Source organism: Diabrotica virgifera, chromosome 7 (assembly GCF_917563875.1).
Source record: "Diabrotica virgifera virgifera chromosome 7, PGI_DIABVI_V3a".
Lineage (NCBI taxonomy): Eukaryota > Metazoa > Arthropoda > Insecta > Coleoptera > Chrysomelidae > Diabrotica > Diabrotica virgifera.
In genome coordinates, this window is record NC_065449.1 from 223692005 (window position 1) to 223764093 (window position 72089).

A 72089-nucleotide genomic window follows, 5' to 3' on the forward strand; every position below is an offset into this window, starting at 1 on the left:
TGTCCTAATTTAGAGCTATGACGTCATCGTTGATTTTCCTAAATGGCAACACTATTATTTTGATAGCTATTTTGAGAGGGTGTGTAAAGTTATACACAACTGCAAAATTTCAAATTTTTATTCCATACCATTTACAAGATAATAAGAAATAACCAAGTTATGAAAAACAAATAATGAAATAATAATTGAATTTAATTATTTCAATTAAGCAAATACTCATAATGTTGCCCTCAATTATTGTCAAATTGTCAATGGGCAACGTTATGAGCATTTGCTTAATTGAAATAATTAAATTCAATTAGTATTTGATTACTTGTTTTTCATAGCTTTGTTATTTTTTATTATCTTGTAAATGGTAGGGAATAAAAATTTGAAATTTTGCAGTTGTGTATAACTTTACACACCATATCAAAATAGCTATCAAAATGAGAGTGTTGCCATTTAAGAAAATCAACGATGACGTCATATCTCTAAATTGGGACACCCTGTATACATCATTATTGTATGTCAAAAATGTTAATTTGAAATACTAATCGACGGGTCTAAGCATTTTTCAAAAAAACAATTAGTATTTTATTTATTGAATTTATTCCAAATTACAGACATAACTTTGTTATTTTCTATTATCTTGTAAAGGGTAGAGAATAAAAATTTGATATTTTGCAGTTTTGTATAACTTTACACACTCTATCAAAATAACTATCAAAATGGCAATGTTGCTATTTAAGAAAATCAACGATGACGTCATATCTCTAAATTGGGACACCCTGTATACATTATTATTGTATGTCAAAAAGGACAATTTGAAATAGTAATCAACGGGTCTGAGCATTTTTCAAAAAAAACAATTAATATTTGAGATATTGAATTTATTCCAAATTACAGACTCTCTGTATATAGAATATAAAAAACAAGAATGGAAAATTTTTTTATCAAATAAAGAATCGATAAATTTTATTATAAGAATATTGTTGAGAGAAAACTTAGAATATAGTTATAAATAATATTTATATTCGCGGTGTGCAAGTTCTTGGAAGGGATACGCGAAACGATCGTGTGCGAATAGCGGAGAAATATTGAAATTTTCTTAAATAATTCATATTGTCAATTGAAATTATCAAATTGACGTAAATTTCATACCTATTGTCATTGAAGAAGAAAAATTATATATTGCTCCACAATATTGATATGATATGCAATTATAATATAAAGATAAATTTAATTAATTGTATTTTGCTTGCAGTACTGCATTTTAATAACTAATTTTATTTACTACATACAATTTTTTTTATTTATTAAATTAACAATGTATTTAATCCTAAGGCTAACCAGCATTTTACATTTAACTTAATCTACTACTTTACTGTCCAAGGTATTCCCAACGGTTCACCTTATAATTTAATAATTATTGTTGCACACATCACTGTTGCGGCTAGGTTCACTGCCCGAATTTAAACTGACACTGACATTTATAGATTCATCACTATCACACAAGTTCAAATGGTTTGGTGCGTTTGAGCCTGCGGACTAGGTTTTGTTTATCTAAAAGTTCTAACACTTCCCTGTTTGTATGGTTGTGGAGTCGTTTTTCATGACCCTTGGCAATCTTCTTTATTTCTTCTTTGATTGTTGGTATACGAAGTTCCCGATGTAGGTCTTTGTTGCGGATATACCACGGAGCGTTGACTATGTTTTTTAGTATTACACTACATACAATTGTTTACGTTTTAATAACATAACCTGAATCTTATTTTTTCTTCTTATTATTTTTTGGGTTATGGCCTTGACAATTATCCAGTAACCAGGACTAATATAATTGGCCAATATAATTAAGAGGAAACAGTAGCGATCAACAGGTAGCAACAAACGCGTTCCAAGATTGCGGCTCTAATTTTGAATATTTTGTCGAGATATTTGGCATACATATTCGTAATATAATAAAGAATGGCGGTACCGAGCCTAATTTCAGTAATATGTTAGTATGTGGAAATTACTCTATAACTAAATGAAATATTGAAAAAAGGAGCCTGTACCCCCATTAAGAAATACCAAAAATACACTTTCTTCAAATGCATTTTTTATCCCATGCCTAGAATTTGTGTAATCTTGGAACTACTAAAAATCGATTTTTTTATAACAAGAAATCGAACGTCACTGACTTGGCACCATTTCGCGCCTATGTGTATAAAAATTATTGTTTTTGTTAGTATAAACAAAACTGTCAGTGCCGAATTACCGACGCACTGTTGCCTCACTTTTGAAAGTTCGCAGAACTTTCGCAATCTTGGACTAAAATTTAAATAGCGACTAAATGTTAATTGTTATGACTAAATGAATGTTAATTTTCGACACCAGCCTCAAAGGCCGGTTTTGATCTTACAGGAATATTCGACACCAAATAAATATAGTTGCGACATAAATAAAATACCATAATTAATGATTAAAGAATGTATATGTTTATTTTAGAAACATAATTTATATTTCATTTCTCTAAAGCGGTATTTTACAGTAAATATACATGTACCAGGTACATGTCGTTGATTGGGAAGAATAGTATGATATTTCAAAAACATTAAGTTTACAGAAAAGACAATTAAAGATTGAGATGGGTTACGAGATCGGATTACTTAAGCAATACAATATTAAATATCCTTTTCATCAGAATAATTAAAACTTACAGTATTATCTGACAATATGGGTTTTACATCCAATCCATATACCACCCCCAACTCATATTTTTCATCCCCATTTTGAGTTATAATACTTTTCTTTATAAAAATTTTGTACTATTTCACAATTATAAGGTTATTAGGGACAATAAAACGGAACAGTTTAGATGTTTTATAAGAGTTTAAACAACAATTAATGAAAATATCGCAGTTATAGTAAAATACCAATATAAAAAAACAAAAAATTTGGGCTCCCATTAAAAAAAATGAAAGTTTCTACAAGTTTCCGTTTCTGCTAGCGTAAAAATCCCTATATTATTGTGGCATAACCGCTATATTCTTTTTTCTTTTCAAAAAGAGAGAGCAGGCCAGCTTTCTTTTTTTTCACTTATTCCCACTTTCTTCTTGTAAGCTTGTTTTAGAGTAACGTCAGGTGCTGATGGAAGTCGTCGTTTGCTTTGAAGAACGTCTATGGTTTTAAATTCCTGTTCTTTGTACGACATTTTATATAGCATGTGACTAGGATTTTCTTTGGTAACTTTTAAAACGCATATTCCTGAGAGAGGGACTGACCCATCTTCTTCCGTCTTAAAAGAATCCTTTATGCCCATATCACTTGATAGTTGTTTTAGATCAAAAAAATTCTTATGACCCATTTCATGTACGTTGAATGGATTTCCATGCTTCTTTGCTTGTCTAACCAATGTTACATATTTATCTGGTACGTAAACGTTCTATAACACTATATGTTCTAAAAATGGAACGTTCTAATAACAGAATGAACGTGGTCTCCCTCGTTCTGAGTACGACCACTAATTAAAAATTTATGGGTGATGGACCTAATATTTTCCAGAATAGAAACTCCATAGATGTATAAAGCAAATACGAAGCGGTTCTTATTTTGTCCGAAGCAGTTGTCAGTATAAAATACAACATCTATCATTTCACTATTTTTGTCATTCACAGACTTCAAATAATTCCAAACGCACGAACCCACTTCATTTGCACCTCTGTGAGCAAGACCTTCGTGCCACATAAAGCACATTTCGTCCGTACTTTTAAGCTCGTACAATGTTAAATTATACACACTTAGTTTTGATACATTATAAAAAGAAGACGAGTCCCCTTGTGGACATGGCAATGCCGCCTGCATATCATAAACAGCGGCAATTTTATCCGGAGAATTTTTATCCATGTCCTTCTCTTTTCTTGCCAGTTCTTTGTCTTCAATATGGTTATTGTACTGTTCCTGAAGTTCTTGTTTTTCTACCTCGGAGGCATTAATAAAACCCTGGCAAAAATCACACTTATCTTTTTTTTGGAATAAGAAAAGATAAACTAAACTCTCCTATGAATATATTGGAGTACATCAAGTAGTTTACGTTAGGTTTCCCGAGTTCTTTACAACGCTGCTCATAATCTCTGTGCAGGTCGGCAATAGTTTTTCCTCCTTCAATGTATTCTTTCTTTGATTGAGATCGGCAGTAGTGGATCTCCATTCAAGGAATAGATCGAATATGACTACGCACTTCTTCTTTCAACTCCTCAGGAACACTATGTTTTTCATGTCTACCTCGATTATCTGGCTGTATTATTCCATTTACTTCATTATTTTGTTTGCGTAAAATGGTCTCAATTACTTGAGAGTTAATGCAAAGAGTTGCCATAAAGAAGGATTTGCAAACACGAATTTTTTCTCCTGCGTATGTGAAAAAAAATGCGTTATTAAGTATCTAGTAAGAAAAAAATATTTTAAGGAATAGAATGATAAAACGAAATAATTTCTTGGATTTGAGTGAAATTATGTTGAAGACAATGTTAACTAAAAATATCACGTTATACTTAGCGCAAAATTATATTCAAAACTATGTTAACTCAAAATGAAATAAAAATAAAATGCCCACAGGTGTACTTATTTTATTCAAGAGTATCATATTATTTGTAATCATCATACTGACCAAAATTATAATAAAAATAAATGCTTACCTGTTAAAGAAGAGTATGATATTTTGAAATGTAATTCTCTTGCTCCAAAAATATTCACTAATAAGATGCAAGCAGTGTTAATATTTTGACTTATAATAGTATTGATTAAATAAAAATGACCTAAGCTTAGCACGAACTGTAGACAACTGAGTTACCCGAGTCTTCTCCACACCGGTTGTGTGGAAGTGGGAGATGCCATACTTGGTCACAGAGCTCTCTAGTGCTTGTCGTTTAAACTGCACTTACAATACTTTTCTCCATAATAGATCCATTCATTCTGAATAGTTTGTTGATATAAACTAAAAATGAACCATTTTTGACTTATCATACTATTCTTCCCAATCAACGATGTATATTTACTGTAAAATACCGCTTTAGAGAAATGAAATATAAATTATGTTTCTAAAATAAACATATACATTCTTTAATCATTAATTATGGTATTTTATTTATGTCGCAACTATATTTATTTGGTGTCGAATATTCCTGTAAGATCAAAACCGGCCTTTGAGGCTGGTGTCGAAAATTAACATTCATTTAGTCATAACAATTAACATTTAGTCGCTACATTGTACCTATACGATAATTTGTTAGCTATTATAGGAATGATAGTACGATATAGCTTTAATAAAATCTAACCTACGTATGTATTTTAGGAATCGTAGTTTATCTATCATTTTCTCAAAAATTGCCAATTTTGCCTTAACGGTAGTATCTACTATTTATTTTGACATAAGTGTCTACTTAAAACTTTTCAATAAGCATAAAAACAAAAGGATGAGTTGAGTAAAAAGAAGAATTAAACCTCGAATGGAAGAATTCATAGGCATTCTTATTCCTCGTAATAGACCTGGATTCTGATTAAACCATATTAGTCCATGTGGTGAGACCGCTCCCGTCTGCAAAAATTTCTGATTCGGTTTCTTTGTGGATTCCTATTCAAAAATGTCCCCTTTAAACAAATCTGAAGGGTGCCGGGCGGAATTTTTGGGCAGAAATTGTTTAAACAATTTTTTTAAACAAATACAAAAGATCACGTTTTTTTGCTCCGTAACATATATTTTTGAGTTTTGTCGGTGATTCTGAACAAGAAAGGTATCTTGTAAATTTTCTCAAAAATTTATAGTTTTCGAGTTATAGGCGATTTAAAATCTGAAAAATGCGAAAATACGCATTTTCAAGGCTTAAAAACTCATATTTAAATTAGTATTTTTGAGGTTGCCAGATACTTAAATTGAAGAATAAATATTCAGCTTCCAGATTCTAAAAAGTGATCGCGTCTAACTTTAATTTATACCGTTGTTTTTTAATTGTTAAATATGCGTGTTTATCCGATTTTTTTTGCCGGTGCGGCGCGCTCCATTTCAAAAATCTCCTATTTTCATCCGAAAGATATTTTTTCTAGATTCTTTGGGACATGTTGAATTTGAAATGTTGCATAAATTTTAGACTTTACTAAACAAAATAAATTTTTGCATGCCATCGACAATTTTTCCCTTAACAAGGAACATACAGTTGAGTCCGCGAGTCTTTACCCGTGCGTCATCATTTGAAGCATACGAAATAAGTCGGAAATTTACTAAACGCAACGGCAAATGGGTAGTATTCCGATCACGGGTTATTATAAAATTTGACGTTATCAAATAAATAGAATGTCAAATTCAAGTTTTGCTTTAAAATTTTGGTGCATAATTACAGCTACATTTGAAGTAGCTTAATAAATTATTTTATTATCATTGATTAATAAATAAATAAACAATTTATAAAAAAATTCAATAACATATATTCTTTTCGTTATTTTATTCACTTTGGCGGAACCTTAAACACAAGTCTTCAACTGTGTCAACAATGAGGTTAGCTTTGTACGTTGTCAAAATTTATCGTAAAATAACAAACTTATTACAAAATTTCTAACTCCAATATACAATTAGTTGTAAAAACAACTTTTTGTATACTATAAAAAACTTCAAAATGCAAAAATTCGACAAAATAACTGCAAAAAATTCAACAAACTGACAGACACAAAAGTAAACAAACCAAAACGTCAGAAATTGTACTTAAAATATGTGAAGATGTGAATCGTCTTTCTTTGTATCTATCTCTTTTCAATACACAACATGTGTTTTTCAATACATAACATGTGTTTTTACTTAATAACAGACGGCAGTTGGTTTGTCATTAATTTCATACGTGGAAGAGAATGATGCTAAATAAAAAGTATGTCTTTTATCTGACCAGGTATTAATGCACGGGTAAAGACTCGCGGACTCAACTGTAGGTATAATACTATAGTCTGTTCGCTAAACTCAGACACAAATGGCTAGTGATTTTAGTAGGTAATTTTTTTGTTTTTGGCCAATTTTGGCAAAATTACTAACTATTTACTATTTTTAATTTTTTTTTGTTAATTTTACTAAATTGGCAAAATTATTCACTAAAACCTCTAGCCAATTGTGTCAACTTTAGCTTGTCAAGTTTAGCGAACCGACTATATCTATTTACCAAGCCATGTATAGTAAATAATTGGAGAACAAAATTGGTACTGTATGAAAATGTACTATCTATATACAAACAAGACGTCAAACAAGAAATAAAATACAATGGAATGATATTCGTGTAAAAATGCAAGTTAATAATATTGAGAAAATCCAAGTAATTACCTAGCTACCTGCTTTACCGCGCGGTGTCGAAATTTCCTGTAATAAAATTTGACCCGATTACCCCAGGTACAAACACAAGTTGGTGTCGAAAGTTCGCCCGCCGCAAATATCGACCCATGAAAAGAATGACGGTGTAACCAACATTTATGATATTCTTCAGAAATGATAAAAATAGGTACCAATTTCTTTAATCACTTTTGTTACATGCCTATGGCATTTTTTAGTGTAAGAATTAATTATATTAATCAAAACAGAATAACCACTTTCAATTTCGTTGTAAAACGAAAATACAGCCGCATCATATTCTAGTCCCATCAGAGAGTGCATGAAGCACCTCTACCGGTTTCGAAACTTATTAGTCTCTCATCAGGAGGCATATAATATGCTGTTCTCTCTGATCCAACCAAAACAAACCCCGGCGTGAAGTCACGGATTGCAACGAACGAAATAGCATAGATGCCCTAACGGCAACTGCTAGCAAAAGAATAAGTTTTCACTCAATGGCATATAAAGCAGTTTCATTACTAGCAGTTGCCGCTAGCGCATCTATGCCATTTCGTTCGTTAAAATCCGTGACTGCATACCGGGGTTCGTTTTGGTTGGATCAGAGAGTGCAGCATATGTGCCTCCTGATGAGAGACTAATAAGTTTCGAAACCGGTAGAGGTGCTTGCTGCACTCTCTGATTGGACTAGAATATGATTCGGCTGTATTTTCGTTTTGCAACGATATTAACGAAATTGTACTAACAAATGTCGTAACCCATTAAAAGAAAGCTTTCAACCAGTGCATTCTAGTATTCCTCACATAGTACAACGCAGAACCGGTAACTCATAAAAAACATCAGCGGAAAAATTGAGAAGGAAACTACGTAAAATTGAGAAATCAATTCTTATGGTAGGGGAGCTCAAGCGGGAATTTTTGCAGTTACTCGAGCGCGTCAGATTATCATATGGGGAGAAACGTGGTACCCTGCAAATGTACTTCTACCATATATTGGCTCTTAACACAGGGGAGTTCGTTCAGGGGGTCCCGAAAAAGAAATCCATTCTTAAAAATAATCAAAAGAGTGTATACCTATGCTTCTTTTCATGAGCATTTGTCAGTGCGTCACAAATGATAGAAAAAAAAGTAAGTCCATGATAAAATTTATAATATTTATTATAACATGACATTTTAGTTAAATCTGACAGTTGTCACATTTTATTTGCAATTTGGCATAAAAACAAATCAATTGTGTTTATTGCATTTATAAAATGGTATTTCCTTTGATTTGTATAGTCTTATAAATTGTACAGATTATATTCGTAGATATATTATATAATTCGTAAATAATTTTATTTTCTATTATAGCGCCATCTATTGACAACTAAAATAAATGTCACTGACGAAATGTAATCACCGACGTGCGCTTTTTTGGCACATACAATTTAATGCGTTAGAAAGAAATCGAAAAACTGTGACGCACTGAAAGATGCTCATGAGAAAAAGAATATTTCAAAAATTTGACGATTTGTGCAGGGCCTACAGAAATGGGCGAGTCAAAAAGTTTCACAAAAAAGCGAATATTTCGCAAAATGAACATCAGATCGAAAAACTGCAAAATACACTTATTCAATATTTTTGAAAAATCTATCGAATGGTACCAAATACGACCCCCAAGGAGGTGGGGTGGGGGTTACTTTAAAATCTTAAATGGGAGCCCCCACTTTTTATTGCAGGTTTGGATTCTTTGCATAAAAATAAGCAACTTTTATTCGAAACATTTTTTTGAATTATGGATAGATGGCGCTATTATCGGAAAAAAACATTGTTGGAAATGGAAAATTAAATTAAAAAATGGGAAGTCCCCACTAAAATGGAAAATTTTACTTAACTTTTTTTGGTTTTAGGACCTAATAATCACAACCCAATAGGTCCCCAAAGCGCTCGAGTGACTGCAGGTTTAGCATACTTTGCTCCCCTACTATTAGAATAAACACGATAATAATAAGTTTGATAATGTCTTCCAGTCCAGCCTAACTGGACTGGAAGACATTATCAAACGTATCTTTGTACCAAGACAAAAATGGAAATGGGCGCGATATATTGAAAGAATGCGAGTCAACAGGATGAAAAAAATTGCTTCAGTGCAGACAAGTGAAGTCGGGGAAGATTTACAATGCGAGGGATTTACTACCTTAATAGTGTTGTGACCAATTGGGTAGCAGAGGCGTAGAACAGTAATAGGAAATATCAAAAGGAGTAATATCTACCTACGTATCTCTTCAGTCTAGACAACTAAAAACATACGAAATAATTGTGTGGGGTAGAAGATATTAGTGGTTGGGTGTTACACTGGAAAAAGACTGGAATGGATATATTATCAGAATGAAAGAAAGAAGAATGGTCAACATCGGATGAGAAAAGTCTCCAACGGGGCAGAGAAGTATAGACCTACCACGAAAAAGTTGGAGCGACAATCGGAACGTTGATGCAGCTGGAAGGAATTTTAAAAAGGCAACTCACCTTTAACAAATAAAGAAAAAAGAAGCGAAACAATGGAAGATGGCAGAAAAATGTGGTTTTCTTTCTTTTTAATCTTTGAAAAAGGTTTAAAAAAGAAATAGTTTAGCTGTATGATAAGAAACTATTATCCCGCATTAGTATCCGAGGCAAAAATGATACACAAAATAAAAACCATTATAAAAAATATTTTTTAACGGTCTACACAAAGAAATCGAATTAAACATATTTTTAATTCTTTTGTTTCAGTCGATATACAAATGTTTTAAAGTGATAATTTAATAAACATTTGGTATCAAATATATATGGGAAGTCTTTTTAACTTGTAATCAATTATAATACCGCCGAAGATAACAATAAAAATGATAAAATAACATTTTGTTGAAAATTTCCAAATATTTCAGATAAGAAAAACCCCAGACTGGTTAGTGGGTGTTAGATATAGGACAACAACATTGTACTCTTTTTTCCTGTACGATGAAACATATAAATATCAAAATTATTTGATATTATTTTAATAAATCACGATGATCTCGTGGGTGGCTCTTCTCTTAATATGTGCCAAGTTCGCTGTCGGTTTTCACTCTCCGGCTGAAGAAGTGAGTATTACAAACAAAAATAAGAATTACTTCATACAGCATAATTCGTATTTAGACACAAAAAAGCTTTTTATTAATAGTCCAGGGTAATAAGGTTTTTTCCATGACACGCGAGAAGCCAGGGTACTGAAGCGTTTTTTCGAGGGTCTAGGACATTTCGCCGTCGCCGTTTCGCCGTCGCCATTTCGCCGTCGCCGTTTCGCCGTCGAGCCATTTCGCCGTCGCCATTTCGCCGTTGTTAGCATTCGTACTTATAATTTCGGGATTATCATTACTTGTATATAAGTTTTGAATGGTTTTCAAACGTTTTGCATAATGAAGGTTTTTATTTTTGATACGGTAAAAACAATTGCAGTTGAAATCCCTTCTCTCAATATTGTTTATTTCCGGGAATCTGATAAAAGTCATATTTATCTATTTAATGATGTATTCTAATTATTATACTTTTGTTTATGGTCCTTAATTTCCTAGAAATAATAGAACGTTCTTGTAAACTTAACCAATGCCGGGATGGCGACGGCGAAACGGCCGACGGCGAACTGGCTCGACGGCGAAACGGCCGACGGCGAAGTGGCTCGACGGCGAAACGGCGACGGGGAAATGGCGACGGCGAAACGGCGACGGCGAAACGTCCCAGTCCGTTTTTTCGACAGGTAATACCTATAAGAGCAAATTGTAACTATTTCCTGCGTAGGATCTGGCGGCCATTTTTATTTATAAACAATTAAGTGTAAAAAATGGCATTTTTCCCTTTTTTTTTTTCAAATCAATGGAAAACAGTGAAACTTATGGTTTTTTAAGTATAAATATCTTTGAGATTATGGAAAAGCTTTAAAATGACGTATTACAAAGTTTGATATACTCATTTATTGTTAATATAATTGCGAAAAAAGTCGGAATTGCAAAAAAAATTAATTTCGCAATATCTGTTGTAAAAATTAGTGTACAGCTTTCAAATTTTTGTCATATAAGGGTTCTTTGGTGCTTAATATGTGATAATAATTTCAAAGCGATTCATTCAATTGTTTAAATTTTATTCAAATTGTTTATCCCAGAGAGCATTTTTTTGCAATAACATAATTCAGAAAAAAATGACGTTAGAACCTTTCCACAGGTGTCAAATGAAAGAGCATGAGTTATATTTTCAACTTGGTTTAAAAAAAGCGAATAAAAAATGCATTTATTAGTAGTAAATAATTCTGCAAAAGTATACTAAATCTTTCCTTATAAACTTTTTATTTTGTTATATAAGAAATTATATATATTTATTACAATTTTTTATCAGTTACGATATAAATAACATTACTTGGTAGTTGTGCACTTAAAACAGGGTAAAAAAGTTAATTTTTTTGGAAAAAATTATTAAAAAAGCTTATAAGGAAAGATTTACGATACTTTTGCATAATTATTTATTACTACTAAATGCATTTTTTATTCGCTTTTTTAAACCAAGTAGAAAATATAGCTCATTCTCTTCCATTTGACACCTGTGAAATGGTTCTAACGTTATTTTTTTCTGACTTATGTTATTGCAACAAAAATGCTCTCTGAGATAAACAATTCGAATAAAATTTAAACAATTGAATAAATCGCTTTGAAATTTTTATCACATATTAAGCACCAAAGAACCCTCGTTTGACAAAAATTTCAAACCTGTACACTATTTTTTACAATAGTTATTGCAAAAATATTTTTTTGCAATTCCGAATTTTTTTGCAATTATAATAACAATAAATGAGTACATCAAACTTTGTAGTATGTCATTTTAAAGCTTTTTCCGCAATCTCAAAGATATTTTTGTACTAAAAAAATCATAGATAAAAAATCAAGTTTCACTGTTTTCCATTGATTCGAAAAAAAAGGGATAAATGCCATTTTTTGACAGTTAAATGTTTATAAATAAAAATGGCCGCCAGATCCTACGCAGGAAATAGTTACAATTTGTTCCTATAGGTATTACTTGTCGAAAAAACGATTCAGTACCCTGGCTGCTGAAGTGTCACGAACAGGGTATATTTTTGTCTTATTACCCTGGCCTATAATATTTATATAATTATGTGCGTATAACGTGTTACCAGTACAAACTACAGTGCGTCCATAAAGTAACGCATAAATTCGTTATTTCGTAAACCGACGACTTTAAGGAAAAATCCCGAAACAGGTCGATTTTTATTTTTAAATTACGATTTTTTGGAATATATATCATACTAGTGACGTCATCCGTCTAGGCGTGATGACGTAATCGATAATTTTTTTAAATGAGAATAGGGGTCATGTCATAGCTCATTTGAAAGTTTATTGAATTATCCATTCACCAATGTAAATATTAACATAATTATTTATACAGGGTGTTCAAAAAATATTTTTTTAATTAAAATAATTGAGACAAAAAGAAAAATGTATGTAATTTATTTAATTCAAAATTAGTTTTACTACTATCAGAAAACAGAAAAAAAATTTATTTGACAAATAATTGATTTTCGCTTAAACGAAATGTTCAAACTGGCAAGAGACAGGCAGGTGGCAGCTTTAACATTGAATTTAATCGAAAAACAATATTTATTTGTCAAATAAACATTTTTTTCTGTTTTCTAACAACATGAAAACGTATTTTGAATTAGATAAATTACATACATTCTTCTTTTTGTCTCAATTATTTTAATTAAAAAAATGTTTTTTTGAACCCCTTGTATAAATAACTATGTTAATGTTTATATTATGAAATAGAGAATTGAATACCCTTTTAAATGAGCTATCACAAGACCCCTATTCTCATTTAAAAAAATCATCGATTACGTCATCACACCCAGATGGATCACGTCACTAGTGTGATATATGCCAAAAAATCGGAAATTAAAAATAAAAATCGACCTGTGTTGGGATTTTTCCTTAAAGTCGCCGGTTTACGAAATAATGAATTTATGCTTTACTTTATGGACGCACTGTATAACTATTAGAGTAATGATATACCTAACCTAAAATATATACCACCAAAAATATACTATTGAAACATCATTTTCACATCCTAGTTCCGTATATAGCAATGACTTCGGCTATGGTAACTGTAGTTCTTCTCACGATACAACTAACTCTTTCTTTGAACCAGGTATCTGCTGGTAAATAATGAATTTTAAGGTTTTTACCAATATTGTTTATTTAAATTGCTTTCAATCAGTAAAATTCAACAAGTCAACAACAGGACTATTAGGAAATAAAGATCATTAGTTGGGCTTCCCTAATTACTACCGAAGATTATATTTTAGCATCAATTGGTGCATCCATCGTCTCTTTACCTATCCATATATCATCATCATTCTCTTTGCCTTATCCCTGTGCGGGGTCGGCTTCCCTAATTGCATTTCTCCATACAATTCTATTTTGAGTCATATCAATATTAATCCCCTTTACCAACATGTCCTGCCTAATCGTCTCCCTCCACGTCTTCTCTGGTCTTCCTCTCTTACTCCTTCCAGTAATCTGCACTTCAGCAATTCTTCGTATTGGGTGATTAGCGTCTCGACGTTGAACATGATCAAACCATCTCAACCTATGCTCTCTCATTTTGGCATCAATTGGTGCCACACCTAGACTTCCCCTAATACACTCATTTTTAATTTTATCCTTTCTTGTCACTCCACTCATCCATCTAAGCATTCTCGTTTCTGAGACATGCAATCATTGTTCCTCTTTCTTTTTCACTGCCCAACATTCAGTTCCGTACATCATAGCCGGTCTTATGGCTGTTTTATAGAATTTTCCCTTCAACTTCATTGGAATTTTCCTGTCACACAGCACACCACTCGCTTTCTTCCACTTCATCCGTCCAGCCCTAATTCTGCTGCATGCATCTCCATGTATTTCTCCATTACTCTGCAATACCGATCCCAGGTACTTAAAACTATTGCTTTTTACAATCAGTTCACCATCCAAATATACCATGTTATTTGTAGTAACTCCATCTTTAAATGTACATTGCAAATACTCTGTCTTTGTCCTACTAAGTTTTAAACCTTTTTCCTCCAGATCTTGTCTCCACTGTTCCAGTTTTTGTTCTAAGTCTCTTTCACTATTTCCTATTAACACGACATCATCAGCATACATTAAGCACCATGGAATGTTACCCTGTAGTTTCGCTGTTATCTGGTCCAAAATTAATAAGAATAAATACGGACTAAGCACCGAGCCCTAATGCAATCCTACTTTCACATGATATTTATCAGTCTCTCCCACACCTGTCCTAACACTAGTCGTTACTCTCTCATACATATCCCTCACAATCTTTACATATTATTATTCACCAGGGACTCCTTCCTTATTGAGTGCACACCACAGAATCTCTCGAGGAACTCTATCATATGCTTTCTCAAGATCAATGAATACCATATGAGCGTTTGTTTCTTTACTCCTGTATTTTTCCATCAACTGCCTTAGAATAAAAATTGCATCTGTTGTTGATCTACCCTGCATAAAGCCAAACTGATTCTCGGATATTTCGGTCTCTTCAGGTATCCGTCTATTAATTACTCTTTCCCATATTTTCATGGTGTGGCTAAGCAGTTTTATAGCCCTGTAGTTTGTACATTGTTGTATATCTCCCTTGTTTTTGTAGGCAGGTACTAGTATACTGCTTCTCGATTCGTCTGGCATTTGTCCAACTTCCATAATTCTACTAAATAAACCTGCTAGCCACCTTGTTCCTGTCTCTCCCAATGTTCTCCTTACTTCTCCAGGAATATCATCTGGTTCTACCGCTTTTCCTTTCTTTATTTTTTTGAAGCGATTGAGCCACTTCCGCGTTTGTTATTTTGGTGACCATTGCTGCTACTGTCTCCGTTGATTCTACAGGCTGTCTGTCAAATTCTTCATTTAATAAGCTGTCAAAGTACTTTTTCCATCTATTTTTGACATCCTTTTCGTGAACTAGTATTTTATTATTTTCATCTCGGTTACATCTAATCTGATTAAAATCTTTTGCTTTCTTTGCTCTCTGTTTGACTATTTTATATATCTTCGTTTCGTCTTCCCTGGTATCAAGTTGATAGTATAGGCTTGAATATGCTTCTGCTTTGGCATTTGCTACTGCTACTTTCGCTTCCTTTTTTGCCACCATATAGTTTTGAAGATCTGTGTCGGATCTGGTTTCTTGCCACTTTTTATATAATGTTCGCTTCTCTTTTATTTTTCCTTGTACTTCGTTTGACCACCACCAAGTCTCTTTATCCTCAAACTTTTTTCCTGACGTTTTCCCAAGTATTTCAATAGCAGTCTCTTTAATAATATTGGCCATTTTTCTCCAAATTGTGTTAGGGCTTCCTTTCATGTTCCAACATATTTTTTCTACTATTCTTTCCCTGAATAGACCTTCTTTCTCATCTTTTAGCATCCACCACTTGATTTTTTGTGGTCCTCTCCGACATTTTTGTTTAGTTTTGCTTTTTTATTTCGATGTCCATAACAAGCAGCTTATGTTGTTGGCTGACTGTCTCACTAACTATTACCTTACAGTCCTTGCATTCACGTATGCCTTCTTTCCTTATCATGAAGTAGTCTATTTGGGTTGTGTGGTTTCCACTTTTGTAGGTAATAAGATGAGTTTCTCTCTTTTTAAAGAATGTGTTAACAATCGCCATATCCAATGCTGTTGCTAATTCATGCATATCATCTCCAGCTTCATTTCTACTTCCAAAGGCTAATCCCCCATCTATTGTCTCATATCCTGTCTTGGCTTGGCCCACATGTGCATTGAAATCACCTCGTATTATAACTTTCTCCTCTGCTGGAATATCACTCAGTACGTCTCTTAATTGGTCATAGAAAGCTCTTTTTTCATTCTCACCCAGACCTCTTTGAGGAGCATACTCACAAATAACATTCACTACCTCTTTATCAATTACAAATTTCACTGACATCATTTTATCACACGTTCTTACAAGTTCTACTACGTTATCTTTCATTTCTCTATCAGCAATTATACCAACTCCATTTCTAGTGTTACTACTCCCTACATACCACAATTTGTATCATTCTCCTAGTTCTTTCGCCTTTTGTCCTTTCCCCCTAGTTTCTTGAATACAAGCAATTTGAACTCTTCTTCGTTTGAGCGCATCCACTAACTCCAGACTATTACCTGTAAGAATACTAAGATTCCAAGACCCTATCCTGATTTGTCTAACCTGTAATGGTGTTCCCCCTGAGATAGTCCTCACCTGGAGATCCAAACGGAGGCTCATTTTACTTCCGGAACATTTTACCTCAAGAGATGCCATCATTTCAGTATAAGTTTTTATTGCGTTGGAGGTCTTTTCATTTTATGGTCTGAAAAGATTTGTTTGGATATTTGATGCCTGAATGCCTTTTCTATCAGCACCATACCCTGCCCTGCATGTTTAGCCAATACACCACCAATGCAACGAAAGTGCAGTATTACCCCACACCCGCCTGCATTTTTCTGTATAGGCCAGGATCCCTACTGTAAGGACTGCCCTATCTACAAGCCAATGTATTGTTGCCCGTATCCCGCCACTAGGAGGCACGAACTTCATTCGGGATACAGAATCTATCTTTACCTATCCATATAATCAGTCTCATATTTTCGCTGATAATAAGAATGCCACATGTCTATTTTCAGTAGTAATAACCCAAGGACATTGATAATTGTTCGAAAAAATTTTATAACAGATTTCGAAAGCTTGTTGCTTGGAAACAGACCGACGCCGTAGGCGGAGGTCTGTTGCCTGTAAGCAACAAGCTTGAGAAAGTTGTTAAAAATTTTTTGAGCATTTATCAATGTTCGAGGGTTATTCGGATAGAAAATTTTTTGCTGGTTATGAAAAAAAAATACAGAGCAGAAACAATTTATTTAAATGTGCAATTAACAATTCTTCCACCGTCCGATTTCCATCTAATTCATATTTTCTATCATTGCAAAAGTCCATAAACGCTTTCCATACAAATTTTTTACTGTAAACAGTATTCTTTGGTATATTTGATTCGATAATTCCATTAATATTCTCATCAGTATTACAACCAAATCGTGACATTTTGAAATATTGAATATTTGAAATGTCAAAATCGAAATGAAACGAAATGTAGGTATCCATAGCTACATGATTGAGTGAAAACAGCCCATGGGATCTGTTTTCAGTATAATGTTGGTTTTATTGGTTGTAATCAATCAGATGACCACAAATTAATTGATTTCATTGGATTTCTAATTGAGCAAAAAATTTTCAATAAAATATCTCTAACAGCTTTCGATATATTGGAAAAAATCTATTTTTATTTTGTAACTTCAAAAGGCTGTAACTTTTTTTATGTGCACTTTATTTGTACTAAGGTAAGTTAGGTTCAAACGAACTATTTTTGGTGCCACAATAAGTGATTAAATTTTTGACCTGTATTTTTATTACACCCTGTATATGTGCCGAATTTTGTGTCAATCCAGGCGGCTCTTTAAAAGTTGGAACAAAAACGGTGATTCAATGAATGGCATTAAAATAATTAAATTTATATTATCCCCTGGTATAAATGTATTACTTTTTTATTTTTGTTTAATTGCTTTAAAACTTTCTCGTTTATTATTTTGCTGACATTTATTGTTACAGTTCCCTCAACTAGTCTTCTGTCGAATCCTTCACTTAATAAACTGTCAAAATTCATTTTTCATTTGTCTTTCACATACTTTTCGTGCAATAGAATATCATTATTTTCAACTCTAAAACATCTAATTAGATTAAAATCTTTTGCTTTCTTTGCTCTATTTTGGCTATTTTGTGCATCTCTTGTTTGTCCTTCCCTGGTATCAAGTTGACCATACAGATTTGTTTAAGCTTCTGCTTTATCTTTTTTTACCGATACTGTCACTTCTTTTTTGGTCAACCTATCTCCTATGTCCATCTAATTTTCTTGTCGCTATTTGTACAATTTTCGATATTGTTTTCTGAAACCTTCTTTGATTAATACCTACTTACTAATTTTCTGAATTCTCAGATTTCTTCCCTACTGTTTTCCACGTATTTCAATAGCAGTATCCATAAAATTACTGGCTATCGTCCTTCAAAGTATACGTGAATATTTTTTCATGTTCTTAAACATTTTTTCTACTATTGTTGCCCCCTCGCTTTTTACTTCGATGTTCAGTAACAACAACTTATGTTGTTGGCTTACCATCTCACTAACTACAACATTGCAGTCCTTATGTTCTTGTCATGAAATAATCTTGTTCTGAAGCTATTTCCTTGTGTCATTTTTATGATTAACTATTTAGATGGGATATAAGCCACAATTAAATTGAAAAAAATAACTTTATTAAAGTTTCGACGCCCAATTCGGTTGTCGTCTAGATACAACAAACTACTAAATTAAACCAAAATGTTGTTGCTTAGTAAAAAAATTTTCTAATAATTTATACATATTATAATCTGACTCATTTATGTCGGCAATTCAGACATATTATTATACATTTTAAAGTAGAAGACTTTAAAATGGTATTCCAATATTTTTTATGATTGCGTTGCTGGAATGAATGTATTAAATGATAGTTCATTCGATTACATGAAATCAACCACAACTCAAGAATATTCGTCATAAAAAAATCATAGCAAGTGATCTGTCTTTAAAAAAACAACCAAATGCAACGTTGATATTAAAATTCTCGCGTTAGAGATTCCATAGTAAATCACGAGGGAAACCCAGGAAAAAAAATTCAGTGGAGAGATTCAAGTATAGTCCTGAAAGAAACAGATAGTAAAAAGAGAAAAATCAAAGAAGCGGCTCTAATTATGTTAATAAATTGTGTCGCAAATTACTCGGTAGAATGCAGCAGAATGTGGTTACCCATACTGAAAGGGGAAGAATATAGAAAGAAAATATCACGATTAGTAAGGCAATAACATATCGGGTTAGTACATATTTTATATTTTGGTATTACTTATATATCTATATTCGATACCCGGACGACACTGTACTAGTTGCAAGAACAGTAGAAGAATTACAACGATTACTTACAAATATAAATGTTCCTTGCAACAATTATGGCATAAACATCAATATAAAAAACCAAGTATATATATGGTCTTCAGTAAAAACGTGACACAACCAGCACATATTAGTATAAACGGCATTCAAATTGAAAAATATCGAATTACAAATACTTCAATTCAATTCAGTTTATTGATGTCAATATACAAAGTATTTACATAAGTCAAAGGACATAAGTCACTTGGGAACTTAATAAACGAAACTGGAGACCAAAACAATGAAATAAAAAGACCTATCGAAATTGCCAGGACCACCTTCATCAAGATGAGAAAATTCTTCTGCAACAGAGATATAAGCATCCCTCTACGATTAAGAATGCTAAAAGGCTACGTATTTAACACGCTATTATACGGTGTAGAGGCCTAGACTCTCAAACAGAACAACATAAAAAATATTGAAAGTTTCGAGATGTGGTGCTACCGTCGAATGCTGAAGATAAGTTGGGTTGAAAGAATCACAAACATTGAAGTACTATGAAGGGTAGGAAAAGACCCAAAAAATTTGTTAACGATAAAACTAAGGAAACTCGGATATTTGGATCACCTGATGAGAGGTCATAAATAAGCATTACTTCAAAATATAATGCAAGGAAAAATAAAAGGAAAACGGAATCCAGGCCGTAGAAAAATGTCATGGTTGCGGAATTTGAGAGAGTGGTTTGGCTTCACCACTAATGAACTTTTTAGGTCAGCTGTAAACAAGGTCAGGGTAGCCTCGATGATTTCAAATCTCCGATAGGAGTGGTACAAGAAGAAGAAGATATATCTATGTATTATTGTTATTATTTATAATTTAAACAAGATATATATTAAAAACAGAACTTGTTATTAGTTTGGAGACTAAACTAAATGTAAGACTAAATACTTACGATGCCGGGATAGTATCACGAGGTTTTTTCCTGGTTTTCCCTCGTGATTTACTATGGAATCTCTAACGCGAGAATTTTAATGTCACCGTTGCATTTGGTAGTCTTTTTAAGGACAGATCACATGCTATGATTTTTTTGTGACGGATATTCTTGAGTTGGGGTTGATTTCTTCTAATCGCATGAATTATCTTTCAGTAAAGTCGTGCCACGAACGCAACTCATAAATATTGGCAATATCATTTTAAAGTCTTCTACTTTAAAATGATGCTGTGATGCTAAAATGATATGTCTGAATTGCCAATACAAATGAGTCAGATTAAATAAATTATTAGAAGAATTTTTTACTTAGCAACAACAATTTTGTTTAACTTAGTAGTATTTTGTATTTTTACAACGACACCCGATTTGGGCGTCAAAACTTTAATAAAATTATTTTTTTGAATTTAATTGTGCTTTATTTCCCATATAAATAGTTAGTTAATTATGAAATAATCTATTTTTGAATAATGTTGTCGTTCGTTTCACTTTATGTTTTGACTTAATTTGTTTGAAAATGAATCGTGACGCATGGGAAAAGTTATAGCGGACGGACTATACCTGTACAAGGCAGTTCTATTCCGACTAGCTGTCATCAAAAAATAATTTAATGAATGATCCGTGTTCACGTATGTACGGAATACACGGAAGGGATATGCATCGTAATAATCGTAATAAGATAAATAAAAGTTATTTATGAACCGAGTCAGTAAAGATACTCTTTATCGAACGAGTCTGATATCTTGCAGAGCAAGGGGGATAACAGACGAGTTCGCTAAAGAGTTTTACTGACGTGGTGCATACAAAATTTTATCGCCAACAATTTGATATTGGTTTTAATACTTACTTACAATTTACAATTTAAGAATTTTTGAAATTTTAGAGGTAATACAAATTTCATGACAGTCATGACAGATGACATTTAACCGTTTTCGATTTTTAATCCATAGCGATCAATATTGAATAATTACTAAATCAGTAAGGTTTTGATTCATTTTATATGAATGTAATTGCAAAATAATACAGAATTTCACTTTGTGACATAAATTTAATTAACAATGTTGTAAATTTTGTACAATATTTTTAATAATTAAAGTAAATAAATTGTAATTCAACTCAAATAAATAATCGATTACTGCCATCGACCACTTACATTCAATCTCGATTAATCGCAAGAGGTAAAGTAAAATTCTTCTTTCAGTACAATAAAGTGTTACTGTACTGCCCCAAATGAAGGCAAATGAGTACAATAATGAATGACTTTAATGACGGTTGGCGATAAAACATTATTATTTATAAAATACACATAAGAAACTAATAACATACTATAAAAAAGCATTATAGGATAAAATGTTTTTTGTCCAATCTGTTTTCGGTTTATCCCTTGTATCATACAGATCGTGGTGAATTTAGTTATATTTTATTTTCAGGTACCAGCTGCAGATCCTAATAATGTTAAATTTAGAAAATGTGTCGATTTTACCGCAGAAGGTGGGGCCAACTCATGGAAACAGGATTTAAAAACATTTCTTTATCCAGAAAATGAGGCCTTTGATCTAGGTAAATCTATTATTCAAAGTTAATTTTAACCTAAATCTATTATTTTTGATCGCGTACGTAGACCGTGTGACAAAACAATGGGAAACTTTTTTATTATTAATTTTACGAAATAAATATATGCTTCATAAAAAGCGCTGCATGGTCTAAAACCTAATATGCAAACAGCACATATCAAATTTTATAAATTTTATACGAGGTTCATAAAAAAACATGAATATCTCTCAAGAGTAAAGTTCCTTTATATTTCGCAATATCGAAAATATTTATTAGACAAAGTGGTTTGAAATTAAAAACTGCGTTTTACTATTGACAAAAAATACAAATTTTTCTCCGTTACAAAGTACCGATACGGGTATCATCTTATGTTTTAGACAATGCAGAGCTTTATATGGAGAATAACTCTTTTTCGTCAAGTTATTAATAAAAGATATACATATAAATATATATGGGTAATAATTTGATACCCATAAGATAATGAAGAATAAATACTTGTATATTTATTAATCAATGGTTAAAAGTTGTTCAACAGACACCATTAGAGCTTCACGATACGATACAATATGGATACTTTTTAAGTATTGAGTATTGTATTGGTTATGCCAATGGAGTATCGTATCGAGTATCGATATCGACTTATGAAAATATCGTATTAATATTGATTTCGATACGATATCGATACAATACTCGATAAAATATCGACATAAAAAAAAATTAATAAATATAATAATCTTTGACATAGATAATTAAAAGGACATTAAATTAATAAAAAAAACTATTCTTTATTCAACTATCAACTATATCACTATCTTTATTAAACAAAGCTCTTAAAACATACAAGAAATGATTAATTACATTGCAACCTCAAAAATACTACCCTTTAAAGAACTTTTCATCCATTTGTTTACACAGATGAGTTCTTTGATGCTTTTATCCTTTAAAGGGCATATTTTATTTGTAAGTACTAGTGCTGCTTCAGAGAAAAGCCGCTCGACTGGTACAGAGGTCGCTTGTACACACAAAATATCCCTGGCCAAACGAGATAAAATGGGGAAAACATTGCTATATGATTTCCACCATACTAAAATATCTGTGTCTGGTCCAGGTCTTGGAGATCGCAGATAATTTTCGATTTCTTTTTCAAAAACATCGATATTATTCGGTGTTTTTAAAAATAAAATATTGAAATTGATTGACTTATTGGTTAAATTGGGTTTATCATCCTTTTTACGTCTCTTCTAAGCAGGCTCTCCATTGCCATTTTGATAGCCAAATTTTTCATAATAAGTTTTATAAAAACTATTCAATTTTTTTAATGCGTTCTCTTTCATTTCCTTTCCCCATTGAGTCAGGTCTAATCCATCAGCTTTTATTAGTGGATCAAGCACCAACGAGACGCAATATATCCAATTGCATTTCACATAGTGCTTAATCAACTCTTTTCTCTTCCAGTTTGAAATTGCTTGATTAATGTTTCATCCTCATCATTTCGATTGTCTTTACAATCAAGTTCAAAAGACTGTTTTTTAATGTAATCGAGTAAACAATTATGTACTAAACGCTATCACCGGATCTGGAAGTGTAACGTAATTTTCTCCACTAATTCTTTCGGTAACTATTTTAAAATTACTCAAATAGTTAATAATTTTCTCAACAATTTTCCATTCATTGTTGTTTATAAGAAAAGTATTTAAATTTTTGTTTTTTTCGCACAGCATATTCAAAGCACCTCTCAAATGTAAAGCTACAGCTAACATTTCATATGTGCTGTTCCATCTAGTCTTACAGTCAGAAATCGGTTTTTTATATTTGATATCAAAAATGTTGCAACAGTTCATCAATTTATTTGTCATTTGTTCGGAATTTCTAATTGTGCAATTTTCGAATTATTTTAATAATATTTCCTGTAGAATTTTCACCCAAACTATCTTACATTATGGACATTATTCTAAAAATATTACGGATATTTCATATACCTACCTAATTAATAGATTCTTATAAAAATTGAATATGGCTGAATGCTTCTGTGAAAGTCACTAATACCTTAGGCCTTAGATTAACGAAGTAATACGTACTAATTCTGTATTACAAAAACTACTTTTGAAAAGATAGCAAAATCCCATGAGATTCGGAATAATTCACAATTCAGTATTTGTTAAAAAATTATTTTTGCGTCATCATCACTCATCACTCACTTCCATTATTGCCACGAATATCGTATTATATAAACAGTGTAATCATAACAGACCATTTACTCACTCTCAAGAGTTTCAATTTCAGACACTTAAGTCTAAAATATTATAACAGCTGATGCTTGGGTTGCAGAATCGTATTTTTTTCTCAATATCGATATTTTCAATAATATCCAGGCAAGTGTATCGACAATACAAGAGTATTGTATTGATTTCAGATATTGAGTATCGTATCGACATTAATATTGCTAAGGTATGTATTGTATCGGTATCGTATTGGTTTTCGATACGATATCAATACAATATCGATATTTTTATCGAGTATCGTGAAGCTTTAGACACCATATTGTTAAATAGTGTTTAGTAATTTATTTTTATCTCACTTTTTTAGGTACAAAAAAAGACAACGACAAGTTTCGCATGATGTCTTTAGCTGTAGTGGATAAATTAAATAGCTTACAGGAATATGCAAACACTGTAAAAAATGTGTCCGACAAGTTAAATAGTTTACAGGAATATGAAAACACTTTAAAAAATGTGTCCGATAGATTAAATAGTTTACAGCAATATGAAAACACTTTAAAAAATGTGTTAGATAAATTAAACAGTTTACAGGAATATGAAAACACTTTAAAACCTGTGTTCGATAAATTAAATAGTTTACAGGAATATGAAAACACTTTAAAACATACATTCGATAAATTAAGTAATGTACAGGAATACCAAAAAAAAGTGTTCGATAAGTGCAAATATCTGGTTGGTAAAAGTCAAATACCGTTTTGTGGCTTAAATCCAGAACAACCATTTTCCGAAACTGAACACGCCTATCCAAGTAGTTGCAAAGAAATATTGAAAGGCGGTAAGAAAATACAAATATTTATAGTTTAACATATTATATGGTTTATTAACATATTATAGGTTTAACATATAGGTTTACTATTTTACCATCAAATATCATTGTTTTGGTTATCTATAACAAACTCTTCGTTTTTTTTCGATCTCTTTTGAGATCGAGTTTTCATTTACTGGTAATTTTTATAGCCTAGATTTACATTACTGTTTTCTCTTACATAATATTCAATATTGTACTCCAAGTGGACTCCATGTCCACGTAACCATCATCATATATGACGCCTGAAAGCTCATCGAGGTCCATATTTCCACTTTGGGATTTCTACGCTATTGAATTTTACATGGTGTGGAGGCCAGCCCCTCTCAAAAGTTCCAACGTTATATCAAAGAATATAGACCTTAGAGTATAATATATTCTTTGGTTATATTTAAAAGAAATACTTACTAGTTTGTCTTTTTTGAGCAAATCATTTCAGCGTCTTGTATGTCTTGCTCCCTTGACTATAGATTACCATGTTTTTCGTTCCTTTGCTTTTGTTTCCAATTTCGTCTATAATTATTACCTATCTCACCATGTTTGCCATTGCATAATTTTTTTCTTGGTTGGAAACGTTTTTTCTCAAAATTTATTTCCTTATAAAATTATTGCTTTATAAAAATTTTTTGTCTATGTTCTTCAAGCTATTCTTTATTTTGTTTCTTGTTTTTGTTGTCAGATTTGTTTTTAATTGTCAGCTACTTGCTATATATTCGTCTTTGGCTTCTTCCATATAGCCAGGTAGGTAGTGTCAAATTTGACCGGAGCATTTTAGCATGGCTGGTTTCTTTTTATTTAGGTAGGTGTTCCAAAGCTTATTAACAAATGATGTGTCAGCTGGGCCAAAACCGGGGATTTAACTCAAGAAAAGGTTTAACATGAAAGTTGATGGACAAACGCTACAACTTAAATGTCAAATATTTATATACGTTAGTCAGAACAGTTAACAGCATTGCTTACTTGGCACCTACCTTTTACTCAGGAGATCGGGGTAGGGATGACGGTTTTATACAAAATACCGCTTTTCGGTTATACCGGTTTTTTTTTGCTTACGGTTTAACCTGGCGGTTATAACCGGCCAAAAAACCGGTTTTTGGAAAAACCGGTTTTCGGTTTTTTTTAATCCAATAGGTTACAAAGTTACATTTACAATACACTTTAGTTTGCGATACTCCATTCGACTCGATATGAACATGATCAAAATTAGTACTATCGAAAGAACATGTATTATTTTTAACACGTTTGTATGTTTGTAGAATAGGTACATTTTAACTCATTTAATACTTCCTGTATGAGTGTATCGTTTTGAAAATGTAGCGAAATTCTTGGAGATTCGTATTCGTAATCAGTAATTCGATATTCATAGTCAGAGCATTATTTTTGGTAATCAGAAAAAGTCATTCACCCACTTTCAATGTCAAGAATTAAGTGTGAAAATAGATGATGTTTGCGTCTAATTCAACCAGATCACTTCTTATGTAAATATTATGATTACAAATACCTTTTCAAGGAAATATTATAATAAAACTTAATAATTGTTTCTGGCTGATGTGAGACTGCACTTTCAGTTTGCTTCTGTATTTTATAAAATAAAATAAAATTGGAATTATGATTTTGTTTGGAATAATTACTTGAGAATAATAATTATGATTGGGATCCAAAATAATACCTAACCTAATCCTAATCACCGTAAAAACCTAATAACCGGTTTTTACTTTAAAAAGAAAAAACCGTTTATAACCGGGACAAAAAAACAACCGGTAAAACCGGTTATTGCGAAGTAAAAAAACCGGTTTTACGTTTAAACCGGTAGGTTTTTCCCATCCCTAGATCGGGGTTCAAATCCTGGCGCGAAAAATTCTTTTTGTTTTTTAAATTGAAATTTTATTTTGAAAAATATTTATTTTTATAATTCCACGTTTTTATTATTTATACGACACAATATAAAAAATCTGTATGTCTTGTATAGAATTATGCATAGAACTTATGAAATAGCATAATATATATATTTGATCATAAATATTATGTTTGACCTTAATAAGCAAAATTGTTGTACATGAACCCCTGAACGTTCCTGAGTTAGTACGACCAATCTAAGTGAAAAAGGGGGTTGGCCTCCCCAACCCCTCCCGACATTTTTTTTATCTTTTTAGACAAACTGTTTTTTGCATAATTTTATGTGATGTAAAACCAAAAGATACATACAACCCTAATTTTTCACATTTCCATCACCAACCCCCATTTTTTAATAGCAGTCAAATTATTTCCCTGTTCTCTATAATATATAAAAATGAATTTTTGTCTGTATGTCCCTACAGAAACGTAAACTATGCATTTAATCATATGATGACCTCAAGCAAAGTTTTTGTACTTACATGAACCCAGGAAGGAGTTAATACTTAATAATATATACTTAATATACTTAATAATTAATAGAGTTAAAAGAGTTACCTAATACTTTTTTATTATTAACTAGCTGACCCGGCAAACTTCGTACCGCCTTAAAACTAAATAATGTTTGAATGTTTAATACCTAAAATTACCAGAAAGCCAAAAAATACTAAAAAGCAGCATGAAGCTTGCGGGGGGGCCCCAATATGTCAGGGGCTCCTTCTTGTCGTCTAATATGTATATGTAAAAATGTGTTATTATTATAATATATTATTTTACGCATAGATGAAAAATGTAAGTTGCCATAAACATTGCATGAATACACTAGTAGCCTAGTAAATGACCGTTTTGGAGTATCAACTTCAAAGTTGGACTTGTATTGCTTTTACTTGGGGGGGGGCGAAAGGGGTGAATCTCCGTGGTGTAAAGCATATGTTTAAAATAATTCCGGAAATGGATAAATCAATGGCTGATCTAGACATTTGCCTTGGGAGGGGAAATTTGCCTTAGGGGGAACTTCCAATGAAAGATCAACCAAAAGACATACAAAATAAGCCCAAACTGCATAAAACACATAAATAATAACTTATATGCATTAAGTGCCCTTAATTTTCCTGACTAGCGTGTTTGTTAGGCTGAATTTGTCTGTCTGTGGTTTAAGTATCATGTCAGCTAATATATTTTTTTTTCAACAATTTTTTCCTTAATTTTGGACTTGGTTAGAGGAGGAATTTCCCCTTTTTCCCTCCCCGTAGATCCGCTACTGGGATAATTATAGAGTTTCTTTATACTTTTATAATTATTACTTATGTCAATACTTTTCAAGTTATTGAAAAGCGAAAATATTTATTTTTCAACAAATAAAAGACGTTTTCAAGCGGTTTTTCGCAAATAACTGAAAAAATAAGTCTTTTATCCAATTAAATACATCGAAAAAATGTTTTTAACAAAAATGTAGCTTATAAAAAAAAACAAAAAAAATGGTGTATTCATGAAGTAGTGTATCGACACAGCAAAAGCAAAGTTGTAGCTCATCAAAAATTGTTCTTATTCGTTCAATTCCAAATCAAAAAATATTTTAACGTGAAATAACCAAATATGAAGCACTTTTTGGGGAAACTCATTAAAATATTATTTAAATGTTTAAAAAAGTGCTTTATTTTTATTTTTTATAACAGTTTCTAGCATCAAAACTAGACAAGTTACGCTCAAAATAAAGTCGGCCCCCGTTTTTTGAAAAAAAAAATCGTGAAAATCTCGCCCTATTTAGCACCCCAAATAAAATGAATCGGTAGTGCTTTACCATTTACTTTATATAAGTATGTATTGTTTATATGATCTGTAACTTTGATCGGTTTGAAGTTCTAATTTTGGAAAAAAAAAATTTTATAGTAAAAAAAAAATTATTTTGGAAAAATGCCCTTTTTTGAAATATCTCATCAAGTATTAGCAATACAAAAAACTCAAACAACAAAGAAATGTAGGTTTTGCTTTGTAAATATTTTGTGTTTTATTTTGTTTTTCTGTAAGACAAAAATTGGTTCAGATGTAGCTGTTCAAAATTTGCATACACGCGTAATTACTGACTCGTTCAATGTCTTTCAAAAATAAGCACTTTGAACCGGTGTAATTTACTAGTCATATAAAATAAAGTTAAGCAATATGCAAAGCGGTAATGATTAGTTGTATTTGAGGTGCTAAATAGTTTCACAATATTTTTCAACCAAAAAAGGTTTTAACCGTATTTGAGCTTAGCTCGCTTAGTTTTGAGGCTAGAAACATTTATAAAAAATAAAGTTTTTACACTTTAAAAAAGTTTTAATGAGCTTTCCTCGAAAAGTGCTTAATTTTTTAGTTATTTCATGTTAAATATTCGATTTGGAATTTGACGAATAAGAAAACCTTTCATGAGCTACAACTTTGCTTTTACTGAGTCGATAGACTTCATTTTTTCATTTTTTATAAGCTACATTTTTGCTAAAAATATTTTTTTCGATCTAATACATTCTTACTTTAAAGTTATTTGCGAAAAACCGCCTGAAAACGTGTTTTTTTAACAATATACTGTTATGATCTGCTTTCTCTTACTTTTATATTAATCAGTATTTATTTAATTAATTATTAAATTGTGGCAAATCATACATAAAATTAAGAAAAATCTCAGGGTGCCTTTTTATCATACAAAAAAATAACTAAATTATCTTAGATTATACTTATCCTTTCTCGTGGTTTCAGTATCTCTTAGTTGATCCTTATCGGGATAAAATAGGAAAATGAAATAAATAGAAATACCATAAATAAGCACATACAAATATCTTTTATTGTCAAAAGCAATACTCTGAAAATCTATCAATTAAATCCTGTGGGCATAACTGTCCCAATGAAACTTTTACTACATAAATTAATTTTAATTCAACAAATATTTATCGGTTTGTTCCCGACAACATTGACCTTTTGATTCACACACAATGATGTATTGACCAAACCGCTCTTCCTTGTTGATTATGTTAGGCTATCCATCAAAGCCCTCTCCGTTCTCAGCATCAATCCAGCAGCATACCAGCAACTAATTCTCCAAAACACGAACCAGGCCTCTTTTGATCAGTACTCGTTACAAAAATTCCAAAATTCTCTCCTCTCTTTCTCACAATAATATTCTCTCCCTTGGACTTTACAGAATCAAAGAGGTATTTCTTCTCAATTTGATCTGTCTCTCGTTCAACTTTTCAGCTACACTCTTCACTATCTAAAAACCACTGGTACTTGCTTCTGAACTATTCACGAAAACTTTGGCTGCTCTTCTCCGATGCCGGTCACATAATAATCTCCTTTTCCAAAATATCTGAACATTCACCCTTCTCTCATCCCCATTCCACTTTTTTCATTCGAAAAACCCATGCATCCTTCCAAACAAATACTTCTACTCATGATAATTACTTTTCGGGAATTCTACAAATTTACTTGGGGCTTAAACAAAGAGCCTTAAAAATCCAACTTTCTCTACATTAATTTTCTAAATATAGTAATTACCTGTGGCTTTTGGCCTTGCCCGTAACAAAGTAATCGTTTTAAAATTATAATCCCGAAACAAATTGTCTATTTACATCACCTTATTTAATTCTTCAGGGAAAAATTCATTAAGGATAAACCCACTGCTTAAAAACTAACTTATAATCAATAGTTACAAATCAATATACAGGGTGCATTAAATTTATGTGCCCGCGCTATATTAAAAAAATAAAGTTTTTATTCTATTTTTGATTGATAAAATGATACACAATAATATATTTCCACTCCTAAATAACTCGAAAAATATTGACTTGACCACTTCCGTGGTAACACTGAAAATTACACGGTAACGCCGTATATCACGTAAATTTACTGGGCTATAACACATATAAGTTTTTGTTACACTAGTCACATTTAATAACTTTTTAAAGGGGCCCCATTTCCAATTGTGCGGGGGGGGGGGGGCTCGACGGAGTTTGTTACGCCACTGCTAAAAAATATTGCGTACCTATACTTTTTTCTACCAAATGCATAGTTTGCGATTCTATAAGAGACATAGGTACAGACAAACATTCATGTTTATATATTATAGAGAATAGGGAAATATTTAGATTGCTATTAAAACATGGGGGTTGGTGATAGAAAAGTGAAAATTTAGGGTTGTATCTTTCGGTTCTACAACATATAAAATTAGGAAAAAACAGTTTGTCCAAAAAAATAACAAATAATATCTCCCTTTTCACTTAGATTGTTGGTCTTACCAACTCAGGAACCTTCAGAGGTTCATGTACAACAAATTTGCTTATTAAGATCAATCATATATTATGACCAAAAATGCATAGTTTGCGATTCTATAAAAGACATACAGATTTTTTTATATTGTCCCGTATAAATAATAAAAACGTGGTATTATAAAAATAAATATTTTTCAAAATAAAATTTCAATTTAAAAAACAAAAAGAATTTTCCGCGCCAGGATTTGAACCCCGATCTCCTTAGTGAAAGGTAGGTGCCAAGTAAGCAAGGCTGTTAACTGTTCTGAGTAACGTATATAAATATTTGACATTTAAGTTGTAGCGTTTGTCCATCAACTTTCATGCTTCACCTTTTCTTGGGTAAAATCCCCGGTTTTGGCCCAGCTGACACATCATTTGTTAATAAGCTTTGGAACACCTACCTAAATAAAGAGAAACCAGCCATGCTAAAATGCTCCGGTCAAATTTGACACTACCTCCCTGGCTAATACTGTTGATCAGCATTTTAAGCCTAGCTTGGTTTTTTGTTCCATTAGAATATGACAGTCTATGTCGTACCATACTTTTGTAAGCTTCTTTGCTTTCCCTGCTACTACTTTTGCAGCTTTTATAACTGGTTCTTTTAAAACCCTACAAGGCTAATATCAGCATATGTTTAAACTTTTCTTCACATCTCTCTGTTTGCTTGACATAAACTTTTTTTTACATTTAATTAGCACAAACTTGTGATCGGAATTGCTGTTTGCCCCTTTGTTACTTCTCATATCTGAAATGTCTAAAGCATGTCTTGCTGTTATTAAAACGTGATCGTTTGTGCGTGTTCTTGTGTGAAAATTTTGCAATGCCTATCATCATAATTTTGTCTGTTGCTCTTCTTCTTCTTCTTCTTCTTCTTTTTCTTCTTCTTCTTCTTCTTATAATAGGCCCCTTGGCTTGTTCCTTACCGATTTTGAGCTTGTATTCGTAGCTGTGATGTTGACTGCCAGCTATCTCGCCACCTTTTAAAGGGCCTTCCTATTGGTCTCTTGCCTGTTGGCTTCGAATCCCTGGCTATACGGGCTATTCCCTCGCTGTCCATTCTCGTCACATGCTGATTTCACTCTCGTCGTCTCTGTATTCCCCACCGTACTATATCTTGTATGTTACAGAGATCTCTTTTTCTGTCGTTCGTTATGCTGTCTCTCAGTGTTTTCCCAGTTATTGACTTTAGCGTTCTCATTTCTGATGTTCTCAGTATCCTCTTGGTTTCTGCTGTGCCACATCTTGTTTCTATCGCGTACGTCATGATCGGTCTTACACATGATTTGTATATGCGTACTTTCCCTTCCAGCCTCATATCTTTGTTTCTCCAGATGACATCCCTCAGACATCCTGACACTTAATTTGCTTTATTTGCTTGCTTTCGGACGCTCTCTTTAACATCTCCATAACTACATATTTCGATTCCCAGATATTGGAATCTCGAGACTTGTTCAATTAGTTCGTTGTTAATTACTAATTTGCATCGTATGGGTTCCCTTGACACTACCAGGGATTTTGTCTTGGCTGTTGATATTTTCATGTTGTAGTTCTTCGCCACTGTATTGAAAGTTTGTGTCATTTGCTGTAGGTTATCCTCGTTATCAGAGATTAAGATTGCGTCGTCAGCATAACAGAGGATTGTTATTTGTTTTTCCGCCATCTTATATCCTTTTCCAGTACCTCTGATATTTTCTATGATTTTGTCCATGACAAAATTAAAAAGCAATGGGCTCAAGCTATCCCCTTGTCTGATTCCCGAGTTGATTTCTACTTCCGATGTTAGGTTATTCTCGACTTTTATTCTGGTTGTGTTCATCGTATTAATGTCTTTAATTATCCTTATAATCTTGTTGGGCTGATTTTTTTCCTTTAGCAATCTTAGCACATCTTCCAAACTTACACAATCGAAGGCCTTATTCAGATATATAAAGCACATAAATGCAGGTTTATTATATTCCAGTGCTTTCTCAGCAATTTGTCTGGCTATGGATATGGCGTCTATTGTGGACATATTTTTTCCGAGAACCTTGTTGTTCCTCACTAATTGTGTATTCTTTATTTATTTTATTGGCAAGTATTTTTGTTAAGATTTTAAGAGTTGTGCTCAGCAAGGTAATGGTAAGGTAGTTGCTAGGGTCTTTGCTGTTTCCTCTCTTGTGTATAGCTATTGTTATACTTGTCCTCCACTGGTCTGGTACACGCTGGCTACATATTATTTCTTGAAAGAGGATCTCTATGTTTTCGATTAAGTTTTCTTTTCCGTATTTCAGAAGTTCATTTGGTATCCCATCGGGTCCTGGTGCTTTTCTGTTTTTTAATTTACGTATGTTATTCCTTATTTCTTCTTTTCTGATTTCTAGTTCTGTGTCTATGCTAGATTCGTCTTCATTTCCTGTTTCTTCCTCTTCTTCAGGTACTATAAGTATCTTCCTTATATAGTTGTTCTGTATAGGCGGTCCATTGTTCTGCTTCTATTTTATTTAAACTTCTGTATTCGTTAATGGGGTTTTAACCTTTTCTTTGCGCCCCATACAAATCGTCTTCCATTTCTTTGTTAAAGCGTGTCCAATATTCCCTTTTTTTTGTCTGTTGCGAAATCTATAATTCTTAGCCCGTTTTTGTTATTTATTTCATGCAGGGTATATGGACCTACTGCTCGCTGATATAATCCCCCTCTTCCTATTTTAGCATTTTTACCACTTCTTGGTATAATGTGGATTAAAAAAATGTTTTTTCTTCTACCAAAAGTATCAACAAATTTCTATGGAAGTGAGTGACAATAGATATTATTATGTTGGTAAATTAGATCAAATTTTACCTAAACTATTGTTTTTTTTTCGTTATATCTATTAGTTATGGTAGGAGAGCAAAGTATGCTAAATGTGCAGTCACTCGAGCGCTTTGGGAACCTATTGAGTTGTAAAGAGTATGTCCTAAAACCAAAAAAAAATTATGTAAAGTTTTCCATTTTAGTGGGCGCTTGCCAGTTTTTAATTTAATTTTCGATTTCCAACAATCGTTTTTCCCGATTAATAGTGACATCTATCCATAATTCGAAAAATGTTTCGAATAAAAGTTACTTATTTTTACGTAAGGAATCCAAATCTGCCGTAAAAAAATGAGGGTTCCTATTTAACCTTTAACTACATTACATTAACTACATACAGCTGGCGTATTTTTTACGCCAGATATAAGAATTCTACTGCAAATATATTTAAAAATTTAATTTTTGACCTTATTTATGTCTCTAACCTATCACTGGAATGTGCTTTACAATTTGATTTTAGTTTCGTTATAATCGGCGTTCTGAGAAGATCGTAATTTACAGTTTATTATTTACAGTTTACAGTTTACAGTTTATTTACAGTTTATTATACGCCACGATTAAATTAATATAAGTAGCAATACAAGTAAATATTTCAATTGTTTTTTAGTCATTATGGCACAAAATAGATTTTTCTTGATAAAAAATACATTTTCTCCCGTAAAAAATCACATTTAAAAAAATTTTTTATTAGCAATTTTATTTATCGTGGAATCCAGTTATTCCATGATTCCAGTTATAAATCCCAATTGGCTTACTGAGAAGGAACTCCAAGTATTCACTGATGTCGAATAAGGATTATAAAAAACAACTAAGTGTATTTTTTCAAAAAAAAAAATAAACAAATCCGTGTATTTTCTTGTGGCGTATAAAGTATGCCACGCGTGTAGTTATGTCACCCCACATCCATGGGGGGTCGTGTTTGGTGCCATTCGACAGATTTTTCAAAAATATTGAATAAGTGTATTTTACAGTTTTTCGATCTAATGTTCATTTCGCGAAATATCGCGGGATTCGTATTTAAACTATTAAATTTACCCCCCACCCCTATCCGTGGGAAGTCGTGTTTGGTATCATTCACCATGATCTATCATCATGATCATAATGATCTGTCATTCATTTCGCGAAATATTCGCTTTTTTCTTGTGAAACTTTGGGACCCACCCATTCCCTTACGCCCGGCTCAAATCGTCAGATTTTTGAAATATACACTGTTTTACATGTAGCTAACTTACCTTATCTTAATCTGACAATTTCGAGTTATTTTAAGGATAGATTTTTTTTTCGGGCCCCCCTTAACGAACTCCCCTGTGTTAAATCGTCAGATTTTTGAAATATACACTGTTTTACATGTAGCTAACTTACCTTATCTTAATCTGACAATTTCGAGTTATTTTAAGGATAGATTTTTTTTTCGGGCCCCCCTTAACGAACTCCCCTGTGTTAAGAGTCAATATATGGTAGAGGTACATCTGCAGAGTACCAGGTTTCTCACCATATGCTAATGTGACGCGCTCGAGTGACTGCAAAAATCCCCGCTTGGGCTCCCCTACCATTACAGTAATAGTTGAAAAAAGGAATTGATAAAAAATTTAGACCGTACTTAAATTTAATTTTTCTCCACTCAGTTAATTTTGAAAAACAGTTTATGACGTTACATAGTATATGAACAGATTTTTGCTTTTAATTTCAGTTTTTACTAGTGTCTTTATTATAGCTCATTAAATTTTATTTACAAATTTGAACTCACAATAAACATTTTCAATATTTGCATTTTTTCAATATACCAAATAAAGGCAAATACTAATTCTCTTTGTTAAAAATTTTTCGGATGACAGATGAAACATCTACCTACCTTCCTTTGACATCTTGTCATACATTTCTGTCACCAATCTGGCAATCAATTGGTCGTTTACCTCTCACTACAACACAAGTACCTTGTGCAATTTTCGAGCAAGGGTAAAATACATACACATGTGATCTTTTTAATCTTAAGACATCGACTACTTTATAACAATATTATGTATCAATAATGTAATTTAGAGGTTTTTACACCCATTGAAGTGGCTAGTTACAATTACTTGTTTACTGGACTGAAGTAACCACATTTTCTATTTTTTTTTCAACTGTCCAAATTTCAACCTTTTACTTTTTAATCTAAGTGGTTCACTTATTTCCAGGTTTACACTGAAGATGGTCAGTTTGACCGAAAACGTTTTGTACTTCCACTCCCTCGTGGATAACTTTTACTTCATTTCACGTTGTTTTATCGAACGTATACAGCCAACTACAGGGTTTACCCTTTTTAAAGTTTTAAAAAATTTAATCGTTCATTAGATTATTACTATTTCAGGTAAAAATAAGTCAGGTGTGTATATAATCAAACCTAAAAGAAGTGGCAAGTCGGTTGCTGTTTTGTGCGATATGGAAACTAAAGGGGGTGGCTGGACTCATATTCAGAAGAGGTTTGATGGATCTCAAGAATTCTACCTACCTTGGGGAGACTATAAATTCGGATTTGGTGATCTTATGGGTGAATTTTGGATTGGATTGGAAAATATTCACCTAATGACAGGTAATAAAATATGAGATTATAAGTAATAATTGCTCTTTAACTATTAAAGCCTCAAGTTGCTGAGTGCAGTTTCTTTTCAATCCAGATAGGTGTGGTGTAAACTGAGCAGCTCTACACTTAATGCTGGTCTGTATTTATTCGTACTCAAGTCCAGATAAAAGAGGAGAAATTATACAAGGTGGGCCAAATAAAAGAGTACACCTCGATATTTGGCAGTAGTTATTAGATTTTAATATTTTTATTTTTATTTAATAAAGCTAAATGGAGTTCCCCAACATTAGATATGCGGATGACACTGTCATCTTAGCTGAAAATATTGGGGATCTTCAGAGGCTGATGACCAGAATAGTAGAGTTTGGACAAGAATGCGGGCTAACAATGAATGTCAAGAAAACAAAGTTTATGAGAATATCGAAAACTCAAATAAATAACGAAAATCTCTGCATAAACGGATCCAATGTCGAAAGAGTCGGTCAATATGCATACCTTGGAACAATGATCAACTCCACAGGAGATTACTTACAGGAAATCAAAATCAAAATAGAAAAGGCTAGAGCAAATTTTAACAAAATGAGAAAAGTGCTCTGCACAAGAGATTTACAGTTGGAGCTAAGAGTTAAGTTGGCTAGGTGCTACGTTTTCTCGACTTTGTTTTATGGAATTGAAGCTTGGACCTTGAATGATGCATCAATGAAAAAACTAGAATCATTCGAGCTGTGGTTGTACTTTCATTTCTGAAAATATCGTGGACAGAACACGTCACAAACAAAGAGGTTCTGAGAAAGATGAATAAAGGAATGGAAATCCTAAATACCATCAAAACAAGAAAATTGGAATATCTCGGACACATTACACGTGAAGAGCGATAAAGCTTGCTCCAATTGATTATGCTAGGAAAAATTCAAGGAAAGAGAAGAATAGGGAGACGCAGAATATCGTGGCTGCCCAACCTGAGGATGTGGTACGGATGTACATCAAATGAACTTTTCAGAGCAGCTGTCTCTAAAATACGAATATCTGTGATGATTGCCGACTTCCGCCGCGGAGATGGCACTTAAAGAAGAAGATTAGATCTTAAGGAAATGCCGAAACAGGTCGATTTTTGTTCTAAGGGAGACACATTTTTACGATACATACATCTGTCATTTGTCAACCGCCTCCCTTCCACGTTACGAACACCTTATTTTTAAATAGGGAATATGGGTCGTCTGGCAGGTCATTTGAAAGGGTATTCAATTTTCTATTCAGTAATATAAACATTATCATAATAATTATTTAGACAGGGTGTTCAAAAAAAAATTTAATTAAATTAATTGGCCAAAAAGGAAGAAGGTATGTAATTTATTATATTTAAAGCACCTTTTACTGTTCAGGAAACTGTTGTCAGAAATAAATGTTTATTTCACAAATAAACATTGATTTTCGCTCAAAGAGTATAGATGAGTGTAGTATGAAGAATATATTTTTATTCTTAACGATAAAATAATTAGTTTTCGAGATATTTGTAGTTAAAAATTAAGCGGCACGATATATTAATCAAAATAACTGTGCCGTTACATGTATAATTTCAAATATTTCAAAAACTGATGACTTTATAGTTACGAGTGAAGAGTATATTATTTACATAGAGAGTATTGGAGAATATAAAAATTGCGCTAAAATAGCCATTTCGCCAGTGGCGTAGAATTTGGGAAGTGTGAACCAATATTTGCCCCTTGTCGTACGCCTCTGGTAGCAGCCAGAAACGTTTATTTATTATAATTTAGTAGTGTTCAGAGTACCTACACTTTCTGCTTAGTATGAAAAGGATATGTCAAATAGTTTTAAAGTACTGGGTACAATAATGTTTTTAAATTTTTAAATAAAACACCCTGTAACTCAGTAACGAGTCACATTTTATTTAAGTGATTTGGGTTAAATCTTAATATTTTGAGGTCTTGAATCTACAACTCAGATATTGGACATTCTTAATGCTACACCCTGTATATGGAAATAAAGGTGAGTTTAACCCATTCATTTGGACAATTTCCGGTATTCCAGATTTCATTGCTAATTCTACTATTACTTCTGTATCTACCTCTCCCATCTCTTTGGGTGCCTCAGCTGTTATTTCATCTTCCCCTTCGGATTTTCTGAAATTTGGATTTTTATTGCCTCCTAAAATTCTTAATTCAGTCAAAACTTTAAAAAGAGTAAACCCTGTAGTTGGTTCTATACATTAGATAAAACAACATGTAATGAAGTAAACATTTCTGTTGTATATAAGTATATGAATTTATTAAAAATTCCTTAACATTTTTCCACAAGGTAGTGGAAAATTACAAAACACAAAACGTTTTCGGCCTAAACTGACCATCATCAGTGTGAACTTCCGGTGTATAAGTATTTGGAACTAGATACTTCAATATGTGTAAAAACCTCTAAATTACATTGTTTGTATATTTAAAATTATAAAGTGAGCGACATTAAATCGATGTATTAAGATTAATTAGAACCATGTGTGATGTTATAAGTCCAAGTAAATAATGAAGCTTAAAATAGGACAAAACCTCGCAATTTTTACAGAATGAATCGATTTACTTGAAAATTTGAGGATAAGTAGTGGATAGTCCAAGGATCAAAATCTATATGATGCATAAAGGCGCTATTAACATGGGGGTGGTTGCCACCGCATTACGGGGGTGGAAATGTTTTATTATATTTTGACCGCAAAAGTTGTTAAAAACACTCATCCGTTATAAAATTAGTTTTATATCGAAAAAATCAATGTTTTTAATCAGTTTTCTGCTAATAACTCAAAAAGTTTTCGTTTTATCAAAACAACTTTGCTGAACAAAAAGGTACCTACTCTTTGAAAAAATAAACAAAACCGTTTTTTTTTTAATTTTCTTTAAGACCAATAGTAATCGAACTGTACTTTATTATAATATGTTAGCTCTTCTTCGTCAAATGGTAAATATTGTAATTTCAAGGTCAAAAGACGGGAAAACTATACATTTTTCGAGGATAATTTGTTCAAACTAAGTTAAAGCATCTAAACATATCTATCTCCAGAAAGAAAAAGCGTCTCTAGCTCAAAAATTAAGTGACCTATAATGAAAAGAATGTCAGACCCTCTTTTTTTTCAGCGAACAACCCCATAATCACCACCTAACTAAAGTTAGTCACTGACCTTATTTTGTCTTCTTTATTTATGTATTATTAATAGGTTCTAGAAGTTTGACCGGCTTAGAATGGTTAGTATTAGAAAACTGGAGTTAAAATCGAATAATAAATTTTTGTAGTTTGGTAAAAATACCATTTTCTTCAGAATAGATTAGAATCAGAGATACGAAAAAATGTTTAAATATTCCCAAGAACTTGGTTTGAAAAAATGTTTTCTACGGCAAAAGTTATGAGTGAATCGTAAATGAGTAAGTACAGTGGAACCTCGATAACTCGGATTAATCGGGACCACGGCCGATTCGGGTTATCGAAAGTCCGGGTTAGCCGGAGAATATGGTAAAAATTAATAAAATACGGTATACTTACAGATAACCTCCGTTATAATTGAAATACGACTGTACTACACACAATACGGTCACAATCGGAACGATGTTATCTTATTTAAGAACAGTGGAGACTAAGACCATTGTCTAAAAAAGAATTTTTTAAACAATCTTTTAGTATTTTTTAAACATTACAAAGAAAGATATTTTGAAATAAAAAAAAAGGAATAACAGGTGCCTGTTGTTTCCGATAATCCGAAACAATGAGACTGTGCCATGAGTCATTGTTATTATCATATAGTGCAAGTTACACAAATACCAATAGGGAACTTGCATAAATTTTTAAATATTAAAATAATATTAAAAAACATAAGGTAACATGATCTTACAACGCTTGCATGCGAAAAAAACAAATATTTTTAACCCGTACGCTAATTACGACGTTTTAAAAATGCTATATAATTCAAATATCTTAGGAGGCTCTTGAACGTCCTTCTATTCGTCTGACTTCAGAGGCCACGGTCAACCGGGCTAGCTAGCAGTCGGAAACAATGCGATTATGTATTACGGGTATATTACATTTTAATCGTATTTAAATGGAAATTACCAGCTATTATTTGTATTCTTGCATAATTCTACAATCAGATTATTTACTTTAAAGTGAAATTTATAAATCTTTAGAAATTACTAATGTATTTATAACGTATAAGTACTATTACTCACGAGGGGTTTTCAAAAGCAAGCGATTAAGAACAATAGTACATTTTAATCGTCGTTAATTGAAAATTCCTAGTATTTCGATCGTATTTTCCTTATATTTCGATCACAAAATCATTGAGTAGATATACAAAAAAATCAATTTAAAATTACTTTCCCGATATTACTCCTGACTGTAAATTTATGAGTGCACAAACAATTTTTGTTATATTATCTGTATGTGATATCAATTTGCTATCAATACAGGCATGGGGGGCTAAGCAAGCAAATTCTCTTAATCTACGTATAACTCGTTCAATGTGAATTCTTAAACTAGCTACTCTTTTTGTTTCAAATACTTCACTTTTTGTAAGTTTTGTACTTGAAGATACACTTGGTGATCTAATTAATTGGCAATATCTGCTAACTAACAAATGCTCTATGTGTTTAAAACCCCTGTCAGCCATTACCGCCACTTTCGGTGGAAGAACATTTAAAAAACCACTATGTTCAAGAATAACTGTATCCGACGTTCTTCCACCGAAAGCAGTAGAAATAAAATTAATAATCCCATCAGGAGTGCAAGCAATTAAATATTTTAGAGTATTGCACTTTTTGTATTCAGACCATGTTAAGGACTGTTGAACAGAATCTGATGGTTTTTCAATTCCAATTTCTAAACAATCGATAATACAAAATACTTTACTATAACGAGCTCGAACTGCTAAGGTAAATTTAATTTAACTGAACTCACTTGGGGATTAAAAATACAAGATCTTAAATATTTACTAAGTAATGGAACATATTTTGCAAATATTCTCTATGCATTGCTTTCGCTTATGTCGAAATCATCTCCAAGAGACATAAATGTTTGTCCTGTTCTTATATTTTTAAGAGTTAAAAATAGATGCATTGTTTGAGTCTTACAATATTTTTCCATTAATTGAAACGTGTAAAATGCATATTCTGGTAGCCCCATATACAGTTTAGGTCTGTATTTTAACTCCATCACTGTACACTTCAAAGACAAACTTTTAAATTGTTTTGCTTCCTCTTCTTTCTTATCTTCATCACAAGGTAAAGAATCACTTTCAACAGTCGTCACTACCACTATATTCACTATACTCTTCAAATACAGAACTTCCTGATTCACTTTTTGTATCTTCAAATATTTGCAAGTCTTTAAAGTTCCTGCATCCTTATTATGTATTTTCAATGGCGACAACCCGACTGTAACACTCCTTTGAAATTTGCACTGAATACCTTTTGAAGCGGCATCTTGAAGAAGCTGTCGTTTAACCCTTTTAAGGGCTGCTTCCCTCACAGGCTGAGAAAAAGCTCGTTTTCTGTCTGGTTGACAATCAAATATGTGCGGGACAACACCTGACTTAATAATTTTGGGACCACCCATAATCTTGAATTTTATATAGTTATCCATATCTTGTTCCAACTGCAACAAATAAACAAGTATAAGTAGGCACTTTTCATGAAACGATAACTAATATTTTTTTAAGTAGAAAATAGGTACCTAATTAGATAAATACTTACATCAAAATGATCCTCACAGACATAAAGACCTATGCTTTTTTGTGAAATATCCTTTTTATCTCGCCTGCATGCCTTTAGCCATGTTAATCGACGTTTTGGTTCTTTTGGTAGAGTAAAAAATGTTTGTTGTATGTTCTGACAGTTGTGCTTTTGCATCCCGGCACTATACAGTACTTACCTATATTGCGCAGATTTGTTTTCCATTTTGATTAAGTATATTACACAATAAATACACTAAACTACACTAAATACAATAACATAAATACCGAGCAAACGTCACAGTTATTCGACACGCACAACTGGCAATGGCAAACTGCACTCAAATCAATAGCCCACCGAACGGGCAAAAACGATAAGAGTGGCCTGTGACGTCAGACCCAAGCTCGCGCTTTTGAAGTTGTTTGAAACGGAAATTTTAGGCGCAGAACTTTGATCAGATGTTGTACGTACACTATTCATTGTTAAGACGTAATATTTTGAATATAACATTTTTAAACATAAATTAACAATTTTTTGCAAAAAAGTTTTTTAGTGCAAGTTCCCTATTATCTCTCTAATATTATATTACATACATTTTTATTGTTGAAATGTGTGTCTAATGAAAATCGGTCCGGGTTAGCCGAACTTCGGTTATCGGGGGCCGACTTATCGGGGTTCCGCTATATATCGAAAAATATGGATTTTTCGATATAAAACTAACACTTTCAAAAGCGAATAAATCTAAAACTATTAATTTTATCAAAAAAATGTATAGAACATTTTTTTGCTTAGAATGACCGTTTTTATCAACTTTTGCGGCCCAAATATAATAAAAAATTTCCACCCCGAGATGGAGTGACTACTCCCATGGTAAAAACGCATTTCGGCATCATATAGATTTTGATCCTTGGACTATCCACTACTTATTCTCAAATTTTCAAGCAAATCGAGCCATTCTGTAAAAATTGCAAGGTGAAAAGCTTCGGTTCCTGGACTAATATAGATCACACGTGAATTTTATCTGATCTTGTCATTTTATTGTTGTAATAATTTTAAATGTAAATAAATTATATCTACCTTCTAAGCTAGGTAAAATATTTTATTATTCGTATTTTAATTACCAATGTAAAATAATCGTTGATCCTCAAATTACAAGGTTCTCTTATATTTTAGCTTTTGAATCAAGCGAACTCTTGGTAGAATTGACTGATACGGACAAAAAGAACTATTACGCCCAATACTCATCGTTCTCAATAGGCAACGAAAAAGATGGCTACATATTAAATAAAATTGGTGGGTTTTCAGGTGACGCGGGGAATTCTCTAATCGGTCATTATAATCAAAAATTTACAACTTTTGATGTGGATCAGGATCAAGATAGTGATGGAAATTGTGCACAAAAAAGAGGTAAGAAATATTTTTTTATAACTATTGCTAAAAATAAAATTTTTTATATATTTTAGAAGGAGCTTGGTGGTACAACAATTGTATTGATAGCAATCTAAATGGAAAATTTATGACTGAAGAAAAATATTCACTTCGGGGTCTAATCTGGTACTCTTTGAAAAAATATGAAAATTTGGCAGGGTCAAGAATGATGATACGACCATTTGGAGAATAAAATAATTTTTCTTGAAAAAGAAATAAATTAAAAAACATTTTTGTTAAAATTTCATTATACAGGGTTGCGAAAAAGTATGCAACACGTTATTTTCTCGTAAACCGCTAGCACGATTTTTATAGATTTTGGTGGGTAAGGGTCTTTTAATGTGGCCGATGTTATAGTGGTAATTACATTGTTGTCAAATCTTCCGTTTTCTGTAAATCTAATGAAATTTCTTATTTCAGATGGAACACCCTGTATATTTTTTAAGTCTTGGAATCCTTAGGGAATACTGATTATTGTTCATATGATATTCCCTATATCTAAATGCCATAATTTTTGAGTTATCGCAACATTTATTTAAAAAATTTAAACAATTTATAAAAAAACAGTTTTTTCGGCCCGGGTAAACATTATTTTAGGTTCTTTGTATCATTGGAAACAAAAAAGATATTTTGTAATTTTTCCTAAAGTTAATCGTTTTTGAGTTATAAACGATTTAAAACTGAAAAAAAAAACGAAAAATTACGATTTCAAGGTTCAAAAACATAAGTAAAAAAAATAATTTTTGACATTACAAAGTACCTAGATTCAAGATCAAACCGTCTCCTATCAGATACCTATAAGAATTTTTGGCACGTTTTATTCTATAATATTGTTTTTTTTTAATTATTAATGAGGCGCATATGAGAGAACTGGAGATAACAACTAAAAACTAATATTTTAAAATAAAACAAGACCAAATTGCTTATCTGTAGCTGATAAAATAGGGCTCGAACTTGAATTTAGGCACTTCGTAGTTTCAAAAATAATGTTTTTTACTTGTATTTTTAAACCTAGAAAATCGTCTTTTTCCGATTTTTTCAGTTTTAAATTGTTTATTTATATAGGTTTTCAGTTTTAACTCGGAAACGATTATTAAGTTTAGAAGAAAATTACAAAAGACCTTTTTTGTTCACAATGATTCAAGGAAACGAAAATAATGTCTACACGGGCAAAAAAATTGATTTTGATAAACTGTTTAATTTTTTTTTTTTTTAATAAATGTAGCAATAACTCCGAAATTATGGCATTTAGATATAAGGAATATCATATGAAAAATAATCAGTATATGATACCTTAAAAATTCCAAAACTCAAAAAATATACAGGGTGTTTCATTTGAAATAAGAAAGTTCATTAGATTTCCAGAAAAACGGAAGATTTGACAGCAATGTAATTACCACTACAATATCGGTCGCATTAAAAGACCCTCACCTACCAAAATCCATAAAAACCGTTCTAGCTGTTTTCGAGAAATTACCGTGTTACCAGACTTTTCCGCAACCCTGTATATTTATGATTGCACAATATTATGTATGTATCTACAAAAATATTTCTTAATACAATTCACCTAGATAAAATTAAAATTGTTTCATTTTTATACAATATTTTTATAACCGGTATAAGAAATGTTGTTCTGAAGCTATTTTCTTGTGGCATTTTTACAATTTTAACTATTTATAATGGGAAATAAGCCACAATATTAGTAGTATTTTGTATTTTGACAACGACACCCGATTTGGGCGTCGAAACGTTAATAAAAATCATTTTTTAATAATATTGTGGCTTATTTCCCATTATAAATAGTTAAAACGGTATAAGAAAGAAATAAATTATAAAATTTAGTAATATTATGTAGTATGTTTTGTTTATAAATATTCACGCCCATCAAGTTAGCAGGACAAAGTCAGCAGAACACAGTTATCCTTATACCATAATTAAGTGTAAATTAAATACAAATTTAATGTTCCAAGAAAAAATGTATTGCTCTTTTCTTTTAAAAGTTATCGCATGTTCTGCTAACTTGATAATCAAACTAGCAGAACAGTAGTTCAAAAATTTGATAAATCATTTATAATTGAATGCCAAAGAATTCTCTGAATTAAATGCAAATTTAATGTTCCAAGAAAAAATGTATTGCTCTTCTTCTTTAAAAGTTATCGCATGTTCTGCTAACTTGATAATCAAGCTAGCAGAACAGTAGTTCAATAATTGATAAATCATTTATAATTGAATGCCAAAGTATTATCTGAATTAAATGCAAATCCAAGAAAAAATGTATTGCTCTTCTTCTTTAACAGTTATCGCATGTTCAGTTAACTTGATAATCAAGCTAGCAGAACAGTAGATCAAAATCTGATAAATCATTTATAATTGAATGTCAAAGTATTCTCTGAATTAAATCAAATATAAATATTTGAAAATAAAATATTTTCTTTTTGTTATTTATTTCACTTTTACGGAAATTTAAGCAAAACAATTCCTTAGCAACTGTGAATGAGGTTAGCTTTTTATGTAAATTCTTCTTCTTCTTTTTCTTTCTTGTATGTAGGTTTTAAAGCCTGTTTCTTCTTCAACATTAGACTCCTAAATTGTTTAAGTTATCGCACCATCTTTTTCTTGGTCTGCCAATACTTATTAGTCCATTTGGTGACTTATCTTCTGCTGATCGTACTATCCTATCCTCTGCCATTCTACTAATGTGTTCCTTCCTCTCCTGTTTCCGTGTTGTCATCCATCCATTTATGTCTTCTACATTGCATGATTTTCTTATATTTTCGCTTCTCTCCCTATCCAACAGACTTTTCCCTGATATTCGTCGGAGTATTTTCATTTCTGTTGTTTCTAGTAGTCGTCTCGTTTTAGATGTATCAGGTCTTATCTCCGCCGTGTATGTCAATATAGGTCTAATTGCTGCTTTATAGATTCTTGCTTTTGTGTTTTGTCTTAGGTGTTTGTTCTTTCAGATTGTGTCATTAAAATATCACGCCGCTTTACTTGTTTTTAAGCTTTCTTGTGGTACTTCCTCTTCAACATCTCCGTAACTGGTTATATCTATTCCCAGATATCTAAACCTTGCTTCCTGCCTTATTATTTTCCCATCAATTTCGATTCTTTCGATTTTGTAAATTAATGGGAAAATAAAATTTACTTACATAAAATTTCAAATTCCAGCATAAAACTAGTTGTGAAAACAACTGTTAATTTAATAGAAATAACTTCTAAATGCAAAAACAGGACAGTGACAAATAAACAAACCAGAAATGTCACAAATTGTACTTAACATCTGAAAACTTCCCCAAGCCTCTTTTTGATGTACTGACTCTAGTGAATTTATAAAAATAACATGTGTCTTTACTTAATAACAGACGGTATCTGGTTTGTCTTTAGTTTCATGTGTGAGAAACAGTGATAGATAGATAGACAAATAAAAAGTATGTATTTTATCTCGCCAGGTATTAATGACGCACTGGTAAAGAACCCTGGACTCAACTGTATTTCCTGTAATAACTAGAAATCTGTAAATTAATCCATAAATCTCAGTAACTGAAAGAAATATGCATATTAAAGAACAAATATACATAATAAAGCAACGAAACATAAACTGGCTGATAACTTCTACGTTGTAAATCATGCGTTTCCGGGATTAGTTTGTTTTGAACGTGATCTGTGAAGGCGAAAAACAAATAAACCTTTTTTCAGCTTTTGCTGTACAAACTTTTTCAGTTCAATATATCTGATGGAAAAAACGAATGAAAACGAGTATCATATTTTGGGGTGTATGTGTACATACAAAAAAACGTAACGCCCTTTTAATGCCATCCAACAGAAAAAATCGTGTTTTTCGTTAAAAATTCTGTGATTTTTAGTATGTAACGTATAAATTCATATTGGGATGAAACGAAATAAGCGGTGGACTACCCCAGCTAATTGAAATAATATTCGAAAATGTTACCTCAATCATCCAAGATAGCCATCGCAGCACCCTCAGCTTAGCTCAGTATCTCAAGGTGTGTGTTCGTCTTGTCCTAATCTTAGATATGAACTATGAAAATTCGGAATGGAAGCAAACAAAACACAATGTTTAACTAATCATGTTTACTGTTCATAAAAATATAACAAAAATATGACTTGTAAAATGCATTAACAAATATATTCAAATTCTTGCCAAAAACTAACAATTCTGGATTATACTTATGGCTTTGGTATCTGGTTCGATGGTTATTTCTTGATCATAGATAAGGTATATATAAGTAGAATAGATAGGCAACTCTTTAATACGTAAAATTGCAATGTATACAGCGCCCTCTGTCCGGTTTAGTCATGAACTAAATGGACAATGGCGGGAATTTTAAACGTTCAAATAAGCTTTGTTGCTAATTATTGTAGTAAAACAAGATTCTATAACATAATGCAAATTATAAAAATAATCGACAATTGTTTCTTACATTAGCGATTATTTTTTGTAATTTGCATTACATTATGGAGTCTTTTACTGCAATTATAAATATAGTTCATACAATAGGAAACGTAGAAAAACAAAATTCAAAAATTAAAATATTTATTTAAAAAATTAACGGCACAATTTACAGGAAAGTACCAAAATTAAAGCTCATAATAAAATTAAAATATTTCCAGTATCTTTTTGTAACATTGCCGAGTTTATAAACACATCAATCCTGACATTAAGGCAGCGCCGAAATTAACACAAAATTTTTAAATTACATGGATGCAAAGTAACCCAAAAGAATATTCCTTACTTCTCAGTCCTGTTTGGTACACAGCATTTAAACACCATTGATTCAAAAATTTGCACACAAACTGAATATTTTACTTTATAGTAAGAGAACAAAAGTCTTTGTTATATATAGCTAATCTATAAGTAAAAAGTAAAAAAACAATTTAATAAAATAAATCCAAACACGTATGTAAACAAACAACGATGTCATCAGATGCCATTGATAAGACAAAATAAAATGACATTTCTGCACAGCGTTGCCACATTTTATTTAGAAAATCTACTGTAAGTCTGTAAGTTTAGCTAAAATCTACCAAATCAAAAACTAAACTATACTATAAAACTTTATTAACGTATTTGTATATAATTTAGGACTTTTTATAATAAAAACAACAGCTGACTAACTAGAAATTAATATAATATGAATATTTGTAAAAAAACCAAACTTTTTTAGATTTTAACTGGGAAAAAACTATAATTAATTTTTATCAGTTTCATATTTAATATTTATATATAATATTTTTTCATCCACTGATTTCTGCATGTCAGGATCAAATTCTTCACACAATTCTTTCGTATTTTACATTGGAACACGTAAACACAACATTTTTTGTTTTGCAAAGTTACATATGCTTAGATATTTTAGTTTTCCATCGTTAGCTTCTAATAGGCTCACCGAATGCCATAACTCTTCAATAACACATGATATACTGCTTGCACTGCTACTTGAAATCTGCAAGTTTGTTGAAACTGCACCAGAATCCAGTTTCATTTCTCTGTAAAGGCCGCGTCCCACCATCAAATAATTTGATCAAACTGGTTTGAGCAAACTGAAAGTGACAGTTAGTTACGTCACATCCTGAGTGTTCATTGTGGATAATAATGAAAAAATTTAATTTTAAATAAAGTACAAACAAGTTAGACAACTCAATTCAAAAAATTTGATCAAACTAGACTGATAGTGAGAGCACAGATTTTTATAATTTCAAAAAAACTGCAATTGTGACGTCACTTTGACGTACTTCTAGAGTTTGGCCAAACTGTTTGATCAAATTATTTGATGGTGAGACGCGGTCTTTAAATTCATCATCTACGTCCTGAATCTTATTTTCGGTAATGACATTGGGAAATTGTAACAAAATATCTGAAAACTAATTTAGAAATGGGGTAAATACTATAAAAAGCAAATTTTATTTCAGCCATAACAAAATGTTGAAATATACCAAAAATTTACTAAAAAATACTAGAATTTTTTAAACAATATCAAAAATCTACCAAAAAAGTAGAAATCTACTAAATGTGGCAACGCTGTTGCAGTTTCTGCAGATGCGATGACATGCGCATTTGGAAAAGTCTTTAGTGGCGCCACCTTTCCAGTTTAGTCAAGAATTAAAGAGAATGAACTGTAATTGCCATTAAGGATAACAGTGCATATTCTTGATGTCGTATGGTACTGCTGTAGACTTCTTGTAGGTTGTAGGCCTGGGCGGATGTTCGGTCCTAGGCCCCTGCAGTTGGAGATGGTAGTTTTTGAAGTCTAGATGTCCTGGTCTTCATTTTTGTCAGCCTCAGTTCCATTACCGGTGAGGATGCTGGTTTCTCCCGTAGGGAAAAAAGTTATTTATTCCCAAAAACCCAAAAGAATATTAAGTCTGGAAATATATAGCTATTATCAGCTCTGTAATTGTCTTTTATTAGTTTACCACCATTATGTTGAGAATTGAAACGACAGCGTGAACTGTAGGAAGTTAGGCATGTTCCGTATTAAGACAGATATTTACAGAGTAAGAATATACGGAATACATTCAGTATGTTCAGTTGATAATTTGAATGTTAGATGAAAAGAGATATATAGAAAATAGAGATATAAAGAAAAAATAGATAGAGAAATTAAAGATTTGAATGATTATTTTCAATTACAGTACGATTTAAACGAGATTTATGATTGATCAATACGTAATAAACTGTATTTTAATTTGAACAAATGTACGATCATGACATATAGTCGTCAGGCAAACCCTAGTTATTTTATGTACAATATGGGAAATAATAACTTACATAGGGTCAATGAAGTGACGGATCTTGGTATTACGTTTGTAAATAATTTAAGTTTCAACTTACATGTGCAAAATATTATGTCTCAGTCATACAAAATGATGGGACTTATTAAACGTGTAACATATAAATTTCATAATATCGACTCAATTAAACGGCTCTTTAATTCATTTGTTAGAAGCAAATTAGAATTTGGCAGTATTGTCTGGAGTACCTTAATAAATAGTGGTCACATGCGCCAAATTCAATCAATTCAAAACAAGTTTATTAAATATTATTTATTTTACAAAAAGCATAAAATATCGCCAGAATATGATTCGTATCAACCATTAAGAAAATAATTTAATATAAAAAAATTAGAGCAAAGAAGACTTCAACGTTGTTTAATTTTTCTCTATAAACTATGTAATCACTTAATAGACTCGCCTGATCTTTTGGGGCAAATACAATTTTATATCCCGGATCACAGAACCCGTCCAAGAAACATATTATTTTTTGTAAATACTTCTAGCCCACTTAATAAAATGTGCCAAATTTACAACGATTTAACAACAGCCACTTGTCTGGAATTATTTGGAATAAACTTGCAATTATTTAAACGTCTATTGCATGAATAATATAAAGAGACGTTTTTTTTATTATTATTTTTAACGTTTTTGCTGGTAAACATCTGTCGTTTTTGTCTCTATTACCTCGAATTATTACATTATGTACATGTTGTACTAGACTGTTGTCATTGTAGATACGGATACATGTAAGTAGGGAAACCTGTTTGTATCTGTTATTAATAAATAAATATTAAATAGAAGATAATAAAAGAGGATAATAAAATAGGACGCCAACCAGTTTTTAACGAATAAAACAGGTAAAACAAATAGAATAAAATTATTGTTAATGAAATATTAAAGGAAATAAAGTAAAATAATTATTTAAAAATAAAATAACAAATATGTGACGTTTGTAACATTACAAGGAAAGAGAGGAAAACCAATAAGCTCAAAAACTTGCACATTTTTGTTTTATTGCATAATAATGTTCAGTTTTGTTTAAAAATAAAATATCCAAAATTTCACGCCTCAAATCCTCATAACAACTTAGAAGTAAAAATTGAAAATCTTCTATGTATTTAAATCATTTTAAACGATCGAAAAGAGCACGCGAACCATTGTGATGTCACATTATTATATTTTGTAATGACAGCTTTCATGTCGAATGTAAAATTACATAGCATTCTGTTTACTTGGGAATTTAATACAGTTTTTGAAGAGATAGTATGGAATTGTGCGTATGTTTAGTATGGAAAGTAAAAGTAGATACTATAGTGTTGTTTTAGTAACATTGTCTTAAAGTAGTACTATTAAAACCCCCAATAAAATATTTATTAAATATCCAGTCGATCAGAACCAGCGTTTAAGGCCATCGGTACATAATTCGCAAATATTTTACGGCTATCCCTACTTTTTCTGTCTTTACACAGCAAATTACGTATAGTAAAATTCACACTGGGATGGATATGTAGGTTTACTGTAAACAGATCGAAATCACTAGACCGAAAGCAGTAGACCGAACTCATTAGACCGAAGAGTACTTTACCGAAACCTCACTAGCCCGAATAGCAGAAGATCGAAAAGCAGTTATTTTTAGTTGTCGCAGTAAAAGAGATAAGACTAATGTAATTACAACTAAATGTTATTTGGATGTTTATTATAAATAGTTAAAATGGTGTTAACGTTACTCTACCCTTAATGTATTTTTACCTTCACTAATTTGTTTAACGGATGAAAATTATTTCATATCAGACTGTACAGCGTAACAATGTATACAGCATATATATAAAATAATACAAAAAAATACAATACCTAAACAAAAAGACAGATATACAAAATCTTAGCATAATTTACTGCAATCTTTTTTAATTTATGTACCATTTCGGTCTAATGCTGTTCGGTCTAGTGAGGTTTCGGTAGAGTGCTTTTCTGTCTAATGAGTTCGGTCTATTGCTTTCGGTCTAATGACATTCTACTTGAAAATGTCAATAATTTAAAGAGATGGCTTTTGAATGTTCTTGGATAACTGTTATTTGTATAATTGCAAATTATTAATTCAGTTAATAAATTATGTAATAATTTTTTCACTAACTCTGTATTCAGTGATTGTAATAATTTATATGTACAACAAAAACTAATACTCAATCGAGAAAAGAGGAAAAGTGTAAATTGATTTTTTAATAATATATTGTTACTATGGAACGCTTACAATTTTGAACATCTTTACCAGCAAAATACTTGGATCACAGAATATATTATCCCGATGTATATTCTCTGCTTGGATCTTCCACAAATAATACAAAATAAATAACTTTTTATTAAGTTCACGTCTTAAATCAATTATTTATCAAATAACTATATAGCAATATTATTAATTCAACAATTCAAGATATTCCAGATGCTATGCCAAATATCTAAAATTGTCACTGATTTTCACTGTCTGACTGACAATATGCTGACAATATTCTATTCGACTGAGTGCGTCGTAAGACAAAGATAGATTTGGAAAATATTACCACGGACATTGTGTTCATTTTTTTCGAATTCTGAAAAAACCAATAAATATTTTTTGAAAAATTTAAACGCAGAATGCAAGAATAAATTATTACCGAGGGCCTTAGAATAACTAAAAAGTTTATTTTGAATGAGATACTTGAAATTAAAAATGACACTAAATTTTCTCTTAGTTTTTCACCCCTGTAACTTATTAAAATAAACATTATAGAAGTTCTCAGGGACTTGCAGCCCTCGCTAATAACGTAATCTTTCATTCTGCGTTTAAATTTTTCAAAAATATTTAATAATTTCCTCAGGATTCGAAATAAATGAATCCCCATTTGAATAGCATTGCAGCCGAAAATAGGTACCCATTCCCTTAAAGTGCATACTGGAAGACATTGTCAGTTCATTCTCAAAGTCTTCATATTATGTGAGATCATTTTTAAATGTAAGTTTAATATCTGTTGTCTGCTTAATAGCTTTCTAATAAATCCAGTGTATTTTGAACAAAAATAAAATATAACTTTTGGTATATTTTGATAGGTGTGAATTACAGACTGAATGATGTAATTGTAATGCTGCTTTTTTATTGAAGATGACGATTTGTGTTTTATGAGCATTGTCTACCAGTCTCTTTTGGCTACACCAGTCGCCAGCTATATCTAAAGCTGCTTGAATTCTCCCAGACACCTCCACTGGCGGATACCGAAATTTTTTTTGGGGGGTCATGGATCTTGAGGGTGATTACTTTTCTCTGATGCAAGGTCACTTTTAGTCTTACCACCGATAGGATAAGCGAGTTTTCAAATATTTGGTGGGAGGGAGGGTCATGACTTCGTGACCCCTCCTCTGGATCCGCCACTGGACACCTCCTGGCAAACCTGCACCTGACGACAAGTGCAATATTGTCAGCGTATGCGTATCCTAGACAGTCTTCTGTGGACAGATTTTCGAGATCATCTATTAAGATTGCCAAAGTAGAGGTGATATATAACTCCAGCTTGTGGACAGTTGTAATATTTGTATAAGTCTTATCCAAAGAAGCCTTATACTATATTGCAAGTTGGGCAGAATCATCATATTTTGTGATATAGAATCTGCAACTCACAGATTGGATATTGTTAACGAATCGCCCTGTATATGCTCGAAGTGTTATACTGAACTATCAACGTAGCACAAACCGAAAGCCTTTCCAAATGAGTAACATGCTTCCTGATACTGTTTTATTTTCTACAATCACAAGCTGCCTACGTTTCTAACTTCCTACATCTCTCTTTTAATTTACTACGAACATCAAAAAGCTAATCCCCCAGATTGTCATTTCCAAGAAACATTTGAACATATAACAGTCACTCAAAGCAAGTTTGGATTCAATTGGAGAAGTTGTTTCTTTTTGGGGGGAGTTGGTGCTTTGATGAGGTTATACCTCGTTAGTATAAGACAAAATCAAATGAAGGGGGAAAAAGGGCTGTCGTCTGGAATAATGTCAATCGATTTAAGACATAAGCGGAACATCGAGAGGCTTTGGATATTGTTATTGGTTTATAAATAGAGTCGTTATAGGGTAAAGCTAACTTTTTTCTTTGGTTTATTAACGTTATTTTTATATCATCCAGGGCTTTGCTTTGATTAAAATAAAGCTTACAATCTAACTTTATAATCTTATATATAACTTATATATAACTTATAATCTAACTATAGAAACATATGATGAATTGATGAAAAAGATGGTCGTGGATATAAAAGAAATTTCAAGTGTAATAAAATCTTTAAAAAACAAAATATCTCCTCACTTAGATGAGATCACGACAGAATCCATTGAAAAAATGAAGGAAGAAATTATTACTCCTTTAACTTTTCTAATTAATTAATGTTTTTAGGATGGATGATTTCCAGTATGTCTTAAAATGGGCAAAATCAAACCACAGTTGTTAGAAATAATAAATAAAGGAGACGTGATTAATTATAGACCAGTATAGTATAGGATTGCAAATACAGCTATAGAGAAAGAAATTCGACACAAGATGCTATCTGTAAACTAACATCACAAAAATATCACTAGTCTAAGCATTTTCGTCGATTTTTCTAAGGCGTTTGTCACAATATTTCACGATCTCTATTCATCAATCTCTCTAAAAACGTGTTTTTATATTACTAAAACGTTATTAACCTGACAGATAACAATTTGTAGAAATTGATGATGTCAAAAGTGATCCTGAACTAATTATTTACGGAGTAACGCAAGGGACCGTTTTAAGTCTTCTTCTTTTTAGACAATATCTTAGTAACATGCTCAAATCAAAAACTACTGGAAATATAAGTAGTTTTGCTGACAATACCGCAGTTTTTTGTAAGGCCGATAATTATAGCAAAACAAGACTTCAAAATTGTAAAATTTACAAATAAACAAATTTATATTAAATTATGAAAAACTTATATATTTAAACAAAAATTTTGAACAGTGTTACAACGGACAGTCACTTATGGGTCAGTACTCTGGTGGAGAAAGACGGCTTTGCAATCTTGTGTGACCACTCTCACCTCCCTACAAAGACAAGCGCTTTTAATATAACAGGAACCTTGAATAGTACAGGAACGGCTTCATTAGAGGCTATTACAGGTCTCCCTCCGCTGGAATTATATATTTCGGCGGTAGCTTTTATGACCATCCTGAGATTCAAAGCAAACAATACTTGGAGGCCGAATTATGTAAACACAAACACTACTGGGGCTATACTTGCGGAATATTGTTACAAAAACACTACTGGGACTATACTTGAGGAATATTGTTACACAAACACTACTGGGACTATACTTGAGGAATCCATATTTATGATGAACTCAGATATCATGACACCAGAAATAATCTTCACTGAGATGATTAACACAATTATACCATCTAGAGAACAAAAAGTCCCAAATATTAATGGGGACTTAATATGGTTCACTGATGGATCTAAAACTGCCCATGGCACTGGATCAGGAGTCTTTGGGCAAACATGTAACTACAATAAATCCTACAGCCTAGGTCAACATACTACGGTGTTCCAGGCTGAAGTTTTTGCTTTGGTGGCCTTCATTGATGAAATTCTTGATGAAGACCCTAAAACTACGACAATCAACATTTACACAGATATTGACCAATCGGCTATTCTGGCTGTAGAGAACCCTCTCACCAAATCAAAACTGTTAAGAAACTGCAAATATCTCCTTAATAACCTGGCAAAAGACAATAAAGTGTCTTTAATATGGGTACCGGGTCATGAAGGGGTGCATGGGAACGAATGAGCAGATATGTTAGCGAAACAAGGCTCGAGAGAAACTTTTGAAGGCCCAGAACCTTTCTGTGACATCACTAAAGATGCTATGAAAAACGAGGTTCAGAAATGGCTGATAAAGAAACATCAAAATAAATGGAGAACCACTCAAGGGCAAATCCAGACTAAAAAAATAATCAAGAATATTGATAAAAAACTCTCGAACAGTTTGTTGAACCTTAATAAACGAGAGATCAAAACGGTCACTGAAATGGTGACAGACATTGCCGCTTAAGAAATCACATATACAAACTAGGTAAGGTGAATGAACCATGGTGCAGAAAGTGCGAAATGGAAGAAGAGACTGCCATACACATACTATGCCATTGCAGTGTGCTAGGTGATGTAAGGCAGGACTTCACTGGTCAACTGAGGTTTGAACTAGAAGAGATCCTAAAACTACCAATAAGAAAACTGTTGGCCTTCGTTGAGGCCACAGGACTTATTTGAGTTTAAGGAGAAGAACAGGGTTTGGTACAAAGGTCTTATGACCATGTGTCAGAGACTAACGAGTCTCGCCTGAGTTACGAAGAAGAAGAAAAAAGAACATATTATTAGTTTTGCTGACAACACCGCAGTTTTTTGTAAGGCCGATAATTATAGCAAAACAAGACTTCAAAATTGTAAAAATTTACAAATAAACAAATTTACATTAAATTATGAAAAACTTAGATATTTAAACAAAAATATTAAAAAACAATAACAAACAACAATAATACTAGCTCTTCAATAAGTTTTGCGGTACAATAAGAGAGGGCTTCGAAGGCGTGCAGCGATCGAATTTTTATTTTGGAAGGTTTAAAAGCAAAGTAAAATGAACGATTGTTGAAATTGTGTAAAAACTCTTCGCCTTCAATAAGTATAGTACAAAGATATGTTGGTGAATTTAAACGTGGTCGTATAAGCCTTTAATACCAACCACGTCAAGGACGTCCAAAAACAGCAACAACACTAGAAATCGTCGAAAATATACAGGATGTGGTACTGGAAAATCGTCGACTGACTGAAAAGTATTGAGGTTAAGAAAGCTGTGTTCAGAATGGATGCCGCATTCGCTAACAACGGAATAAAAATACATTTTAATGCGACTTTCTCAGCAACATTTAGAGCATTTGCGACAGGAAAAAAGATTTTGTTCATGTTTTTATGACTATGGATGAGAGTCTACCACCATGATCCTGAATCAAAAGAAGAGGCTAAAGAGTGGTGTGAGTCTTCGCCTCCGAAACGAGTTCGCGTCCAGAAATCAGCCAAGAAGCTTGTTCCGTCTCCTTATGGTTTACTTAATTTTTGTTTCGATTTTATTTTACATGTAGATGCATATCAGAACATTCCTAAAGCTTGGGTAAATTATTTTCCAGAAATATTTTAATAGATTAAAATATATTCATTCGTACCCATAGTTCTGGGTAATATTTGTCAATTGTATTCCTGATTCTCTTTATAAAGTTAGGTATTTGGAAAGTTTGTGCGAGGCAAGCTATGTTGCTGCTTCTTAGAAAGACAGTGATGACGATTTGTTAGTTACGTTTTTTTCCAAAGTGAAATTTTGTAGAAGAGATGAAGTCATTTTTGCTTTCCCCACCACACGGGATTTCTGGTCGAGAGCTTTTGGTAATTTTAGTAAGTAGTAGCGAACAAAACTTTGATCTGTAAAGACCTGTAGCAATCAATAAAGAGTTCTATCGAAAACTGTCGTCGGATATTATTTAATTTGCTAACGTAAAATTTAATAGCATCCTATATTCACGGTAAACTAATCGTGAATCAAACAAAGCTATTAACATAAGTTTTTTGGGATGCAGGAGGAATTTTGTTTGTGGATTACTTGCAAACTAGTAAAACAATAGATTCTGGATATTATTGTAACCATTTAGACAAACTGAAGGAAAAAATTCGGTTTACAGACAAAAACCAGGTTTACAGAAGAAAACAATCCTTTATTAACAGGACAATGCACCGTGTCATATGAGCATTTTAACAATGGCTAAAATCCATGAATTAAGGTTCAAATTGTTACATAATCCACCTTATTCATTAGATTTGGCCCCTAGCGACTTCCATATGTTTCAATACCTAAAAATGATGAGGTCATAATATCTGTGGAAGCGTATTTTGCAACTCTTCTAGATTCTCACTTCAGGGATGGAATTTATAGATTGGAATCTCGTTGGTACAAACGTATGTATATTCAGAGATACTATACCGAATAATAAAGTGTACGTCAAACCATAAAATCGTGTTTTTCTTGTGGAACTGCAAAACTTATTAAACAATCTAGTATATGAATCGAAGCACATAAAATGCTTAGAAGTTTTAATTGACTAGAACCACAAAAGAAATTTACAAATAAAAATTTAATAGTACGGGATCCGAGTAGGAGGTCGAAATGTACCCATCAGCTTACCGGATGAAACATTTTTTTTTATTAAATTTCATACATAGACAAACACGACCAGCATGGGTTGCCTATAAAAATAGTGTCATTCATAACTACTATCCTTAAGGGGGGCCGTAGGGGTTGAAATCAACATTTTAAGCATATTAAGAATAATTTAAAGAATATACAAAAAAAAATCAAGAAAAAATATTGAAAAATAAGAAAACATCGGCTAATTTTTAAAGACACCTCAAAAAAATAATAAATTTTGCGGTGGACATCAGAATTTATCTTTGGATCATGGTAGACAAAATATTTAAAAAAAATTGTTAGCCTCTGAGTTGATCGAGGTAAAGCTGTCAATTTTCTTGTAGTTTTAATGATCTTTGACTTTTTAGTATCACTCAGAAGTCAAAACAACGAAATTTTTTAAAGAAAAAAGGGTAAAAATCAATATATTTATTATTGTTAAACAAAATATAAGCATAAAATTAAAAAGATCTCGACAGTGTTACCTCGAAGAATGTGTAAAGAAAATATGTACAAAATTCCAGGTGAGTTGGTTAAGTAGTTTTTGAGTTACAATGTCTACAGGCTTTGAAAATAGCAGTTTCAGAAAAACGCTTTTAAAGTATTGTCAACTTTTATTTTCATTTTTATTTTTCTGTCAAATCGTAAAGTGATGCAAACCGGAATATGTTTTTGAATCTCGGGGTAATTTACAAAAGAAAATAAGAAGAGCCGTTGACCGTTTCTCATTACGCTAAAGCGCGCTAGCGCCTAGATGCTGCAAAGCGAGTCGAAGGTAGGGAGATAGTGTTGAATATCCTAATCTTCGACTCGCTTTGCAGCAGGTTCGCGTCATCACGCTTGAACCTAACGAACAACGGTCAACAGCTGTTCTCATCTCTTTTGTAAATTACTCCGCGATTCAAACGATATTCCGGTGTGCATTATTTTACGATTTGACAGACAAAAAAAAATTAAAAATTAAATTTTACAATACCTTAAACGCTTTTTCCTCAAAACTGCTTTTTTCAAAGGCTGTAGACATTGTAACTCAAAAACTACTTGACCGACCCACCTGGAATTTTGTATATATATTTTCTTTAGACATTCCTTGAGGTAACGCTGTCGATATATTTTTTGTTTTATATTTATTTTTCATTTAGCAATAATAAATATGTTGATTTTCGCCCTTTTTTGTGCAAAAAATTTCGTTGTTTTGATTTCTGAGTGATACCAAAAAGTCAAAAATCGTTATAACTAAAAAAAAAACTCGACAGAGTTATCTCAATAAATATATAAGCCAATAAAATTTTTTGAATTTTTTGTTTACCATAATCCAATGATAAGTTGGATGTCCACGGCAAAATCCATTTTTTTGAGGTGTCTTTAAAAATTTGCCATCGTTGGGTTATTTTTTAATATTTTTCCTTGAAATTTTTTTTGAGTATTCTTTGAATTCAATCGAATACGCTTATTTAATTTAAAAATAAAATAATTTTATTACAAAAAAGACTGTTGAAAATGGTTATTCATTTTTAATTTTATTATACTTTCAAAAAAAAATTCACAAAAATGTGCTTGAAATGTTGATTTCAACCCCTACGCCCCACCCTTAAGGAAAGCTATGACACGATTTTGATAGGCAACCCAAGCTGGTCGTATTTGTCTATGTATGAAATTTAATAAAAAAAATGCTTCATCCAACAAGCCGATTTGTACATTTCGACCTCCTATTCGGATCCTAGACTACAATAAGACAATACTCGGAATGCTAAAAAAATTTTGCTAATTGAAACAGTTTTTCGAGGTTGAGCAGTTTAAAATGCTTTACCTATCTCTAGTATAATCTCATGTTGTACTTATATGGGACTTTAGAACGGGATTAGAGTAGTTGATTGTCATCTGGTGACTCTTCAAAAAACGCAGAATTAGTTACTCACACTAATACAAATATTATGGTAAATGAGTAGCTCCCCAAAAAACGAACCCAATATGTCCCCAGCAAGCTTTAGTTTTTTTTATTATTTGGTTTAAAATACCATCTGTTACATCACTAAGTAACTATGCATTTATGTTAAACGAACTAAATGTGACAGGAGTTTTAGTCCAATGACTACCAACTCATAGTAGGTTTATTACTAATAACTACTCTAAGTCACTTATTTTCACTTAAAACTTTAAACACTTTAAAAGACTTATTTTCTAAATAGCATGTCAAGTGAAGTTCTAATGTTCAGTCTATTTACATGTATAGAGTTGTCCAGTACATTCACTGCTAATTCGTTGGGATGATTTTCCAGTCGTTTGAAATATTTATCACTGCTTCACTGTCTCGATCTTCAAGTCCCTGTAAATGTCTGCATTTGGAATGAACCACGGTGCATTTGTGATAGCACGAAGAACCTTGAATTGAAACCGCTCGAGTATTTCTACGTTTCTGTCTGCTGCAGTTAAGGTGTAATCTGCTTGTTGCTTGTCAAGGTGTAATCCAAGATATTTTACAGTATCATTTTTAGGAATGTTCTTGTTATGCATTAGATTAGTCGGTGTTTCTTTGTGACATCACTTAGTGAATACTACGTTAACTGATTTTGCTTCGTTGATCTTTATCTTCCATTTCTTAGCACAATATCAATTAGATCTACGTTTTGTTGCAATATTTCAGCTGCCTGTATGAGATCTGGATTTTTAACAGAATAGCAGTGTCATCTGCGAATTTTGCGATTGTAGATTCTTCTCCAGTTGGGAAATCAGCTGTAAAGATTGTGTAGAGAATGGGTTCCAAGACGCTGCCTTGCGGGCCCCAGCATTTATGTTGTGGATGTTAGACACACTTTCTTCGTATCTTGTGTAAAATAGCCTTTCTTCGAAGTATGATTTAAGTATTGTATATAGTGGCTGAGAGATTTCTTTCTTCAGTTAGAATAACAATCCTGGATGCCAGACCTTGTCAAATGCTTGACTTACAACCAAGAAAATGGCATTGCAATAGCTCTTTTCCTGGAAAGCTGATTGTATTTTTTCTACCACCCTATGCACTTGTTCAGTGTGCCGTGGTTTGGCGAAAATTTAACTGATGATTTGATATAATATTATTGTTCTGTATATGAATAATAATTAGTCTACTTGCAATGATTTTTTTTTGCAACTTTCGACATAACTGGTAATAGGCTAATGGGTCGGTAGGTGTAATCTCATGTGGAGGTTTTCCTGGTTTGGAATCGTTATAATTTCTGCTAACTTCCATTGTGCAGGAAAGTAGCTTGTTCTTAGTATCGAGTTAATGATCTGTGTTAAACTTACTATTCCTTTTCTAGGTAGGTTATTTAATATGTTGGCAGTAATCAGATCATGTTCAGGCGACTTCTTTTTATTGAGGTTTTTTATTAGACCTTTTACTTCATTGGGAGTTAGATTACCGCCCATTTGGGTGGTAGATTCATTTGATTTGGACTATCTAATATTCATAGATCTCGTCATCTTCATTGGCTCTGTTTGCTAGTGGCTGAAATATCTTTTCTAGGTGTTTTGCGAAAGCGTGTGCTTTTTCCTGATCTGTCTTTAACAATTTTAAATCTTCTCATCTGATAGGTGGAATTTGGTTTTGTAGCCGCTTCAGCTTATTTCTGGCCTTCCATAATGAGTAATCGCTGTTTGAATTAGGTGTCAGATTTTCTAGGTAATATGGAAATTGGCGTTACGATGTTGTTTTCCTAGTTCTTTTAATTATCTACACTTTCTGTTTAATTTTGTTTTGTCTTGAGGTGAATGAGTTTGTTGCCATTTTTTACGAAGTTGTCGTTTTTCCAATCAGATTTAGCCATACGGCTCATACTCATTCTATGGGGAAAATTGACTCATCCCAGATTCCTACGGTATCAAAAGGATTGAGCTCTGGTGGGACTTTTTCCGTGTTATCGAGCCCTAGGTGACTTGGTAATAATAATAATAATAATAAATGGCTTTATTAATGTCTTCCAAAAAAAAAAGATACAAAAATAACAGAAAATAAATTTGGGGCGAGATTCAGTTCGTACGTTACTTTTAACAATATATTTTTACAGAGAAGCTTTAGCAGTCAACGTACGTCTGCTCTTCCACCTAACCCCTCATGCAGGTGTATCTCCCAAAAATGTTCGTACACATCTGGCCGTTGCGAGTAGTACTGCTTTCTGCATGGTCTTATAAAGATGTTCATTAAGACCCAGCTTTTTTATGCTTTCGAGGAGGGTCTTCGGAATGACTCCAGTAGTAGACATAATAATCGGTATCGTCTGGGTACTTTGCATTCTCCATTGTTTATTGCATTCCAATATTTTTGTTGTTATTATTGTTGGACAATCCTTATGGAACTGTGTTCGTTCAAAATTATGTTTTGTAGATTCGCATGCAGCTTCGTGTATCTGTTTTGTTAGTGTTTCTATTGCCTTTTCTATATCTTTTGGTTGTTTTAGTGGAATTTTTATAGGTCTATTTGTACTTGTAGGATTTATTTGAAAATGTTTCAGTCTGTTATTTTGTTCGTTAATCTTGGAGGTGGACATTTTTCTGATCGATTTGTCATTATTACTGCAATAATTGATGAATAATCTGACGATAGGTCTTCATTACGTTCTATGTGCAGGTATTCTTTTGGTATTTCTTTGTATATAAAAAGTGAAGCAGATCGGGCAGTCTATTTCGATCGTTTGGCCAGTAAGGTGGTCTGTCGGTCGAGAGATATTGTAGTTTCATTTCTCTCACCACATCGTATAGGACTCTACCTCTTCCCGGGGGATAATCGTGAGCCCCAGCTCTTGTGTTTTGAATTGTAGTCTCCTCCCGCTAAGAACTTGGAAGAAAGCTTTAGTAACTGCAAATTTAGCACCTAAGGTTCCCCTACTATTATTATGTCCCCTAAATAATATGCGACTGTTTTAATAACAAAATCTAAATTTTTTGAAACTAAAAAAAGACTATTTTTTCACAAAAAAAAAATTATAAAATACTTATAAGCATCCAACAGAAGCTGCCTCTTACTGACCTATAAGCCTGCTGCCTATACTTTCTAAAATATTTGAGCGACTGCTGCAAAGTAGAGTAAATAGTATAACCTTGATTAATAATTTAGTACCAAATCATCCATTTGGCTTAAGGGAAAACACACCTCAACTCAGCAATGCCATAGGATAGTAAATTTAATCAGAGACGGTTTGGAGAACAAGAACATTTACACTGCAGCATCTCTAGATATTCAGCAAGCCTTTGATAAGCTTTGGCACCAAGGGCTACTTTACAAATTAAAACAAACATACCGAGTCAGATTTACTTACTTCTAAAATCATACCTTTCCAACAGACATTTCGATGTCAAAATAGAAAAAGATAACAGAAGCTACCAACTCATAAAGGCAGGAGTACCCCAAGGCATTGTTTTGGGACCATTTTTGTACTTATTATACAAGGCTGATATACCAACTACTAACGAAACAACTATCGCCACGTTTGCCGATGATACAGCAATAATTGCGCTTGACCATAATCCAGTAGTGGCCTCTTACAAGCTACAAACACGTTTACATCGATTACAAAAATGGCCCCAACAATGAAAAATCAAAGTAAACGACGAAAGATCGGCTCATATAACATTTACGAACAGACATGTAAATTGTCCACATGTATCAATAAACCAGCAAGTTATCCCAATGAAAACCGAAGTCAAATATTTAGGTATTCGTCTTGATCAGAAATTAACATGAAAGCGCACATTAAAGCTAAAAAACAACAACCCCAATTAAAAACCAGACGAATGAATTGGCTTCTTGGTAGAAGATCACAATTATCCATAAAAAACAAATTGACAATATACAAAATAATACTAAAACCTATATTTTTTTTTTTTTTTTTTTTTTTTATTTGTGACTTTAGCACTTAGCTATTTAGCCAGATACAACTTGATAATAATTAATACTAATACAAAAAAACTATTAAACCTAATACAAATTATTAAAAAGAAAAACATATTATTCTAATTTACTTAATACTAAATAAAAAAGTGTCTATCTATACCTACTATTGCAAACAGATCAAAATAGTCAAAAGAAAAAAAAAACCTCTTAAAAATTACTAAAAGACATTACTATAAATAGGGAAAAGGAGGGAAAATAAACAATTGGGTAAAAAAAAGGTTAACGAGATTGGCTAAAATTGATTACAGACATACATTTGTACTATGTATAAATTTGATTAGACAATCATATACTCTTTTGTCATTAGTAGCCAATAGGTTATTTATTTGGTACGGAGGAAATATTTGCAGCGTTTGCAAGCTGCTTAAAAGAGTTCCTGTATGCTGAATATATTTGGAACAGTTAAAAAAGATATGATTAAGATCTCCTTGTTCTTGACATGTTTCACATAAGTCTGAATTGTAAATTTTGATTTTAGCAAGATGAGTAGGATAACAAGCATGACCAAATCTCAATCTTATTAAGGTTGTTATATATTTACGGATGTTACTAAATTTCTTAAACCATCTCGAATTTGGAATTTGTGGTTGTATATAAATATATTGTGTTGTTGAGTGGTTACAAAAAGTTTGCCAATAAGTTTTCCAACGATCTATTTGATTTCTTTTAGAGATACAAAAAGTGTCAGGAATACAAATTCTCTCCTCTGGTACAATTTCAGCTGAAGAGGTTATTGCAGCTTTAGCTAAAGAATCAACATGCTCATTATATTTTATACCAACATGAGCTTTTACCCAAATAAAATTAGTAGTTTTATTTTTATTTTTAAGCTTGACAAGCATGTTCTTAATTTGGTAAATGAAAGGATTAGAATTATAATTGGGTAATTTTGAATTTTTGAGACATAATAAAACTGACAATGAATCGGATATTATTAACACTGAATTATTGTTTAAACTATCGAAATATATCAAGGATTCAAGAATCGCAATTGCTTCTGCACTAAAAATTGAGCAATTAGAAGGTAATTTGAACATTTTTTCTGTTGATTTAGATGGAATGTAGAAAGCACATCCGGTCCCTTCCGATGTTTTGGATGCATCTGTATAGATTACAGTTGCTTTGGGCCATTTGTCTATACAGGAATTCAAGATGCATGAATCTAATAATGAACTATTATAATATGTAGGTATATGTATATCAGGTTCATAAAAAAATGCGAAATAGTCGTTAGTATCAAGGTTGTTGATATTGTTGATATACTTATTGTTGCACATGGTTCTAAAGGCTGTACACAGGGTTGATGTATTTTTATGAGTCCAGTAACTGTTTGTTAGATCATCTGTGTTTAGTGAGCTTATGCTAGAATATAATGAATTATTGATACATGCAATTTTCACAACAAATTTTTCACTCAGATAATCTCTTCTAAAATTCAAGGGAGGTTCTAAAGCTTCAACATGCAATGGTGCTATTGGAGTAGACTTCATTGCTCCCATACAGATACGTAGAACAGTACGTTGAAATACATCAATTTTATTTAAAATTTGTTTACTTGCTGATCCATAAAGTATACATCCATAGTCCAGAATAGATCTGATGTAAGATTTGTAAAATAGTAAAGCTGTTTCTACATCAGCTCCCCACCAAGTTTTAGAAATGGATTTTAAAAAGTTTAGACCTTTATTGCTTTTGTCAAGCATATACTCGATGTGTAATTTCCAAGTTAGCTTTTGATCTAGAAACATGCCTAGATACTTTATTGACTTGCAGAAATTTAAAGTTTGGCCATTTAATAAAATAGTATTTGTGTTAGGAATATTATGTTGTGAAAAAATACACACATTAGATTTACTAGTGGATAAATTAAAACCATTTTCACAAAACCATTTTGAGAAATGTTCGTGTAATTTTCTTAAGATTGTAAGGGAGGGTTCACATTTTGTCCTTTCTGTATATATGAGGAAGTCATCCGCATATTGGATTGTTTTGTAATTAATACTTGGTGCATTAAGGCTATGAAAATCAGCCGTATACAGATTAAAAAGAAAAGGGCTTAAGACTGATCCCTGAGGTAATCCCCAACTATTATAACGTGGTCCAAGAAGTTCATTTTTATGGTTTCTAACGTATAGGCGTCTATCAGTGTAGAAATTAAGAATAGTTTGTGCTAGTTTTATGGGTATTTGAAACTGATTGATCATTTTGTCTTTTAATCGAGGTAAACACACACTGTCATAAGCGCCTTCTATATCTAGTGATAAAGTAGGCAAATAATTATTTCTAGAAAAATTACCCTGTATGTCCGCTACAAGTGTAGCTAAAGCATCTAAAGCTCCACATCCTCGTCTGTATCCAAATTGATTGTTTGGTAGTAACTTTTTAGTATGGACCCACCATTCTAGTCTGTTTTTTAACATACGTTCCAAAGTTTTAAATACACACGAAAAAAGAGAAATGGGTCGATAAGATTCGGCTGAATTTGGATCTTTTGTAGGCTTTAGAATCGGAATAACAATTATGTCTTTAAAAATATTTACGTCAGAATTGTCTTGAACTATACGATTAAAAAGGTCCAATAGAAAATGTTTTGCTACTTCTGGAAGGTTTAAAAGCATGGAGTATTTGATATGATCGTATCCTGGACTATTATCTTTACGATTATTTATAGCGAAAATTAGTTCATTGTAAGTAAAAGGTTTTAAGAGAAAATGATTTTTATCAGCTGGGGTTGATGCTATGGAGCTGGGAATTATTTGAGGGTTCACAGTTGGGGGTGCAACTTTAATAAGAAAGTCATCCATCCATTTCTGATCTAAAGATTTTATGTTTGATAGCGGTTTTGTGTAAAGTTTTTTAGCTTGATTCCAAAGAGTTGTAGCGGATGTATTTTTATTGAGCGAAGAGACCCATTCAATCCAATGCTTTTTGGCTATACTTTTTAATGTTTTTTTGGTTCTAGCTGCAATCTCCTGATATTGAACATAATTTTCAAAATTACTTTTTTTCTTGTAATTTATTAGAGCCAATTTTCGTTGTTTGATAATATTGTCACAATCAATATTCCACCAAGGAGGTGGGTGCCTTTTACATTTATAAGGTTTATATTGGGGTATAGCTGCTCCCGCAGCCGTATTTATATTATTTATGAAGAAGGAGTAGTTATCAATTAGATTATCCGAGTGAAAATTGTTTGTATCGTGTAAATTTTGAATAGTAGAGGTATATAACGCCCAATTGGCTTTTTTAATATTCCATTTATTTTTAGGAGATATTTCATTTTCATTAATTGCAAAAAGAAGTTCTATAGATATGACATAGTGATTTGATCCTAGAGTGTCAGGAATGACATTCCAAGATGTCTTGTTAACCAATTCAGGTGAACAAAAAGTTACATCGACAGCTGAATCTTGTTGATCAGGACGTCTCAAAATTGTAGGTTCGCCATTATTTAAAACTGTTAAATTTAAATCATCTGCGACATTTATAAGTTGTGACCCTATGGTATCATTATTACGACAACCCCATATAGAGTGGTGTGCATTAAAGTCACCACCTATAATTAAAGGACCCTCAAATTGTTCAAAAATTTTAGTCCAATCGTCATATTTTGTTTGTATTTTTGGAGGTTTATAAATAGATAAAAAATTTAACAATAAAGTTCCATATTTAACTTGGATAGCACACACTAAAATATTTTCATTGTAATTTATATTGATTTTATGTTCAACAAAACGAAGAGATTTGTGTACCAAAATTGCCACACCAGCGTAGCCATCGTTTCTGTCATTGCGGACTATATTGTAACCACTAAAACTATATTTTTGATTTCTTTTGAACCAAGTTTCACTTATAATAGCAATGTCAATATTTTTATCATAAAGAAATTGTACCAGACTATTTTTGTTAGCTATAGCAGAACGTGCATTCCATTGCATTATATTTAAATTGCGTGTTTTGGGCATTTTATTGGTTTTTCAAAGTATCCTCCAATACCTGTTCTATGCTACTTGTAATTAATTTAATATCAATAGGTTGTCTATTGTTACTTGAAAGAATTTTATTTAAAAAATCCACGATAAAAATGGATAGGTTGCTAGCTATACTACTCTTCTTGGTTTCCAAACAAGCGTAGTTTGGTTTATTTGAATTTATCGGCAAAGGTTGTGAAGGTCCAAAGGAGAATGGAAATAATGGTTCGTGGATAGGTGACTGGATAGTGGGAGAGTTTGATTTTCTCTTCTTTTTCATTGGAGAACTAAAGCTTACAGGATTGGGTTGGGAAAGGAAATTATTTTGATTGCAATTGGTATTTTTAGGAATTTGATTAGGTTGTGATAATGACATACGATGGTTGTTAGGAAGAACTGGAAAATTTTGGTCATAATTTGTTAGCGGTGAAAAAGAGTTGTGACTTACTAGACTGGATAAGGAGTTTTCAGAAATTTCTTTAGCTTCTTTAAAGGAGGTTTTTTGCTGTATCATTATATTTTTAATTTTTTTTTGATTATCGTAAGAGGGACACTTTTTTGAGATAGAAACATGATCTTTGCTTTTACAGTGTATACAAAAAGTTAAATTTTTATCACAATTATGTTTATCGTCTTTAATTTCTCCACAATTGATACACTTTTCTTCAGTACTGTTACACTGCTTAGATACATGCCCAAATTTAAAACATTTGAAGCATTGGGTCACTCTTCCTACAAATTGTTCGACAGGAAAAAAGACTCAATTAAAAGCTACTCGATCAGGTAAAATATTCCCCTCAAAAGTAACAACAATAGTTTTTTTTGGTACAAATTCAACTGTTCTGTCTTCTTTTTGGACTTTTCTATTTAATCTGTAGATATTAGTGACGCGTGAGTGTGATTCTATATTTTCCATAAGATAGTTGATATCGTAACGAGTATCAACATCTCTTACTAACCCTTTAATTTCAAGTAAGTGATTTGGAATAAATGCTTTTAAATTTTCTGACTTTAGGAGGGGATGTTTAACTAAATTATTTGCTTCTAATAATGATTTTAATAAAACCTTAATCCGGTTTCGGCCTATACTCTTAATTTCCAAAATGTTATTAAGTTTAAATTTTTTAAAAAGGATATGGGCAACTGTCATTGCATGCAATTTTCCTACATTATTTTCAGTGCTTTCTATGTATACCCAAATATTTTGTACATTGTACTTATCTGAAAGAATATTGAAAGTTTTCGGTTCCAACTGCTTTGTTTTCTGGAGGTTACTATCACTTGGATTATTACTAGTAACATTTGAAATTAAAATACTGTTATCCATATCAGCATCTGTCGTCACAAAAGACGTCGGTTGTGTAGTTTTGTCCCCCATCGGGGACCGATATTTATTAGTTGTCAGAATACACTTGTCTTCTTAATTGACTTTTCACTAAAATTTTAAAGTTTATCTATATAAATAGGTATACAATTTTATTCACTGACAAAAACTGTTACTTTTTCAACTCGTATGAAAGTTTAAATAATACTTTTTGAGGTAAAAATGTTAATTTTTACTAAGAGTAGATTTTACTTCGTACTATCAGTTTGAAGTTTAAAACGTCAATGATGTACTAAAACCTATATGGACCTACGGGATTGAACTATGGGAATGTACGAAATCATCAAACAACAAAATTCTGCAAACATACCAATCAAAAACTTTAAGAATCATTGCAAATGCACTCTTGTATATTTCAAACCAAACATTACATGAGGACTTAAAAATACCATTCATAAAGGACCTAATAGGACTGCATGCGACCAAACATAGAAATAGAAGTATCAATCACAACAACGAGCTGATTTCCACGCTTACCAATCGTCCATTACCAGTTGGGAGACTCAAGAGACAGTGGCCAGAAGACTTGTGTGAGTGAATACAGTGGTGAATAAGGTACAAAAACACCTACAAAATATTAGGTACATAATTTATCAGTTATACTTAATACTCCTCTGTATAGAGTAGATTTTAAATTTGCAAGTTTTCAAATAAAAAAAATGCTTATAAAAACATTTCATAAAAATTATACCTATTACTTCGCTAGATGAGATACATTGTCTTTTGTATTTGAAGAACATTATTCTCCTCTAAGTACATCATTAAGTAAAACAAAGGGAGATAAATCCACAACTTACATTTTCGATATCTGCACAAACATAGTATTAAACTTTATGATTAATAAACAAGATGGTGCATTTACTGCTAGCAACTAAATATAAATTTTACAACAGGTGCAAGTAGATAATTTTCGCATAACTTTCCTTGCGAACAAATCATCGGAAGTTTGTGCATATATTGCTTTGCATACTAAGATGTACATATACGAAGCTCTACGCTCCGAGTATAATAGTTATAATTAATAATAAAGCCGTTAAAATGCTTTGCTCCTTTATTAAACAGGGTGTTTAACACCTATTTATTTAAAAATGTTAAAACCCGACAGGCAGAAATAACTGCAGATGCCTTTTCCCCACAAGATAAACTGCGTTCGCGGGTGCCTGTCGGCGACTAGCTGGCGACAAATTAGCAGCAAAACGCATGCGCACTTTAGAATGATATAAATAATATCGTTAATAGATAAATATACAAGGTATATTTACCTTGTATAATTTAATATACCTCGTCCAATTTACTTACCGTTGCACGTCATCCGCGCCATAGCCTGTGACACGATACCAACACGAAATATCTAGGCGGTAGGTGTGTTCCCCTTTAGAATCATTTTGATTCTAAAAAAGAACACACCCACCGCCTAAATATTTCGTGTTGGTATCGTGTCACAGGCTATGGTGCGGATGACGTGCAACGGTAAGTAAATGGACGAGGTATAATTAGTTATTAATATTAATTAAATTTAAATATACCTTGTATGTCAATCTATTAACGGTATTATTTATATTAAGTGAGGTTAGAAATTGTCGGCGACAATTTGTCAACTGTACCCGCGAACGCAACTATTTGGGGTGTCCAGAAACTCTCCCGACAAACGAAGACCGAAGATTTCTCAGATTATTTTGACCAATAAAAAGCTACAAGAACAAAAATTACAGCGGGAATTTTTTTCGATTATTTCCCGTCGTCAAGTATTAGGTCAGATGCCCTTCGTTGCTACGCAAAAATGGACATTCAGTGACATTAATAACAAATAAGCAAATATTCAGGCGAATATATCAATAAAATATTTTAACTATTTTTTTAACGGGAAATAAGCCACAATTTTACTAAAAAAATGATTTTAGTAAATTTCGACGTCCAAATCGGATGCCGTTGTCAAAATACAAAAAGTATTAATGAATTAAACAAAAATGTTGTTGCTTACTAAAAAATTCTTCTAATAATTTATTTAATATGACTCATTTATATCGGCAAT

The 72089-nt window shown here is 32.1% G+C and overlaps 1 protein-coding gene across 3 annotated transcripts; it reads left to right on the forward strand.

The window, feature by feature from the left end:
- Window positions 1-10272: 10272 nt before the first annotated feature.
- Window positions 10273-46125, forward strand: LOC114334777 (fibrinogen-like protein 1). 3 transcript variants are annotated; one of them, XM_028284870.2, is made up of 6 exons: window positions 10273-10418; window positions 21792-21921; window positions 24502-24969; window positions 36353-36574; window positions 43459-43692; window positions 43749-46125. In XM_028284870.2, exons 1-6 carry the CDS (start codon window positions 10347-10349, stop codon window positions 43904-43906), a joined length of 1284 nt encoding a protein of 427 aa, XP_028140671.1. In that variant the 5' UTR covers window positions 10273-10346; the 3' UTR covers window positions 43907-46125. The 3 variants fall into 3 exon arrangements, with proteins under 3 accessions (XP_028140671.1, XP_028140672.1, XP_028140673.1); XM_028284871.2 differs by having other exon boundaries at window positions 43591-43692; XM_028284872.2 differs by lacking the exon at window positions 36353-36574.
- The last annotated feature ends 25964 nt before the right edge of the window (window positions 46126-72089 follow it).

What these genes read in the sequence shown, in the direction of transcription:
- LOC114334777 (XM_028284870.2), top strand. Translation starts at nt 10,347, where the DNA reads ATGATCTCGTGGGTGGCTCTTCTCTTAATATGTGCCAAGTTCGCTGTC. An exon ending in TTCACTCTCCGGCTGAAGAA is followed by an intron (nt 10,419 to 21,791) that starts GTGAGTATTACA and finishes TTTTATTTTCAG; the next exon opens with GTACCAGCTGCAGATCCTAA. An exon ending in AAATTGTGCACAAAAAAGAG is followed by an intron (nt 43,693 to 43,748) that starts GTAAGAAATATT and finishes TATATATTTTAG; the next exon opens with AAGGAGCTTGGTGGTACAAC.